This window comes from Trichomycterus rosablanca, chromosome 2 (assembly GCF_030014385.1).
Source record: "Trichomycterus rosablanca isolate fTriRos1 chromosome 2, fTriRos1.hap1, whole genome shotgun sequence".
In the NCBI taxonomy this organism is placed as follows: Eukaryota; Metazoa; Chordata; class Actinopteri; order Siluriformes; family Trichomycteridae; genus Trichomycterus; species Trichomycterus rosablanca.
The window spans coordinates 50,548,670-50,620,758 of record NC_085989.1 but is presented as its reverse complement, the minus strand read 5'-3'; the positions used below and the strand labels follow the sequence as shown (position 1 = coordinate 50,620,758).

At 42.2% G+C, this 72,089-nt stretch overlaps 3 protein-coding genes across 3 annotated transcripts; all 3 read left to right on the top strand.

Moving 5' to 3' along the window:
* Positions 1-16,234: 16,234 nt before the first annotated feature.
* Positions 16,235-20,543, top strand: si:ch73-308m11.1 (GTPase IMAP family member-like protein). Its single transcript, XM_062987012.1, has 4 exons — positions 16,235-16,253; positions 17,185-17,643; positions 18,072-18,703; positions 20,499-20,543. The coding sequence occupies exons 1-4, from the start codon at positions 16,235-16,237 to the stop codon at positions 20,541-20,543; spliced, it is 1,155 nt and encodes a 384-aa protein (XP_062843082.1).
* A 6,297-nt stretch (positions 20,544-26,840) lies between these two features.
* On the top strand, positions 26,841-32,100 carry LOC134334859 (GTPase IMAP family member 4-like). The gene is made up of 2 exons (XM_063017330.1): positions 26,841-26,946; positions 30,286-32,100. Exons 1-2 carry the CDS (start codon positions 26,889-26,891, stop codon positions 31,875-31,877), a joined length of 1,650 nt encoding a protein of 549 aa, XP_062873400.1. The 5' UTR covers positions 26,841-26,888; the 3' UTR covers positions 31,878-32,100.
* An 8,393-nt stretch (positions 32,101-40,493) lies between these two features.
* Positions 40,494-69,977, top strand: srebf2 (sterol regulatory element binding transcription factor 2). The gene is made up of 20 exons (XM_063017319.1): positions 40,494-40,748; positions 46,932-47,164; positions 51,763-51,934; positions 52,042-52,202; positions 52,681-52,797; positions 54,174-54,449; positions 55,012-55,126; positions 56,962-57,077; positions 57,298-57,511; positions 57,621-57,796; positions 59,212-59,461; positions 59,570-59,742; positions 59,961-60,120; positions 60,328-60,445; positions 62,923-63,032; positions 63,394-63,526; positions 63,618-63,783; positions 63,861-64,037; positions 64,138-64,243; positions 68,712-69,977. The coding sequence occupies exons 1-20, from the start codon at positions 40,664-40,666 to the stop codon at positions 68,873-68,875; spliced, it is 3,222 nt and encodes a 1,073-aa protein (XP_062873389.1). The 5' UTR covers positions 40,494-40,663; the 3' UTR covers positions 68,876-69,977.
* Positions 69,978-72,089: the final 2,112 nt, after the last annotated feature.

The window sequence follows — 72,089 nt, the reverse complement described above, 5'->3', positions numbered from 1 at the left end:
AGAAGAGCCGGTTTATAGATTCGAATCATTTTACGACACATCGCTAGTGATTATACAGTTTCAAACGGTATAATGTCATTTGAAATGACACATTACACATCCCTAACTGTTTTAATTGTTGCATCAACATGTTTCTTCTATTGCATTTAAGTTAAGGACAACGTTTCTTCTATTGCATTTGAATTAAAGACTACGGTTGTGAGGTTTGTATCCACTCCTGTTTGCATTACACCGAAGAGACCCCCCTTGCTGTTTGTTCTGAGTACGTTTTAAATGAGTTACTTTCTACTTTTTGCTTGAGTGGATTTTCAGAGTAGTAACTTTACTCGTAATTAGGTGGAGATTCATTAAGGTAATAGTACTTTTGCTTGAATACACTTTTTGGTACTCTTTCCACCTCTGATAAAGACATGTGTTGATATATTGGATTATATACTGTCAAAGCTTGTGTTTGTTTAAGAGTGATGTCGTGTTTTTCTCTGTATACAAATGCTGAATACAAGTATAAGGTAAAAGCGTCTGCTAAATGCTGAAAATGTAATGTAAATGAATAAGATTAAAATTATTTGAGAGTAACACAGTGGTTGTTGATTGTGATAAGAGATTTGCTGGGTGTGTTGGTGCATGTATTGTTGAGAGATTGTTCTATTGTTTCTTTGTTCTAATGTGTGGGGGTTGTAAAGTAAGGAACACATGTCTACGTGATCCAAAAGTTTAAGGCCTCCATTGTAGTGTTAATGATAAACTTTAGAAATACGGTATGTGCTCCCCTCTGTAGTTGGTAGTGAATTGAAGGAATCCCACTGGGGGCCCTGGACGACCCTCAAGAGGCGGAGCTAAAGTGACATCACGAGTGACTGACATTATCGGCGACTCCCCATTTCTGAGTCTTTGATAGCAATATTAACTAAGTTTGTTGCCAGTATCTCTCCCCAGAAACTGAAAGAAGGAGAGGAACGAGTACCATTGGTGTCTGAGGTGGAACCAGGACAGTGGGTCAGGATCAAGGTGCACAAAAGGAAGTGGGATCAGCCGAGGTGGACCGGACCTTGGGAAGTGACTGAAGCCACTTCACATGCAGTCAGAGTAAGAGGGAAGAAAGGTAACAGCTGGTATCATCTGAGCCACTGCGTCCGTGCTGAACCTCCGACCAGAACCCTCGCAGGGACTGGACAAGATCTGCAGGCACCCATCCTTGAGGAATTTACAAGCAGCACGGAGTGGAGGATGCCGCGGACGTCCTGACCAATCACCACAGCCATCGAAGAGACACCCGAGAGGTCAAACCTGGCGGATCCTTCGACAAGACCGTGTGGATTGATGGTATAGGGGTCCCAAGGGGGGTCCCAGATGAATTTAAGGCTGGGAACCAGATTGCTGCAGGGTTTGAAAGTGCACTCTTTTGGTGGGTAACTATCAACAAGAATGTAGACTGGATAAACTATCTCTATTACAATCAGCAGAGATTTGTTAATTTCAGTGTTCAGGCCATTGAGGGACTGAGAGACCAGCTAGACCAGACTTCACTTATGACCATACAGAATAGAATGACATTAGACATGTTGTTAGCAGAGAAAAATGGAGTTTGCCAGATTGTGGGTTCATCGTGTTGCACCTTCATCCCTAATAATACTGCACCCGATGGTAGTGTGACACGAGCTTTGGAAGGATTAAGGGCTTTGTCACGAGAATGGAAGGAAAATTCAGGGATAAACAATGAATGGGTCAAGTGACTAGAAAAGATATTTGGACCATGGGAGGGAGTTATTACGAGTTTAGTGATGTCAGTATGAGAGTGTGGGATTGGCAATTTTAGTGGTGTGTCGGGATCAGATTGGATCCAGGATCGGGAGAATTCGAAATCTGCCAGACTCAAAAGGGTACCCGACTAAAAAGGTAAGGGCGATTTAAGTCCTCATTTAGATGCAATCAAATATTTAGTTCTGAGTCTGGTATGTTGAGAATTCTCTTGTAGATAATTAGAAATAATTACTGATAAATGTTAAGGCGTGGTTCCTCTTTCACTGACAAAGGTATGGTGGGCATGCCTTGACTTCTGGTGAGTCTAAAGGATCCGGTGTGGTTAGAGTCCATGCCAGTTTGGTTAGAGTCCAAACCCGAAGCCTGGTACCAGGTCAGTTGGTCCGAGTCCAACTGTGAAAGCCTGAACGGGTTCAGGTCGGTTGGTTAAAGTCCAACCGTTTGTGTGGTAAGTTATTTTCTGGTCGGTGTCGAGCAGTCGGTCCTGAAAACCAATATAGCAATTGCTTTGTGGAATAATCAGTGGAATTGATTAAGTTTCCTATTGCATGGTTAGCAATTGGTTAGTAAAGTCAGTGAGGCTAGAACTGGTCAGGGAAACTACTTACCGGGGTCTTGGTGAGGTCAGTATGTGTAGGATTGGTAATTTTAGTGATATGTTGTTGTTGTGGTATCCCGTGCATCAGGGTATTAATAGAAAAATTTGTGATAGAAGTAGTGTGTAGAGGAAGCAGAGGGGGGCAGGATCCACCAGTTATCCAGATGGTGTTGGCTGATTTGTCGAGATATCATGTAGATGATGATGAGGAGGATACCCTTGAAGGTGGGCCGGAAGACCCACTTCGAGCAGTATAAGTGCTACTAACTCTGCTTAATTAAAGGTAAAAACCGACCAGACAAGATGAGGAGAGAGGACCAGCACTACTGATCACACACCGTGATGAAGGAAGGAGACTTGGAAGGACTGGCAGAGGCAGACACTGAGGGGACTGGAAGACCCACTCCAAGGGACAGAAGTGCCACTAACTGGACCTGCCTACAGGGAACAAAAACACAGCAGAAAGCCCAACGAAACCAACTATGCGGAAGACGAGTCCAGAGGAGCCACCGGAACAAGAAGAAGAGAAAGGATTTGATTAGACTAGGAGGGAAAAACATAAACATATACAGTGTATCACAAAAGTGAGTACACCGCTCACATTTCTGCAAATATTTTATTATATCTTTTCATGGGACAACACTATAGAAATAAAACTTGGATATAACTTAGAGTAGTCAGTGTACAGCTTGTATAGCAGTGTAGATTTACTGTCTTCTGAAAATAACTGAACACACAGCCATTAATGTCTAAATGGCTGGCAACATAAGTGAGTACACCCCACAGTGAACATGTCCAAATTGTGCCCAAAGTGTCAATATTTTGTGTGACCACCATTATTATCCAGCACTGCCTTAACCCTCCTGGGCATGGAATTCACCAGAGCTGCACAGGTTGCTACTGGAATCCTCTTCCACTCCTCCATGATGACATCACGGAGCTGGTGGATGTTAGACACCTTGAACTGCTCCACCTTCCCCTTGAGGATGCGCCACAGGTGCTCAATTGGGTTTAGTCCATCACCTTTACCTTCAGCTTCCTCAGCAAGGCAGTTGTCATCTTGGAGGTTGTGTTTGTGGTCGTTATCCTGTTGGAAAACTGCCATGAGGCCCAGTTTTCGAAAGGAGGGGATCAAGCTCTGTTTCAGAATGTCACAGTACATGTTGGAATTCATGTTTCCCTCAATGAACCGCAGCTCCCCAGTGCCAGCAACACTCATGCAGCCCAAGATCATGATGCTACCACCACCATGCTTGACTGTAGGCAAGATACAGTTGTCTTGGTACTTCTCACCAGGGCGCTGCCACACATGCTGGACACCATCTGAGCCAAACAAGTTTATCTTGGTCTCGTCAGACCACAGGGCATTCCAGTAATCCATGTTCTTGGACTGCTTGTCTTCAGCAAACTGTTTGCGGGCTTTCTTGTGCGTCAGCTTCCTTCTGGGATGACGACCATGCAGACCGTGTTGATGCAGTGTGCGGTGTATGGTCTGAGCACTGACAGGCTGACCTCCCACGTCTTCAACCTCTGCAGCAATGCTGGCAGCACTCATGTGTCTATTTTTTAAAGCCAACCTCTGGATATGACGCCGAACACGTGGACTCAACTTCTTTGGTCGACCCTGGCGAAGCCTGTTCCGAGTGGAACCTGTCCTGGAAAACCGCTGTATGACCTTGGCCACCATGCTGTAGCTCAGTTTCAGGGTGTTAGCAATCTTCTTATAGCCCAGGCCATCTTTGTGGAGAGCAACAATTCTATTTCTCACATCCTCAGAGAGTTCTTTGCCATGAGGTGCCATGTTGAATATCCAGTGGCCAGTATGAGAGAATTGTACCCAAAACACCAAATTTAACAGCCCTGCTGCCCATTTACACCTGGGACCTTGACACATGACACCAGAGAGGGACAACGACACATTTGGGCACAATTTGGACATGTTCACTGTGGGGTGTACTCACTTATGTTGCCAGCCATTTAGACATTAATGGCTGTGTGTTGAGTTATTTTCAGAAGACAGTAAATCTACACTGCTATACAAGTTGTACACTGACTACTCTAAGTTATATCCAAGTTTCATGTCTATAGTGTTGTCCCATGAAAAGATATAATGAAATATTTGCAGAAATGTGAGGGGTGTACTCACTTTTGTGATACACTGTAGTTCGCAGACACCTAGACCATCTTTGAAAACACTAGTTAAGTGCAACACACATAGTTTAGCTACAAAACGCAAGGGGTTAGTTCAGGATTGTTTACAATGTATATATGTTTGATACTCTGCTATTTTTAGGAGGGATATTCTCTGTGTTTCATCGTTTAAATGTTTGTACTGCTGTGAAAACAGGTAAGACCGACAGGGGAGAATCCATAAGACATTAGGAGTCATGCAGAGACACAGGAGCTATGGGCCCCTTCTGAATATCTGCAGCTCCGTCTGGTGGAGGACAACCTGAACGGATTTCCTGTAGGAGCCACGCACCCATTGTTTTTATTTTATTTTTCTCGTTTTTGATTTCCTATTTTTAAATTGCTTTATTTTGTTTTTCCTATTCTTATTTTATTTTCTATTTTTTGTTTGTTTGTTTGTTTTAGGGTTAGGAGCTGTTGCGATAGGTACGGTTCCTTTAGTTTAACTGGTAGCCTTTTATTTTTTAGATACCTTTTATTGTAAAAATTCAGCCCAGTGGCCATGTAAGTCAAAAGGGGTTAAATTGGGGGGTTGCTGACAGCTATCCTTATCTCCTGGAATCTAGAAAACACCTAACCTATAGTTAAAAGTTAATGTGAAAGCATTAAGATGCTTTCAAGGGGGGATGTTAGGTTTTTCAGAACATAAAAACGTACATTTAATATGGGAAGTGTTCCGGCAAACCCCCACGTGCTCCCTTTCTTCAAAATGGCGCCGGCCTTGCTCCCTTTATTCAAAATGGCGTCGGCCAGGCTCCCTCCCTGTCTCCTACCGAGGGGGGGAGGCGGAGCCCTGGGCTTTTTAGCACATTTCATTGGCTGCAACAGCAGCGGCGGAGGAGGAGCCTAGACTAGTTTAAAAGACCGGCGGGCTCAAAGACACGCTCTCTTTCTTGGGTGGTTGTGTTTCTAGACTGCAGGAGAAAAGAGCGCTGATCGGCTTAGCTCTGACATATATTCACAGATCATTTTTACACTTAATAAAGTGTTTTAAAGAGTACTTTCTGGACTTCCCGACTGCTTTCTTCAGGACCTCTTGGACAAAAGATTCATCCTAACAATACACGTACGGTGAACATGAACACGTTAAAACATACTCAGAAACTTATATAATTTACTGAATGACCTAACCAAGACAACTGTTGATGTTGATTTTCAGTTCTTGATTTTTGAAGTTCAGTTCTTCATTTTTTTAGGTTTTTTCATTATTCCTTATTACACAATTCATCTACAAATCTCGCTACAGTTTAGTGCATTGTAGTTTGTATAAATGGTATACACGACTGCACACTGCAATTCCTGTGTATTATGTTCCTGTATAATAGATGTGTAACAATGTTATGATGTTATGCACATGGTTATAGACAATCCCAGGTTGTTTAAAAAGAGAAAGAGAGAGAGAAAATAAATTTTAAGTGTGGGGATGTCATGTATGTTATGTATTTGTCAGACACACGTGATTGGAGGTTTGTGTACGTGAGGACATAGATGTGCGTAAGACGACAGTTGATCAGTCAACTGCTCTGGTTCTATGACTGACCGGTACATTACAAACTGGTTCTGTCTTGTTCGAGCGTTCAGTTCATGAGTAATTTCTTTCTTTGTGGGTGCTTTTTGTTCACCGTGTTGAAAAAGAAAGTAAAAAGTCTCACGTTACAAACAGCGCACCTGGAGACTTTGTTATATGCTCTGTTCTACCAGGTACGTCTACATGCTCTCTTCTTTTCTAGCAAATAATCATAGAGCATAAAATTAAGATTGTAATACAACTATATGTTCTTTATTTTTCTCATTATGTTATACATTACATTTGAAGAGTAATTATTATGAATTGGAGCTATTTTGGTTTAGATGATTTTTATTATTGTTTGTGGTGGTGGTGTTATTTGGGTTAATGGTGGTGGTGATGTTACAAATATAGAAAGAGTTATAATGTGTGAGCTTGTGTAGTTTATAATTGTGTTTTTGTACAGGTGAAGTTCAGCCTGTTTCATGTTACAGTCTACAGTTGGAGGAGAAAATGGCAGAGAAGTTTTCTGGTAAGATAGAATCTAATTTTTACATGCAAATCCATGTTCTGTTTTAGTTAAATACAGCAGTCATTGACGAGGCAGCTTGCAGAAATCAAATTAGATGTAGTTGTTGGTAATGGATCTGTCGTTGGTGAGAGGTGCTTGTGTGGTTGTTTCTTTAGCATAGCCAGAAAGCCAGACCTACATTCATCCTTTGTTCTGTGTCTCTATTGTCTTTGTCGCTTACCAGAGCCGATAGAAATCCATGGACAGCCCGGTGTTCTGGCTATCCCTTCTTGAATGCTGTGCGACTGCAGAAATTTAGAGAAAATCTTGTCCCAAACTCTATAATGGGAGAAAGGAGAATGAAAGATAAAATTAAGGGTTTATTAGTGGTTTCACCTTGTTGGTGGGTGTTAATAATCCTCTTTATTTAAAGCCTGTTTTGTGCTTCATCTGGTGCGTGTCTATGTGTGCAGAATAGTACATGGCTGACCTGAACTGCCACATGGTTTTAGATAGATAGATAGATAGATAGATAGATAGATAGATAGATAGATAGATAGATAGATAGATAGATAGATAGATAGATAGATAGATAGATAGATAGATAATAGATAGATAGATAGATAGATAGATGGATAATAGATAGATAGATAGATAGATAGATAGATAGATAGATAGATAGATAGATAGATAGATAGATAGATAGATAGATAGATAGATAGATAGATAGATAGATAGATAGATAGATAGATAGATAGATAGATAGATACTTTATTTATCCCAAAGGAAATTCTTGGTCTCCAGTAGTTTAACAAAGAAGAGAAAGCTTAATACAAATAAAAAATAAGGTAAAATGCAAATACAAAAATAAGGTAAGTAAGTAAATAAGGTGCATTAATACAGCATATGGTATGCAACAGAATAACAGCATGTGCAAATTGTGCATCTGGTACATGGGATAAAAGCAGCAGTGTATCTATTCTTATAAACAATATATACAGATATATAAGAATAAATATAGAGAGAAAGATGTTATAGTTATAAATATCTATAATGTATAATTTATGGGTATATATACAGTACAGGCCAAAAGTTTGGACACACCAGCCAAAAGTTTGGACACACCTTCTCTTCAATGTTTTTTCTTGATTATTTTTATTTTCTACATTGTAGATTAATACTGAAGACTTCCAAACTATGAAGAATTATGTAGTGAACCAAAAAGTGTTAAACAAACCAGAATATGTTTTATATTTTACCAACTCTACCTCTGCACAACCCAACTGATGGTCTCAAACACATTAAAAAAGCAACAAATTACAAAAATTCACTCTAGACAAGGCACAAACTTTCATTGAAAACCGTTCCAGGTGGAAACCTAATAAAGCTGGTTGAGAAAATTTCAAAGAGTGTGCAAATCTGTCATTAAAGCAAAAGATGGCTACTTTGAAGAATCTAAAATATAAAACATATTCTGGTTTGTTTAACACTTTTTTGTTTACTACATAATTCCATATGTGTTCCTTCATAGTTTGGATGTCTTTAGTATTAATCTACAATGTAGAAAATTTAAAAAAAATTAAGAGAAACCACAGGAATGAGAAGGTGTGTCCAAACTTTTGGCCTGTACTGTATGTATATAAAATAGAATATGAAAAGAGATTGTATATCAGATATAAAATATGTCGGACATAGGTATGGATGAGAACAGTGGGGGTAACATACAGATAATAATAGTAGCAATGTATGTAGATAAAATAATAAAATTATAACCAATATATACAGTACATACAGGTATGAAAACAAGAATGTAAGTACAGAACTTTTATTTAAGTTTTCCCTCAAAGTGTGTTTTTTTTCCTGAAATAAAATGCAATAAACTATAACAATGGAAAATTATCCTATGTAAATCCTCCTTGCTAGTTTACATGAACGTTACAATATTATGTGTTACTTATTTCAACATTTTGGTGTTTATTTTTACATTTCAGTCCAAATAGTGTGTGTTCTCTTATGAAAAATAATGTCATTAAATATTCCAGATACTCATTTAAAAACGTATATTGTCAGACTCTGCTGCAGAACCATCAGTCATCACTGATTCCACCATCAGGATATTACTGTTGGGGAGATGTGGATCTGGAAAAAGCTCCTCAGGAAACACAATACTGGGACAAAACATCTTCAAGAGTTCAAAACGCTACAAAGAGAAAGTGACCAGAACATGTGAGGAACACAGCTGTGATGTTGCAGGAACGAAGGTTTGTGTGATCGATACTCCAGACCTGCTGGATCCAGATCTTACTGAAGATCAGCTCAACCAGGAGAAAGATAAACTGCTGTCTCTCTGTCAGTCTGGTCTCCATGCTGTACTGCTCGTGCTTCCTATTGGAGAAGATCTGCAGAATGAAGAGGAGATCCTGGAGTTCAGTAAAGGATTATTTGGTCCAAATATCCAGGACTACACCATCACGCTCTTCACACATGGAGATAATCTGGAGGAAGGTGAAACCATTGAGAAGCACATTGAAGATAATTTAAAACTGAAGCAGCTGATAGAGCAGTGTTATGGACATTACCATGTTTTTAACAACAGACACCATGATGAGAACCAGGTTGAGGAGCTACTGGACAAGATTGACAGTTTGGTAAAGACTAATGAAGGAACATTTTCCATAGGCTGGAGAAGAAGGAACAGCATTAGTGCAGTTATAGACTGTAAGTAATCAATATTATATTTACATATGAATTATTTATAAATAATTCATAACATTTTTAATTTTTCCTTGTGTTTTTTTATTCCTGCCTTGTGCCCAGTGTTTCCTGGTGGAACCAAACCCACCCCCAGTATGTGCATAAATAAACATAATAAATGTACAGTTGCCATCGCAAGAACAAGTACATGAGTTCTAATTACCTGGATCCTTAATTTATCAACATTGTGCTGTATGCTGTTGTATGCAGAATAAAATTGGGTAAAAGTGTTTTGAACAATTTAGTGTAAGTCATTTTTAACCAGTTACAATGAACGTTTAGTATATAGAATCATAGTTTTATATATAGTGCATTTGTAATGCCAGTTTATCACCTGTTACATTTCGTACATTCACATAGTTAAAATATTCTTAGTGATTTTTAATTGAACTTGTTTAATATTGATGAGCATTAATTATTTTTTATGTTGGCTCTCTAATCCAGAGGCACTTACAGAATCCACCTGTACCTCCACAGGTTAGCGAGTACCAGCTAGTCTTACCTTGGTTATGTATAAGACTTTGGTTTTAAAACCTTGATTTGTGTAGCGAGGAAAACTGTCCCTCCTAGTAGGAGTTAGTAAATGGTGCAATAAGTCTCAGTACTTACGTAAATAAGTATGTTGGTACCTGTCCTGTTGTGTGAATTGACTGGAATAACACTAATGTGCATGTATAGAGAGATGGTGAGGCGGGCATTAGGGAAAGAAATGCTAACATGGTGCTGACACAAAGCACAAATGGTAATGTTATACTTAAGAAGTTATAAGCATGACAACCTTCCCCAAATCTAACAGAATAGGTGAGATGCCCTGCTCCAGAGTAAGCCTACACAAAATAATTATACAACATTTATTTTTGTTAGAAATGAACAAATTTAAGGTTAGAGTGTATTTTCTCCTTTACACCCTGTTTTACACCATGTAAAGTTATAGACTGTCTGACAGTTTCTGAATGGAAACCAAGTACTGTACTATAATAAACAGTCACTGGGATTCTTCGTCTTGCTTATGCAACAAGAAAAGTATCCCACATATTTAAGTCATAAAAATAAAAGGACATTTTAAGGGAAGTTTTTTCTTTCCATCTAACTTGTCGTGAAGAAGCAGTGAGAGGATGTTGTCTGATGTGCAGGGAAATCAGGGACATCATCAGATTTGTAGGCAGAGTGAAGACAAATATAACTCATGTATTTATATAATCCACATTTGCATCATAATATTTTAATCATATTAATTAATAGTAATTAAAAAGTTAGTGTATATTTGTAATATCTTTTACATGACATTTTTATGATGAATGAAACTAATTAATAATTATTGACCAAACAGTTCAGAATACAGTGCCATAAGAAGTATAACCATGTTCTATCAGGTTTTTAAACCAAATTAAATATTACACAAAAAATACCTGTGTAAACATAAAATGCAGTTTTCAAATAATTACTTCATGTAACTGGTACTGTGCGATCAATATTGTTTTATTAGTTAATTTTAACTAAATATAATTATAAATATAACATAAATATAATTATTAATTAGGTTTAATTAAGGGTGTGCTGTGTAGAGTTTGCATGTTCTACCTGTCTCCGTGTAGGTTTTCTTCAGGTTCTTCCACAAGTCCAAAGTTATGCAGTAAGGACAACTGAAGCTACTAAAAATTACCCAAGGTGGAGGCGCTCAATTGGCGCATTAGTAAAACATGCTAGCACACCAGAGCTGAGATTTCAAAATTGTTGGTTCAAAACTCAGCTCTGGTAGGCTGGGCTCTCCATCAGTGATTGGCTCTTGTTCATACAAGGCTGGACGTGACCTCATAACTGATGCAATTACAACCTGTCTGAGTGATGGTGCCTGCCATCCATTTCCTTTCTGCTTTGTCTGTTTTTGGACTGCTTTATGAACCCATCTCAGGAATCAGGGTGCTGGTCTTGAAACCCAGAAACCTAGCCTTCAAACCCCAGAATCAGTGGATGCAGGATGGTAACACAGACTTAAAGGTTGCCAGTTCATCTTAGGGTTTTACAGAGTTACTCATTTATACTCACCATGTGGCAATTTTTTGCAACTAGTTCATTTACTGGAGGGAAAAACCAAAGTTCCCAGTATTCTCCCCTTGTTTATTAGATATACATGGTAAATAAAATGCATAGCTATGACAATCTACAACTAGCAGTTGTAGCCTAGTGGTTAAGGTACTAGTCCAGTAATCAGAAGGTTGCCGGTTCAGACCTCACCACTGCCAGGTTGCCACTGTTGGGCTGCCTTGAGCAAGGTCCTTAACCCTCAATTGCTCAGACAGTATACTGTCACAGGACTGTAAGTCGCTTTGGATAAAAATGTCTCCTAAATGCTGAAAATATAAATACTTATTAATATTAGCATAAAAATACATATATAAGTATTTAAAATTTTTACATTGTTAGAATATTAACAAAAGTCTTATTAACTGCTAAAGTTTGGTTGTCTGTGTTTACAGTTTCAGGTGAAGGTGTTGAGACTTGCAGTGAACTCAATAAAGAGTCTACAGACATTTTTGAGCAGCTGTATGGAAGCCAACCACAACTTCGTGTGGTGCTGCTGGGAAAGACTGGATCAGGAAAGAGTTCTTCAGGAAACACCATCCTCGGCAAAAATCTGTTCAAAACATCAAGCAGCTCAGTCTCAGAGACCAAAGAATGTAGCTCACAGAGGATTCACAGAGGAGGGAGCGAAATAGTCGTAGTCGATACTCCTGGACTGTTTGATAGATCTCTTAGTCCTGAAGTTGTGAAGAAGGAAATTAGGAAATGCTTGACATTTATATCTCCAGGACCTCATGTGTTCCTCATAGTGATCAGAATTGGGCGCTTCACACCAGAGGAGTTCGAAATAATCTGTCAGTTAGAGGAAATATTTGGAAGTGAAGCAGCAAAATACACAATGATTCTGTTTACTTACCAAGACGACCTTGAGGAGGAAACAGTAGAAGAATATGTCAAAAATGGTGACTCTAAACTTCAGGAGTTTGTTGGAAAATGTGGAAACAGGTTTCACTGTTTCAATAACGAGAAGCCAAGCTATCCTCAATTCAAAGAGCTTCTGAGCAAAATCAACGAAATGTCAAAAAATGCAGGACCTGAACGTTACTACACACATGAGGTATTTAAACGTGCCGAGGAGAAAATCAGAAAGATCCAGAAGAAGATATTTACAGATCTAATGTCAAGATTTAAAAAAGAACACAACAATTCTTCCCCATCAATGCAGACCAAAAGTAGAATTATGCAGGAGTCACGTGAGGAAGCAGAAACATTTTTCATTGGCAGTACTGTCTGTTCCATAGTGTTTGGAGGATTACTTAGAGCAGTGCTGTCTACCAAACATCTTTGTGTGATCCAGTAAGCTGTGAATCAGATATTTATTAATGAACTGGAGAAAGTAGTTAGCATTAGCATCAGTCTGGACTGCTTATTAAGGGGTGTAATTGTACTAGTGATCGACCGATATGGGTTTTTTAATGGCCGATGCCGATACCGATATTTAGACGAAAGAAGTGGCCGATGGCCGATATATAAAGCTGATAATACCATTTTTTTACAACTAAAAAATACAATAATAATAATAATCATAATACAACAAAACAGAATTAATGATCTTAAATAAACATTTATTTATCACTGTATATTCTTGTTTGCTCTTTTGGCCGTTCAAAAAATTTAATAAAAAAAATAAAAACTTTAATTAAAATACAAATTATTTCAAAGGTTTCAGTGCACTTAACATACACAAGCAGATAGCAGTATCTTTTTGTTTTTAAGAATGAACAAACATGCTTAGTGAAGACAGTTGCACATAGAAGAACTTCTTTTAAGGAGCCATTATTTAAGCACCAAACTGTGTGTGCATTGTGTTTGAGCATTTAGATAAGTAATCAAAATATAAATAAAAAATTAACAAAAATATTTGTGAATAAAAAATAATGTGAAATATTTGGAAAAAAATGAGATGATGAGACGGCATGCAGCTACAGGCTGGAGGATTACAATCCTTGTTCTTGTGCATTCACTGATGTCTGCCTGGAGAGTGGCAAAATGGACACACGGGGCACTCTAACAACAGCCAGACCAATGACTGTATACAGTCACTAAGCTGACGGAGGCCATGTTTAAATATCGGCCTTGTGCGCACATATATCGGCCGATGCCGATTATCTAAAATATGCCAAAAATATGCCCGATTAATCGGCCGGCCGATTAATCGGTCGATCACTAAATTGTACTATACTTATCTGTATATATTTTATATTTTGCTGTATTCGACAATTCTTATGTTGTATGTTTGCTGCTGAAACACTGAAATTAACCAACAGCAATTTTTTTATGGGGTTTCCTCAATAGTTTATTTGATAGAACTACTCCTGAGGACTACCATCTTTAGTTGATGGTGCTTTTACTTTCTGAAAACAATTAATTAACACCACAATCCATCAAAGGACAGAAGCAGCAGGATAGAGGACACATTATACAACTACTCTGTTCAAATGTATCCAAATATGTAAACTTTCTGAGGTGAAGGAGGAAGTAATTGTGTTGTTTGGTAGTTGGTTATGATTTACAGCTTTTTTACCTAGCAGCTGATGCTAAGGTACCAGAACATTGTTAAATATTAGACTTTTAAAAATGTGAGATTAGCCGCTCAGGTGGCACAGCGGTAAAATACGCTAGCACACCGGAGCTGGGATTTTGAATAAATCATATCAAATCTCAGCTCTGCCATCTGGCTGGGCTGGGCGGCTATATGAACAACAGTGTAGGAAGCCGAATAGGGACCTCATAACTGATGCAATTACTCACCTCATGCAGGTGAAAAGGTGAACTGCTGAGAATTAAAATTTTACATTTAGTACATCCCTCTAGACTGGACTGTCTTCTGTTTTAATAAGACTGTAATAATGCTATATTTTGGTAAGGCAGGTTCACCTCCACCATCTTTGTATGTGTTTATGTGTAAAGCAGTAATATGTTCATTCTTCTTTCATTTGTAATCAACCCTAATTCCAAAAAAGTTGGGACAGTAAGTAAGTAAGTAAGTAAACTAGTGAAATCAAGAATGTGTGATTTGTAAACTTTTTTTTAGAGGTATTTAATAAAAAAAAGCACAAATATATATTTAGTAGTTTACTTTATCAACTGTATAGATTTTTATAAATGTATGCTAATACTTCACATGATAACTGCAATGCATTCCAAAAACATTGGAACAGATGAACTGTTAGACTAAAGATTTTTGTAACACCAGAAATGATAAAAACAAACCTGTTGTGGATTTTTTTCTCACAAGTGTTTAAGGCTTTAAAGCTTTAATGAATAATTATTTCATTTGTTTTTAATGTCTTCATGTATTTTACATATTCCTTATTACTGCTGTTATCTTTTAGTGCAGTATCTTACTCAATAAACACGTTGTAAAGATTTAAATTGTTATAACATTTACTTTGAATGTTACAAATTATAATGTTTTGCAGTCACAGAGTTTGAAGTTAATTGTTAAATGCATTTTAAAACAATTGTCCACAATTGGTTTGCATAATTGTCTTGTATAAGAAAACAGGGGTAGTAGCTTTAAATAGGGTGTTGGATTAGATCTAAGACTTGGATTGCTACCAGGTTGAGTGATTCAACACTCGTGTAATTTACTCAAAATTATTAAATGTTTTAAAATCATTAGCATTTTTTTGAAAAATAAGCAATGGAGACCATAACTTGGCTAGAGCTGATCCAGCTGATCTGGAGGAGGATGGCAGTGGGAGGATCCGGTCCATATTTGGAAGGAGCACAAAAACAACCGAGATCCGGACCAGTCTGGCCTCAGTACCGTTCAGAGTTCAGAATCTGGATTTGGTCTGTTGTGCAAATGGACTCCAGACTATACTGTATGTGTTTTATGGATCTGGTCTGAATTGGTGCAGAACACTTATTGCTATTCTGGCTATTCACTGGGCACAAAGCAGGAACACAAGCTGACCAGTGCACCACACATTTAGCCACTCACTCACTCACTTTTGAACAGTTATGATCATTTGGATGCCAAAGTGTTTTCTGTTATACAGTGGATAGTTTTGGCCGCACATTTTAAAACTGAATTGGACTAGAGAGTGTAATCCCTTTGCATGAGGTGTGTAGTTAATTCAGACTTTAATTTAAAAAAAAATATGGACGATGTACTGATGGACATGTAGCCAAATGATTTCATACAATAGTGTGTTTTCTTTTACAAGTGTTGAATAAAAGCAGAACAACATTGTAGGTTGTTTGTTATCTTAAACACCATTAAGGCTGGAAAGAGCTATAAACTGTAGGTTTATTAATGTAATAATGTAATTAATCATGTAAAAATCATAATAAAATAGCCACCTACACAGTCAAAAGCCAGATAACCTCAAGTCACAATTATAATTCATATCATGATTCATATCATGATTCATATCATTTCTTGAGATGTGTAAACGTGTTCTGTTTTGTTGTATGGGCGTTCCTTTCATAAGGAATTCAAACCTGTCATGTCAAATCTTTCTATGAGGGCGTGGTTTGTCACCGTACACAAAGCCAACACGCAGAGACTTTATTCTACGTTCTGTGTTACCAGGTACATCTACAATTTCTCTTCTAACAAATACACACATAGATAAAAAGCATAAAGTCTAGAATCTAATTCAACGAATACAGCAAATTTACTTTTAAAATGTGTTGAGTTGATTTTGTTGTTATTGGTGGTTGGTGGTGCTGGTGTTCTTGTTTTTGCTGTTGGTGTTTAGTGGTGATGTTATAAGTACAGAAAAAGTTATAATGTGTGAGCTTGTGTAGTTTATAATTGTATTTTTGTACAGGTGAAGTTCAGCTGGTTTCATGTTACAGTCTACAGTCGGAGGAGAAAATGGCAGAGAAGTTTTCTGGTAAGATACAATCTCATTTATACATTTTACATAAAAATGTACTTTCTGTGGTAAGTCCACCTGTCATGGAGTTCTTTTTTTAATACTTGAAGGTGTGGGGCTACACATGGTACCTCAGTAGTGAGGTATGACCTGCTTTGTTATATAAGCTTTCTTATATAAGCTCTTCACTTCCTTCTCTTTATTACAGCTCTGATTGTTTTTATATATTGTTTACCAGTGGATATGAATATTGTTAGTGTAGTCACTGATTGGTTAATGAAGATAAAAACAGTGTATCTCGTTTTATTTGTGTATTTCTGATCTTTCTTATGTTGATAAATGATCATGTGTCACATATTTATACTTCATTGATACAGGTCATAGACAGTTAATCATACAAACATTTTAAACTCCTGACCAAAACATTTTTTAACAGTCCTAACAACAAATCATTGGTCAGAATAGGAGCAAGATGTAAGAAAATGCGCTCCTGAGACCTGCACCACCGTTTACTCGTCGCTGCTTGCTGCTACACTGAATCGTCGGGAATAAAAGTTTAAATTCACTTGAACAGTCCTGTACGAAAAGATAAATTCATCAAAAAGATTTAAATGTCTGATATAAAATTCAAATGAACACGTCTGGATGTTCAGAATTATCTGAAATATCTTTGGGCTTGTTTATGTGTGCAGAGTAGTACAGAGCTGCAAAGCTAAAATGCATGACCTGAACTGCCACATGCTTCTGGTTTGAGTTTTCCCAAGAAAGTTTTTATGCTGAAAAGCAAGTGTCTTATCTGAGTCCTCTTGCTAGCTTACATGAACTTTACAATTTTGTTATGTTACTTTTCTCAACATTAATGCATTCTGTCCAAATAGTGTGTGTTCTTTTATAAAGAATAAAATCTTATTAAATATTTCAGATACTCATTTAAAATCTCTTATTTTAGACTCTGCTGCAGAACCATCGGTCATTACTGATTCCACCATCAGGATCTTACTGTTAGGGAGATGTGGATCTGGAAAAAGCTCCTCAGGAAACACAATACTGGGACAGAATGTTTTCAAGAGTCTAAAACGCTACAAAGAGAAAGTGACCAGAACATGTGAGGAACACAGCTGTGATGTTGGAGGAAGGAAGGTTTGTGTGATCGATACTCCAGACCTGCTGGATCCAGATCTTACTAAAGATCAGCTCAACCAGGAGAAAGATAAACTGCTGTCTCTCTGTCAGTCTGGTCTCCATGCTGTACTGCTCATGCTTCCTATCGGAGAAGATCTGCAGAATGAGGAGGAGATCCTGGAGTTCAGTAAAGGATTATTCAGTCCAAATATCCAGGACTTCACTATCTCGCTCTTCACACGTGGAGATGATCTGGAGGAGGATGAAACCATTGAGCAGCACACAGGTAATTTAAACCTAAAACAGCTGATAGATGGGTGTTCTGGTCAGTACCATGTTTTATACAACAGACATCATGATAAGAACCAGGTTGTGGAGCTACTGGACAAGATTGACTGTTTGGTAAAGACTAATGGAGGGATGTTTTCCATTGGACGGAGGAGAAGGAACAGCATTGGTGAACTTATAAATTGTAAGTAATCAATAATATATTTTACTGATTAAAACAGATTATTGGTGTTATTCTATATAAAGTATCTCAAATGTTTCAGTTTTGGTACTAAAATAAAGTTGTAAATTTTTGGCACCCATTTAAAGATGAATGAACTTTTTTCTACAAATGCTAATGCAACAGTTACTTACTTGTATACTTCAGATCCAGCCAGATTGGATTGTCAGTGATGTTAAATTAAAAATGTTCTTGTGTGTTTACAGTTTCAGGTGAATGTTTGGAGGATGGCAGTGAAGTCAATAAAGAATCTACAGATAGTTTTGAACAGCTTTATGGAAGCCAATCACAACTTCGTGTGGTGCTGCTGGGAAAGACTGGAGCAGGAAAGAGTTCCTCAGGAAACACCATCCTCGGCAAAAAACTGTTTACACCATCAAGTGGCTCAAACTCAGAGACCAAAGAATGTAGCTCACAGGGGATTCACAGAGCAGGGAGAGAAATAGTCGTGGTCGATACTCCTGGACTGTTTGAAGATTCCCTCAGTTCTGAAGTCTTGAGGAGAAAAATTGTGAAGTGCAGGACGTATTTATCTCCAGGACCTCATGTGTTCCTCATAGTGATCAGAATTGGGCGTTTCACACCAGAGGAGTTTGAAATAATCTGTGAGTTAGAGAAAGTGTTTGGAAGTCAAGCAACAAAATACACCATGATTCTGTTTACTCACCAAGACGACCTCAAGGATGAAACAATAGAGAAATACATCGAAAATGGTGACTCTAAACTTAAAGAGTTAATAGAAAAATGTGGAAACAGGTTTCACTGTTTCAATAACAAGAAGCCAAGTTATCCTCAATTCAAAGAGCTTCTCATCAAAATCGAAGAAATGTCAAAAAACGTAGAACCTGAACGTTACTTGGAAGTGGCCCGTGCATTGAGGGAAATGGCTGAGATGCGAGATAAAGAAATTTATGATATAATTTCTAGATATGAAACAGAACACAATTCTTTCCCATCAATGCAGACCATTTGGAGAATTATGCAGGAGTCACTTGTGGAGGCGGAGCAACATTTTATTAGCACTGTCTTTCACTGGTTTAAATAGAACTACTTGACGCAGTAACAATCTTTTATGTGTTATCCAGTAAGCTGTTAATCAGTGATGCATTACTAAACTGGGCAGAGTAGTTAGCATTAGCACCAGTCTTTATGCATTAGTCTCTGGACTTTTTTGCACTTTTAGTTAAGTATATTTGCACAGTTTATTCATTTATATTTTTTTATATTTTATTGTATTGAGTTATTGATTCTTATATTGTGGTGTTGTCTGTTTGCTGCTGAAACAATTACATTTTCCACAGTCAATTAATACAAGTTTATTAATTTTAGTAAGGTTTGCTTAATAGTTAATTCAATAGACAACTCCCAAGGTCAACCATCTTTGGTGGTGCTCTTACTTTCTGAAAACAATAAAATAATACCACAAAATCTATTAAAAGACAGAAGCAGCTGGGTATTGTAGAACTAATCTGTTTAAATGTATATAAACACTAAAAATACTGGACAGAGATGTGAGATGTTGAGATAGTTGTGTTGTTTGGTTATGATTTACAGCCTTCACCCCTTGTGTTCTAGCAGCTGTGATAAATCATAAGCTAACAAATGTAATGCTGGATTACCAGAATATTGTTAAATATTCATTATCTAAAATGTGCTTTCAGGGAAAATGACTGTTATGAGGAAGTGATGATATTATAATATAATATAATATAATATAATATAATATAATATAATATAATATAATATAATATAATTAATATAATATAATATAATATAATATAATATAATATAATATAATCTTCTTCTTCTTTTCCTCGGCCTTTGTCACGTTCGGTGTGGGGTCGGCTCTCGGCGGATCGTGATCCGCATTATTGATTTGGCACAATTTTTACGCCGGATGCCCTTCCTGACACGACCCTCCCTATTTTATCCGGGTTTGGGACCGGCACTACAATGCACTGGTTTGTGCATCTAGTGGCTGGGTACCTATAGGACAATTCAGTGTTTCCAATTAGCCTGTTGCATGTTTTTGGACTGTGGGAGGAAACCGGAGCACCCGGAGGAAACCCACGCGGACATGGGGAGAACATGCAAACTCCACACAGAAAGGACCCGGACCTTTTTGCCGTGAGGCGACAGTGCTACCCACTAAGCCACTGCGCCGCCAATTAATATAATATAATATAATATATACCCATAAAACTGAGCTTCTCTACATCGGCACCAAATCTGCAATCTCTTCTATTTTTAAATTCCACTTCTGTTATGAGGCAGAAAGGACCCAAGGTGCAGATTCTTTAAAAAAATTAATTTTATTTATTTTATGAAATAAAAGACAAAGTAAAAGACAAAACCAGAACAAAAAGCAGTCGGGAGAACCCCGATTGCGCCGCAGGTTCCGCAGGCAACTGAAACAGTAAAAAGAAAAAAAATGATAAATGAAAGCGAGGCGCGAACCCTGATCGCTCCGATGCTGGGCGTCCGCGCTACCGTCTCGCCAACCGGGGGATGAGAACTGCCCAGGCAAACGCGCTTAAGAGGCGCTGTGGAACTGAAAAGAATAAATACAAAAATAATAAATGAACGCGAGGCGCGAACCCCGGGCGCTCCGATGCTGGGCGTTCGCGCTACAGTCTCGCTACTCGGAGGATAGCAACAGCCCAGGCAAATGCGCTTAAGAGGCGCTGGGGGGCTGAAAAAGAAAAAGAAAAAAAATGAATGAGAGCGAGGCGCGAACCCCGATCGCTCCGATGCTGGGCGTTCGCGCTACAGTCTCGCCCACTAGAGGTTAGAGAGCTACAAGGCACAAAGAACAGATAAGCGTCTGGACCAAGCGTGGCACCAGACGCTGAAGTCCTGCTATTAGCAACAGGGGAGCTTAGCACAAAGCTATAAACAAACGGGCAGCGCGAGGGCTGAGCATAATCGCACCGCTTTCCCTAAGATGAAAGAAATGAAAGGACTATACCTCAGCAAAGCGCTTTACAATCCCGAACGACATAAACCACCGTTCGGGCTACCGTCTTTCCCTGTCAAAATGGGAGCGAGAGGACGTTCTCGCCACCGGGCTTACACAGGCCAACACAAACAAAGGTGCGACCCCCGCTGCTGCACACTGGCAGATTAAATAAGCCAGGTGCAGCTGCAGGCAATCGCCCTAATCAGCCGCTCTCCTACTAGAGGCCTTGCTGGGTTTGGGTCTGTAACGCCTCCTTCGCCGGGAACCCGGGGTAAGTTCACCAGCTACCGCAGGCACCCTAACAGTACCCCCCCCCCTAGGGACAGCTCCCGAGGTCCCAAGACCCGCTGCTTGGTTCCTACGGAACTCGCGGATCAGTTCAGGGTCCAGGATCTGACGAGCCGGTACCCATGAACGCTCCTCGGGGCCGTAACCCTCCCAATCCACCAAGTATTGGGTGCTACCCTGCACCTTCCTGCTACTCAGGAGGCGACGCACCGTAAAGGCAGGGGCACCCTGGATGATACGAGGGGCGGGGGGTTGTGGGGGGGGTCTAACTCCTCCGCACATAAATGGTCGGAGTTGTGAGACATGAAAGGTTGGATGCACTTTCATTTTGGGAGGAAGCTCCAACCTATAGGTCACCGGGTTTATCCGCCTGACCACCTTAAACGGACCAACGTATCTGGGTGCCAACTTGTGTGGGGCACCTCTGACGGGGAGATTCCTCGTCGAGACGAGGACACGTTGACCCGGCCGGAAAGTGAGAGCCGGTTGCCGCCTGCGGTCAGCATTGCGCTTCATGGAGCGCTGGGTGGCCAAAAGGACCCTCCTTGCTTTGCGCCAGGCGGCGCGGCAGCGGCGGATATGAAGCTGTACCGTCGGGACCGCCACTTGCTGCTCCTGCTCTGGAAAGAGCGGAGGAGGGTACCCGAACTGAGCTTCAAACGGTGACATACCCAAAGCCGAGTGATGCAGGGTATTGTGGGCGAACTCAGCCCACAACAACTTATCGGCCCATGCTGCCGGATTCCCTGCAGTTAAACACCTGAGCATCTTGCTCAGGTCCTGAATTAACCTCTCCGACTGCCCGTTGGACTCAGGATGGTAGCCTGAGGATAAGCTAGCCGTAGCGCCAATAAGTTGGCAAAAGGCCCGCCAACACTGGCTCACAAACTGCGGGCCCCGATCCGACACAATGTCAGAGGGGACCCCATGTGCTCTTACCACATGTTGCAGGATGATCTGAGCCGTGTCATTGGCGGATGGCAGCTTGGGCAGTGGAACGAATATACAAGATTTGGTGAACCGGTCTACGATTACCAGCACCGCCGTGAATCCCCTGGACTTTGGCAAACCTGTCACAAAGTCCAGAGCAATATGGGACCACGGTCTAGAGGGTACTGGCAACGGGTGGAGAAGCCCACGTGGGCGCTCTCTGGTGCTCTTATTCAAAGCGCACACAGGGCAGGCACGGACAAAGTCACGTACCTGATTCTCCATCCCCGGCCACCAAAATCTTCGGCGCAACAGAACCAGGGACTTAGTCGCGCCTGGGTGCGCCGCAAAAGGGGATGCATGGCCCCACTCAAATACCTGACGGCGAACTGTAGAGGGGACATACAGTCGATCAGGAGGTCCCCCACCGGGGTCCGGCTCTGCCCGTTGGGCATCCCGGATGACCTTAGATATTCCCCAGGTCACTGGGGCCGCAATCTGGGTCGAAGGGAGAATGGGATCAGGCTCTGTCTCCGGTCTGGTCGGCTCCCACTGTCTCGACAGGGCATCCGGCTTACCATTTTTGGAGCCCGGCCGATAGGACAGCGTGAAATGGAAGCGTCCGAAAAATAGAGACCACCGAGCCTGACGTGAGTTCATCCTCTTCGCTTGTTGGATGAACGACAGATTCTTGTGGTCTGTCCAAACAAGGAAGGGATGTTTAGCTCCCTCGAGCCAGTGGCGCCACTCGTCAAGGGCCAACTTGATGGCCAAAAGTTCCCTGTCTCCAACCGGGTAATTCCGCTCGGCTGGAGTCAGGCGATGCGAGAAGAAGGCACAAGGGTGTAGCTTCTTCTCAGGGCCCGCTCTTTGGGACAAAATTGCCCCAACCCCGACCTCAGAGGCATCCACTTCGACAACGAAGGGTTCCTCAGGATCGGGCAACTGCAAAACCGGTGCAGTGGTCAACAGAGACTTAAGCCTGTCAAAGGCTTGTTGGGCCGGCACCGACCATTTAAAAGGCCCCTTGCCAGTAAGGGCCGTCAAGGGAGCGGCGACTGTACTAAAGTTCTGAATAAATCGCCGGAAGAAATTTGCAAAGCCCAGAAACCTTTGCACTTGGCGGACAGAACTTGGAGTAGGCCAACTCTCCACAGACTGGATCTTAGCCGGATCCATGCGCAGGGCGCCCTGTGACACGATAAACCCCAGGAATGACACTGATGGGGCGTGGAATACGGACTTCTCCAGCTTGACGAATAAACAATGATCGTACAATAGCTGGAGAACCCGTCGGACGTGCCCTATATGCTCGTCAATGGATCGACTAAAGATCAAAATGTCGTCTAGATATACATAGACGAAACGATCAAGGGTCTCCCGTAGGACCTCATTGATAAACCGTTGGAAGACCGCCGGTGCGTTCATCAGCCCAAAAGGCATCACAAAATATTCATAGTGGCCAGTGGGTGTGAGGAACGCGGTCTTCCACTCGTCCCCCTGCCTGATCCGAATCAGGTTGTACGCGCTGCGTAAGTCAAGTTTGGTAAAAACAGTGGCTCGCTGGAGGGCTTCGAAAGCCGTGGCCATCAGCGGCAGCGGGTACTGATCCTTGATCGTAATGGCATTAAGACCGCGATAGTCGACACAGGGGCGCAAACCGCCGTCCTTCTTTGCTACAAAGAAAAACCCCGCCCCGGCCGGGGAGGAAGAAGGACGGATGAACCCCTGTTTAAGTGCCTCACGCACGTACTCCTCCATAGCGACCTTCTCCGGACCGGAGGATGAGAACTGCCCAGGCAAACGCGCTTAAGAGGCGCTGTGGAACTGAAAAGAATAAATACAAAAATAATAAATGAACGCGAGGCGCGAACCCCGGTCGCTCCGATGCTGGGCGTTCGCGCTACAGTCTCGCTACTCGGAGGATAGCAACAGCCCAGGCAAATGCGCTTAAGAGGCGCTGGGGGGCTGAAAAAGAAAAAGAAAAAAAATGAATGAGAGCGAGGCGCGAACCCCGATCGCTCCGATGCTGGGCGTTCGCGCTACAGTCTCGCCCACTAGAGGTTAGAGAGCTACAAGGCACAAAGAACAGATAAGCGTCTGGACCAAGCGTGGCACCAGACGCTGAAGTCCTGCTATTAGCAACAGGGGAGCTTAGCACAAAGCTATAAACAAACGGGCAGCGCGAGGGCTGAGCATAATCGCACCGCTTTCCCTAAGATGAAAGAAATGAAAGGACTATACCTCAGCAAAGCGCTTTACAATCCCGAACGACATAAACCACCGTTCGGGCTACCGTCTTTCCCTGTCAAAATGGGAGCGAGAGGACGTTCTCGCCACCGGGCTTACACAGGCCAACACAAACAAAGGTGCGACCCCCGCTGCTGCACACTGGCAGATTAAATAAGCCAGGTGCAGCTGCAGGCAATCGCCCTAATCAGCCGCTCTCCTACTAGAGGCCTTGCTGGGTTTGGGTCTGTAACGCCTCCTTCGCCGGGAACCCGGGGTAAGTTCACCAGCTACCGCAGGCACCCTAACAACTTCTATCTGTCTCACTAATTGCACTTGCAACCTTGGTGTTCTCTTTGATTCCCTCCTGTCTTTTGACTCTCACATATCTGCCATATCTAAATCTGCTCACTTTCATCTGCGCAATATCTCACGTCTACGTCCTCTTCTCTCCCGTGATGTAGCTGAGACCTTGGTTCATGCACTTGTCACCTCCAGGCTTGATTACTGCAACTCACTCCTTTATGGACTACCTGCCAAAGCCCTCCACCCCCTTTCAATGTATCCAAAATGCTGCTGCTCGAGTTCTGACTCTTTCAAGAAAATATGACCATATTACTCCAGTCCTGGCAAAACTACACTGGCTACCCATCTCCAAACGAATTCAATATAAAATACTAGTACTTACTTTTAAAGCTCTTCATGGCATGGCTCCGGTCTATCTATCTGATTTACTTAAAAGCCCCACCTCATTGCGTCGTCTTAGGTCCTCTGGCTCTGATCTCCTGGCAGTGCCCAGGTTCAGGCTCTCCACTATGGGTGGCCAGTCGTTCAGCTGTCCCTACCCTCATGTCTGGAATTCTCTCCCTCTGACCCTTCACTCTTCTTCTTCCCTGCCTCATTTCAAATCTCTTCTTAAAACTCATCTCCTTTCTAAACATTTTTCATAATTCCTCTGTGTGTATTTATGTTTTTTGTGTATGTATGTATATATGTGTATTTGTATATATGTACGCATACGCTTCTTTTTCAACTTTATTCGCCTATGTTGTACTGTATTATTATTATTATATATAATATTTTCTCTTGTAATTTTTTATGAATGGCAATGTAAAGAGATTTATTAAAATATTACATCAGTAATACAGTACTGGACTGTCTTCTGTTTTATAAAGACTGTAATAATGCTATATTTTGGTTAGGCAGGTTCACCTCCACCATCTTTTATTGAGTATGTACTGTATGTGTTTATGTGTGAAGCAGTAATATGTTCATTCAGGTTGGGACGGTAGGTAAGTAAAATGCAAATCAGGAAGCTGTAATTTGTAAACTGTCTTTTAGAAGTATGTAATTTAAAAAAAAGAGATGTTTAATAGTTTATCTTATCAACTTTATAGATTTTTATAAATGTATGCTAATACTTTACATGGTAACTGCAATACATTTAAAAAATATGGAACAAGGGAATTGTGAAATTAAAACTTTCTTTAAATGATCAGAAATACCTGTTGTGGATTTTTTCTGCCATGATTAGGTATAAATGGAACCTGCAGGAAAGGTTTTGTCTTATTATTAATGGTATGGGCATTCCTGTCATTTACTGAAAATGTGTGATGCATTATGAATATGACAATGGAGAGCCTGGACTGTTCTGCAGATCAAGTGTTATATCAAGCAAGAATGTGATAAAGTTCATGTTCACAGCTACAACAACTGGCGTCCTCAGTTTAAAATATACATTGTCTCAAAGCAACCTTACAACATCTATGACCAACAGATCAAAATACCCCTGTTGAGCAAGCAGAGAGCGACAGTGGCAAGGAAAAACTCACCTAAAATTACAAGAAGAAACCTTGAAAGGAACCAGACTCAGTAGGGACCTTCATCCTCCTTAGGTGCACTGGGGAATAATTTGAATGAATAGGATTTACACTAACCAAACATACACAGATCATACAGGTCAAAAGCAGGTGCAAATAATAGTTCTGTATTTATTTACATTTGTCCTACTGACCCAACCTTTTGGAAATGGGCTTGTAATTTGGAAACCTATGGCTCTGAATGTGGAAATTGTACATTCAGAGCATGTTTGTGGAAATTTGCCCCCCTTCAGTTTAATGAGCATTTGTTAGATCAGGCTCTGAAGTTGGACTAGAAGACCTGGCTCAGTGCTCTATGCAGGCCACTGGAGTTTCTCTACACCACACTTATCAAACCATGTCTTTGTGGAACTTACTTTGTACACGGGGACATGGTCATGCTGGAAGAGGAAACGACCTTGAAAACGTTGAAATCATATTAATTTAAATAAGTGATTATATATACACAAACGGGTAGCCACAATAATTATGAGATGTCCACATTCACTAAAAGCCCATGGTTTTATAATGGCATTTACAGCAAGCTCATGGTGAGGTGTCCACATACTTTTGGCCAAATGTGGGTATGTTGTACTTGGTTTTACCCTCAGATGGTGCCACAAGCTCAGATACTTTCTGTGTTTGTGTGTGATGACATTTGATCTTGATGACTCTAGAACACACACACACACACAGAGTGTATAAGTGGTGTTCAGACTGAACTCAGATCACTTTGATGTGGAATTAATGTAGAGAACATGTTCAACTCTTCACCTTCTACATTTACTGTAACATCTAGTGCTGCTGCTATATCAGGTAACACACATTATAGTAACACTATCAGCATTGTATCGTCATTTATATAAACAACTGCTGTGGTTAGTTTATCTAAATACTGCTGTTACCTTAATTTAAATTACATAATCGCTGGTAGATCTTAATTCTAACTGATCATGAAGTAAAAACTTAAATAAATTTAAATAGAACAGCATTTGAACGACCGTCTAAGTTTTTTTTCCACGCCTGTTTTCTGCCAAAACAAGCTTTCGTTCTGTTCTGCTTTATGATTGGCTAACAGCGCTGTCAGTTTTAAAGAGACTGACCTCTCATCCAATCCTGGCGCAGAAAGGCGGGATCTGTCAGAATACAGGTGGAAAAGAAGATTATAAAAATGAGTTGTTTAGATATTTTATTTAAAAATAAGTGATAAAAACTAATAAAATAAAACTTATTTCAATACATTCTGGTGTTTGTGGGTATTTAAATGATTAATTTTTATTTGACCCTTTGCTTCATAAATGCTTGCAAAACACGTTAAGACATGTTGAAGTGTGTAGTTCATTCAAAAATGTTTTAAAATGATATGTTAAATATTACCTTTATTTAATCTTTTAAAATACAAATGGTGGTAAATTAAGATGTATAAAAATATCTGCAGTCTGCTTCTAAACATGTTTTTATTATTAACATTACTGACCCCACAGACCAGTTTGCATTGGGAGCTATACAGGCCCAGTGTGAGCTGGACCAGGGGAGTCATAAGACTTTTCCCTAACTGCAAAGAATTGGCCGTCCGCGGGCAGTCCTGATCCAGCTTTGATGACCCTAATGCCAAGTTCACACTACACGACTTTCCAAGTCGTCAGGTTGCTGTACAGTTCACACTACACGACTGGATCTCTTGTAATCGGGAGTCTTTTCAGTCGTTGTGTTTTTCACACTATACGACTGATCGGCGATAGGGGGGTCACACACTACACCATCTATCACCAACTGGAATCGCAGGCGAGCTTCTCTGGTCTCCCAAACTACATTTTGTCACGAAAACAAACGTGAGAAGTGACGAGGGGTTAAATGATACCACGTCCAAAAATTCGTGTCAACAAGTAGCGAGCGATCAAAGTTTGTGCGCTGATGTGCAGCATAAAATCAAAGAGAAAAAATAAATGAATCTGAGTGGATTTGGCTACATGAACAGCAGGGATTGTTCTATAGTGAGTTGAAGGTTAATAAATATTTTTTGCAGTGCAGCATGGGTATTATGTTTTGTAGAGAACAATAAGATCAGAAATACTGTGTGTGTGCCGATGTATTCTGAACTATATTAAGCCCCTGTCCCACGTTTTTACAACTCCTCTTCTGCGTTTCCCCTCACCCTGTATCTTGCGTTCTCATTGGCTGTTCAACATAGCACTCATTGCCAGTTGGGAGACTCAGATCCAGATATTTGACATGCTAGAAATCTCTCTTCGGCAAGCCGCTCGGATCAAGTTGTTGAGTAGTTCACACACAGCGATTGAGAGCCGAGATTCGATCGCCGAGCAAACACCGAGTTGCTCCCGAGCCAGCAAATCTAGCGCCGACCAGTCGCCGAGCGTAAATCAGGGTAAGAATCGTGTAGTGTGAACTAGGCATTAGCTGACTTGATGCCTAAACATTATACATGCTGCCCTAATTGAGCCCTCATAGATTTTGTGTTTGTTTGCCTACTCCTTCTCTGTCTATAGTCAGCCCATAGTGGTCCTAAATGTGTGGGCCTCATGTGGACTTATTATGCAGACCTCATGTGAGTTTAGTATGGGTCTTAATCTAGAAAAAAAATGCATATATGGTTTCAATTCTAAATCACAGGAACTGTAGAAACAAATGTTTTTCATCAAATGATCAATTGTATCCCTGTTTTTTGCAAAATGCAATTGTTGTGTAGACTCAACATGGTCAATGATCAAACTGTGGGTACAACACAGCTCATGAATGTGACACTAATTATTATCTTAATGGTGACAACTTAAAAGTTTAAAATCTGGATCATGTATTAATATAGGGTATGTCACTAAATCAATCACCAAAGTGTCCTCAACTATGAACAACATACATGACAGCATAAGTATTGGACCTTTCTAGAACACAAATATCAGTTGTGTTGGTTAGAAAACAGTAAAGGGTTTATTTAGGATGTTTGGTTGCTGTTTTTCTCAGTTGCAGAACATTCCTACTGATCTCAGTAATAAACTGTGTGGAATTTCCTCAGTGATGGTGTAATGCTGTTGAAGCTCTTGTCTAACTACTTTCCTTGTGAACTCCTGCATGCTTTCTAAAAGTTCTAAATAATGGTCTAGACAAGTGGTTTCCACACCTTTGCAACTCTTGACCCACTGAACTGAATATAAAAACCCAGTGAACCTCAAGAATAAAACAAGTGGATCATTTTAGTGTTTCTAATATCTAATATAAACAATTATTTTCTAAAGGAATGATCAAATGCTGTTTATTAACTTGTTATTGATACTCGTTTGTCCTCAGAGAAAGATGTGGCATGAAAAGAGAATATACACCATCAACCATAACATTAAAACCACCTCCTTGTTTCTACACTTACTGTCCATTTTATCAGCTCCACTTACCATATAGAAGCACTTTGTAGTTCTACAATTACTGACTGTAGTCCATCTGTTTCTCTGCATGCTTTGTTAGCCCCCTTTCATGCTGTTCTTTAAATGATCAGGACCCCCACAGGACCACCACAGAGCAGGTATTATTTAGGTGGTGGATCATTCTCAGCACTGCAGTGACACTGACATGGTGGTGGTGTGTTAGTGTGTGTTGTTCTGGTGGTGGACTGAGAATAGTCCACCAACCAAAAATATCCAGCCAACAGCACCCCATGGGCAGCGTCCTGTGACCACTGATGAAGGTCTAGAAGATGACCGACTCAAACAGCAGCAATAGATGAACGATCGTCTCAGACTTTACATCTACAAGGTGGACCGACTAGGTAGGAGTGTCTAATAGAGTGGACAGTGAGTGGACACAGTATTTAAAAACTCCAGTAGCGCTGCTGTGTCTGATCCACTCATACCAGCACAACACACACTAACACAACACCACCATGTCAGTGTCACTGCAGTGCTGAGATGATCCACCACCTAAATAATACCTGCTCTGTGGTGGTCCTGTCAGGGTCCTGACCATTGAAGAACAGCATGTAAGGGGGCTAAAAAGGCATGTAGAGAAACAGATGGACTACAGTCAGTAATTGTAGAACTACAAAGTGCTTCTATATGGTAAGTGGAGCTGATAAATCAAGTGTATAGTATTTAGATGACTGTTTTAGAAGACTCAAAAATGAAAGATAATTTAGTGATTGTTTTTCAGAGAAGCTTGGTGGAAATGATGAGAACCAGAACGATAAAGAGGAGGACGAACTCAGACTGGTGCTCATCGGTCGGACAGGCTCAGGAAAGAGCGCTTCAGGAAACACCATCCTTGGACGACGGCATTTTCTGTCAGAGCTGAGATCGAGCTCTGTGACCCAGATCTGTGAGCAGGGGAGCACCGAGCTGCCTGAAGATGAAGCATCTGACCAGTGGAAAAAGATCATGGTAGTAGACCTGCCAGGATTTGGCGATACTCACCTAAATCCAGACCAGGTCCACACCGAAATCGCCAAGTGTGTGACCCTGAGTGCGCCCGGCCCACATGCTTTCCTGCTGGTCATGCAGATTGGTCGCTACACCGAGGATGAAGACCGGGCCGTCAATGAGATCATCCAGATCTTCGGGGAGTCGGCTCTACAGCGCCACACGCTGGTCGTGTTCAGCCGGGGTGATGATTTGGAAGAGACCGGCGCCGATTTGGAATCCTTTCTGAGTCGGGAACCTCCGGAAGCTCTGAGGTGTTTACTGGAAAGATGTGGGAGGAGATATCATGTCCTGAACAACAGGAGTCCATCAGACAGGGTGCAGGTGAAAGAACTGCTCAGGAAAGTTGAAAAGATGGTGGAGGAGAATGGCGGGCAGTGCTATACCAGCACCGTGTTTCAGGAGGCGGAGGCGGCCATCCATAAAGAACAGGAGAGGATGATGAGTGAAAGGTTAGAAAATGTGGAAGGGGTGATGACGTTGGCCAAGAGAAGAAAGACGGATGGAGAAGGAACGGAGATGGTCCGAATTGAAGAGCGAATCAAGACTGAGAGATCAGTTGAAGGATGGAGGTTGTTGAAGGAAGGGTGGCAGAAATGGAAGGATAGAGAGGGACGAAGGGGTAGACGTAGACTCGAATCATTCCGAACAGAAGCAGCACTTTCACCGAAGGTTCTAGAGCGAGTTAAAGTGTTAGTGGCAGCTGGGGCAACAGGGTTTGCAGTGGGGGCGGTTTGTGGTGCAGTCGCCCCTCTTGCTTTAGCAGCAGGAGCTTCTGTTGTTGGGGGTTCGATGGGTCTTGCTGCAGGTGTAGCTGGGAAAACAGCCATAGCTGTGGGGGCAGCTATGGGAGGCGTGGTCGGGGGGACAAACGGTGTGATTGTTGGGGCTGAAGCTACAGGCCCTGGGGAGGCAGCACTGGAGACTCTAGAACAGGTAGGTTTAATAGGGGTCGCGGTAGTGAGTGGGGCTGCGCTCGTAGGTGGGGCTTACTCTGTAGGTGCAGGGCTTGTCGGAGCAGGGCTTGAGGGCGGGGCGGTCAGTAGTGCTGCCCTTACCGGAGCTGAAGCAGTGAGCATCACCGGATCCGCAGCTGCAGCTGCCCCACAGGCACAACAGGCACTAGGGGGCGCTGTAGTTAATGCTATAGCAGCTACCAGAGCAGAAACCACCAGCCGGATTTTATCAGCGGTCACAGAGTTTGGGAAGGCCGCAGCAGGAATCGCACTAGCAGGGGGGTTAGCGGTGAAAGTGGTGAAGGAAAAAGTTTGCTCAGCCGCCGGATACACGGAGAGAAAGTCGTATGAGATCTACTGGAACAAATGAGGTGTTGAGTTCACATCCATATTAAATGGATTATATGCAGTAATTGCCTTATTTCTACACTAGGTTTATATACACCGATCAGCCATAACATCAAACCACCTCCTTGTTTCAACACTCACTGTCCATTTTATCAGCTTCGTTTTGTAGTTCTACAATTACTGACTGTCCATCTGTTTTTTTACATACTTTTTGGCCTGCTTTCACCCTGTTCTTTAATGGTCAGGACCCCCACAGGACCACCACAGAGCAGGTATTATTTAGGTGGTGGATCATTCTCAGCACTGCAGTGACACTGACATGGTGGTGGTGTGTTAGTGTGTGTTGTGCTGGTATGAGTGGATAAAACACAGCAGCGCTGCTGGAGTTTTTAAATACCGTGTCCACTTATTGTCCACTCTATTAGACACTCCTACCTACAGTACAGGCCAAAAGTTTGGACACACCAGCCAAAAGTTTGGACACACCTTCTCTTCAATGTTTTTTCTTGATAATTTTTATTTTCTACATTGTAGATTAATACTGAAGACTTCCAAACTATGAAGAATTATGTAGTGAACCAAAAAGTGTTAAACAAACCACAATATGTTTTATATTTTACCAACTCTACCTCTGCACAACCCAACTGATGGTCTCAAACACATTAAAAAAGCAACAAATTCCAAAAATTCACTCTAGACAAGGCACAAACATTCATTGAAAACCATTCCAGGTGGAAACCTAATAAAGCTGGTTAAGAAAATTTCAAAGAGTGTGCAAATCTGTCATTAAAGCAAAAGATGGCTACTTTAAAGAATCTAAAATATAAAACATATTCTGGTTTGTTTAACACTGTTTTGTTTACTACATAATTCCATATGTGTTCCTTCATAGTTTGGATGTCTTTAGTATTAATCTACAATGTAGAAAATTTAAACTTTTGGCCTGTACTGTAGTTGGTCCACCTTGTAGATGTAAAGTCAGAGACGATCGCTCATCTATTGCTGCTGTTTGAGTTGGTCATCTTCTAGACCTTCATTAGTGGTCACAGGACGCTGCCCACGGGGCGCTGTTGGCTGGATATATTTGATTGGTGGACTATTCTCAGTCCAGCAGTGACAGTGAGGTGTTTAAATACTCCAGCAGCTCTGCTGTGTCTGATCCACTCATACCAGCACAACACACACTAACACACCACCACCATGTCAGTGTCACTGCAGTGCTGAGAATGATCCACCACCTAAATAATACCTGCTCTGTGGTGGTCCTGTGGGGGTCCTGACCATTGAAGTACAGGGTGACAGCAGGCCAAAAAGTATGTAGAAAAACAGATAGACTACAGTCAGTAATTGTAGAACTACAAAGTGGAGCTGATAAAATGGACAGTGAGTGTAGAAACAAGGAGGTGGTTTTAATGTTATGGCTCTTGCATTTGTTTACTCAAAATATTCTGCTTGATTCTCAGCTTGGATGAATGTTTATCTTGTCAATTGAGGAATAACATTGGACCGATAATTTCACAACTGTATATCTTAACTATGAGTCCAGGGTTGTTCCTACAGTATGTAAGCACACAAATATACATTATTAGCATACACACATTTGGAAGCAGTCTGTCGCTGGGCCCTGGCGGGTTTCTGTACAGGCCACTGAAGTTCCTCCACACCAAACCACGCCTTTAAGGACCCAGACGTCTGCACAGGGACAGTCATGCTTAAATGCATTAGCATAAGGTTGAAAACATCTGATTTATTTTCTATCATTTACTTTATATAGCTGTTAGCAATGATAGCAGTGGTCAGGAGTTAAGAGGGTTGTCCAGATACTTTTGGCCATATAGTAGATTTCAGAAATATTTCATATTTCTAGCATTTCTCTGTTTTGCACTTGAGTTTTATATTCACAGCTTAATTAAAGCACTTAACGGGGTTTGTTGATGAAGATTTAATCACATGTTGAATTATTAGATATAAAGTGCATTAGCGCTGGTGTTTTTTATTATCAGTGTGTGATTGAACAAAATTTAATTCAACATACTGTATTTTATATGATTCAAGGCTTTTGCACATTCATAAACACATTTGTACTTGAGCGAGTTGATTATTCTATATAATAAATTCTGTCATCATTTCTGCATCATTTCTGTTTAACCTGTTTCTGTTGAACCCGGATTCTAATAGTTTGGTTTACTAGGGGATCAGATACATTAAACAATATTTTGCTGTATGATGTCATACATGACGGTGGTAAACACAGAATGCAACAGAACAGCTTTGAGATGTGATAGGACGGGTTGTGAAATACAATCACGTCAACATGGATCAGAATCTCAAAGAAATGCTTTACATGTCTGATGGAATCTACGGCACTAAGAATTACCGCTGTTCTGAGAGTAAAGCGAGTTCCTTCCCAGTAATGAAGTGCTCAGTCAGTCTATATACACGGGGCAAAAGTATGAGACCACTAATAAATATGCTTTTGTTTTACATTTTTATTTTATTACAAATTATAAGATCAGCAGAACAGTTTGAGTCAAAAGTTGAATTTTATATAAATGTACATTAATTTCAGAATTCAAAGTTATAGGAAAGGCGAGTTTGTTTATATATCATGTTTCATACACAGGTTATTGAAAGTGCTTTACAAATGAGAAAATACAAAGTTAATAATTAAAGTTTAAATAGATGAAAAAACAATACAAAATAAAGACATGATTTAACATGATTAATACATTGAATGTACCGAAACAGATTAAAATATATAAAATATACTGTAATAGTACATTTACAGCCATTCACCTAATATTTTACTGAGAGTAATGCTTAAAAAAACACTAAAATGAACTAAACCTAGACTAAATTTGATATAACAAAATGAAAATATAAAAATAAAAGTTGGTGTCCATGTGGCAGTGGCAGAATGCATGGGTGAAAAAAGATTCCGCTAAGGGAGGACCTTAACTGCAATCAGGGATCCCCCAGCAGCGGAAGACAAATTGACTACACTAATTTGGGGGGGGGGAAACAAGAAAAAAATTAGAAATAAAATAGAAAAAAAATTAAAGTAATTTTATACTGTCAAAACTATATCACTGGTATATTCTTATACAGTACACTCTCAGTATACTGGTGATAACAAGAACTCAAATTAATCAAAAAGCTTTTTTCATAAAATGAGATAAAACAATAAAAATATGAGTTGAAATTATTAGGATTAAAACTTAAAAAAAAGAAACTAAATATGTTTTCAAAAGTAACTGATGTGCAAAAAAACATTAACCGTGTCAAACTTTCCATCTAGTACAACTACTGTAAAAAGTAACAAAACATATAAAACATTTGGTTTTTACAAAAAAAAAATAATAATAATTTCAAATCTAAATTAATTAAATTTATTTCTGAGTAAATTAAAATGAAATGAAACTGACTGAAGTTAAATCTATAATACATTTACATTTTTGGTATTTAGTAGACTCTATTATCCAAAGCGACTCACAGTTGTGACTATATAATCCAAGCAATTGAGGGTTAAGGGCCTTGCTCAAGGGCCCAACAGTGGCAACCTGGTGGGGCTTGAACCGGCAACCTTCTAATTACTAGTCCAGAACCCTAACCGCTAAGCTATCCCTGAGTTCTACTGGAGTTTTTCTACCATTTGATTTCACCAAACGCTGATCACCATCATTCAAGATTTTTTCCTGACCACATTCCTTCCTCGAAGATGATGTCCCCCACTGATGTCTCCTTCCACTTTTTAATAATGTGTTGGACAGTTCTTAACCCGATTTTAGTAGTTTTAGCTTCTCCTTAGATGTTTTCTCTGCTTGTTGCATGCCAATAATTTGACCCTTCTAAAACAGATGAACATCTTTTCCACGACCACAGGATGTGTCTTTCCACATGGTTGTTTAACAAACGAGAAGCTACTCACTGCATCAGTTAGGCTTAAATAACTTGTTGCCAGATGAAACATAATCATCCATGCAGTAATTATCCAATGGGAGGCTCTTACCTATTTGCTTAGTTAAATCCAGGTGGTGATTTTTTTTTTTGGCCAGGCAGTTTATATTACATATTGTTATACAGGTATGTTATTGCACCTTTGTATTGCACTTATTCAGGAGGAAGGTGACGGAATATAAACTGTTTATAAATAGCTGTCTTTTTCAAGTGTATGTAGTAGTGTAACGGTACTGTCACCTCACAGCAAGAAGGTCCTGGGTTCGATCCCCAGGCGGGGCGGTCCGGGTCCTTTCTGTGTGGAGTTTGCATGTTCTCCCCGTGTCCGCGTGGGTTTCCTACGGGTGCTCCGGTTTCCTCCCACAGTACAAAGACGTGCAAGTGAGGTGAATTGGAGATACAAAACTGTCCATGACTGTGTTTGATATAAGCTTGTGAACTGATGAATCTTGTGTAATGAGTAACTACCGTTACTACCAACAGAAACGCAGACCATGACACTCATCCAGGAAACGCTAGTTGGTAGAAGTGCGTTTTTAGTCTAGATTTAAAAACAGAAATAGAGGAAGCGGCCCTAATGTCCAAAGGTAGACTGTTCCACAACCTCGGAGCAGCAACTGCAAAGGCTCGATCACCTTTGAGTTTTGACCGTGACCGTGGCACAGCCAAGAGCAATTGATCGGATGACCTAAGAGATCTAGGAGAACAATAGAAATGGAGCAAGTCTCTTATGTAAGATGGTGCCAATCCATATAAGGACTTAAAAACAAACAGAAGAACTTTAAATTGGATCCTGTAGCTTACAGGAAGCCAATGGAGAGATGCCAGGACCGGGGTAATGTGGTCAAACTTCTTTGTACCTGTGAGCAGACGTGCCGCTGCATTTTGGACTAGCTGTAACCGAGCTAATGAAGACTTACTTATACCCATATACAAACTGTTACAGTAGTCTAGGCGACATGAAATAAGTGCATGAATTACCTTTTCCAGGTCTTGTGGTGACAAAATTGATTTGATCTTAGCAATAGATCTAAGGTGAAAAAAGCTGCTTCTAATAACAGAGTTTATTTGTTTATCGAATTTCAGGTCAGAATCAAATATTACCCCAAGATTCTTTACCTGTGATTTCACATAGTCTGACAGTTCCCCAATGTTTTCTATTAAAGGATCTGTATATTTGGGAGAGCCAAAGAGAATAACTTCTGTTCTATCCTCATTCAGTTGAAGAAAACTATTTGCTAACCAACACTTAATCTCTTTCAATCATTCCTTCAGGTGTTTAAAAGAGCACAAATCGGTTGGACGCAGGGGGAGGTACAGCTGGGTATCGTCGGCATAACAATGAAATTGAATACCATACTTCCTGATGATTTTCCCCAAAGGAAGCATATATAAAGCAAACAGTACCGGCCCCAGGATAGATCCTTGAGGAACCCCACAGCCAATGGTAGAAACAGAAGAAAAGAAATAACCGACATGCAAGGACGGATTAAGGATAGTCTGGGCCCCTGGGCAAAGAGTTGCCCAGGGCCCCCCACCCCCACCCCACGCCCCCCCCCCTCCAAAAACATAAATAAATTAATACATTAAACAACCTGTCAATAACTAACCCTAACACAAGAATCTATTTTATATAAGTTTCTTTCTACTCTTCTTTCTTGCAGTCATCCACTAATTCATCAAAATTAAGTCAAGGAGCCATGGTAAACGACTTCTATGGAAGTCAAGAGCCCCATAGCAGGGGCCCTCGTGATCAAGGGCCCTCTAATGGTATGCCCTGCTCTTCTCTAGGGCCCCCTGGTAGGGGCTCTCATAACCAGGGCCCTCCAAAAATATGCCCCCCTCTTTCCTAGGACCCCTAATAGCCAGAAGTCGAAGTCAGAGCAGTGCCACGACGCTTCATCCATTTTCATAAGGGGCCCAAAAGCATGGTTAGGGCCCAAAAGCATGGCTAGGGCCCCCAAAAGCATGGCTAGGGCCTGTTAGGATAAATCTTTTGTTCAAAAGGTCCTGAAGAAAGCAGTCGGGAAGTCCAGAAAGTACTCTTTAAAACACTTTATTAAGTGTAAAAATAATCTGTGAATATATATCAGAGCTAAGCCGGCCGGCGCTCCTTACTCCTGCAGTCTAGACACACCACGTAAGAAAGAGGCAGATCTGAGCCCGCCATCCCTTTTTTTAAACTAGTCTAGGCTCCTCCTACGCCGCTGCTGTTGGAGCCAATGAAATGTGCTAAAAAGCCCCGGGCTCCGCCTCCCCCCTTCGGTATGAGTCAGGGGGGGGGGGATCCGGGTCACGGCGTCATTTTGAACAATAGACCATGTGGTCTGGATGTAATTTATGTTTAATAATGATATGTTAAAAACCTAACAGGCCCAAAAGCATGGCTAGGGGCCCCAAAAGCATGGCTAGGGTCCCCAAGAGGCCCTGGGGTCAAAGTCCCTAATAGTCAGAGGATCCTTAAAATGGAGGGCCCTCGGAAATAAAAATATATTGTATCATAAATGTTGATAGGCATCGCAAAATGTTTTGGGCCAGGGCCCCCCCGGGGCCCCCTGACCTCAAGGGCCCCTGGGCGCTGGCCCCACTGGCCCGGTCAGTAATCCAGCCATGCCGACATGTACTGAGAAGGTCCTATTGCAAAGATAAGACTTAAACCAACTCAGCGCTGCCCCCCTAAGGCCAACCACATGCTCAAGATGTTGAATGAGCAAATTGTGGTCAACAGTATCAAAAGCGGCGGTAAGGTCTAATAAGACTAAAATAGCACACTTTCCTGCATCTGCAGCAAGCAGCAGGTCGTTAGTCACCTTTAGGAGGGCTGATTCTGTACTATGAAAAGGTTTAAAACCAGACTGAAAAATTTCAAAGATGTCATTTTTTGTCAAATGAGCCCACAGCTGTGAAAGCACCACTTTCTCCAACACTTTAGAAAGGAAGGGTAGTTTTGAGATTGGTCGATAATTATTAAGTATAGAGATATTAAGATTATGTTTTTTAAGTAAGGGCTGCACAGCAGCATGCTTAAAACACACAGGAACAGTACCAGAAGATAGACAGGCATTTATTATAGTCAACAGAGTAGGACCAATTGTATCAAATGTTTCCATAAGGAGGGAAGTGGGGATAATATCACCAGGAGAGGTTGTGGGTTTCATGCAAAAAACCACATCTTTCAATGCAGAAAGAGAGATGGGCTCAAAAAGATAGAAGCTATCCGAACACCCCAAATTTGGATTATATTTAATTTGATTGTCTCAATTTTCCCCATGAAAAACTGCAAAAAATCCTCACAAATTTTAGAGGACTCGACAGGGTAACAAATTGGTGGATTTAGAACAGAGTTAATAGTAGTGAATAAAACTCTAGGTTTGTTACTGTGCCTAGATATAATATTTGAAAAATAGCTTTCTCTAGCCAGCCTAGTAGCTTCTTGAAAAGCAAACAGGCAGCTCTTTAAAATCTCAAAAGATACCTGAAGCCTGTCTTTCTTCCATTTCCGCTCTGCTTTCCGACACTCTTTTCTAAGGATGCGGATATTATCATTTACCCATGGCTGATTGGGTTTACCCTTAGCCCGCCTGGTTGTGAAGGGAGCCACAGAGTCAAGGATGGATGAGCAGGTGGAGTTAAACATGGTGACCAATTCATCAGCAGTTGAATTAGATAAAGGAGGCACATTGCACTCTAGAGGGGACATCTTAAGAAAAGATTCTGAGAAAATGCTTGCTGTAGCAGAGTTTATAGGCCGATAACGACAGCTTGTAGCTCTGGTGCCGGTGGCTTGCATTGGCAATGTGATATTAAAAAAAAACTGATTTATGATCAGAAAACCCAACATCCTCGATTACAGTATTATTAATAGGAAAACCATAAGATAAAACAAGATCAAGAGTATGACCGAGACTATGAGTGGGACCACTGATTGACTGTACAAGGTTAAAAGATTCTATTAGGTGCATAAATTCACCGACCATAGGTTTGTTTGGGCAACAGACATGAATATTAAAATCCCCCAGAATTAAAAGTCTGTCTGCAGTAGGTATAATCCAAGCCAAGAAGTTAGAAAATTCATTGATAAAATTACCAACCACTTTAGGTGGTCTATATATAAGAGCACAAATCAGAGGATTACTACAATCCAGTTGTATAAGCTGCACTTCAAAACTAGTCAAATGTTCGACTGAAAGACTTAAATCGGTTATTAAAAACCACAGCCACACCCCCTCCTCTACCAGTGGCTCTTGGACAGCTTAAAAAGGAACAGTACAGGGCTAAATTCGTCAACACTGAGCCATGTTTCAGTTCCACCGTTCCTGTCATGAATGTAACCACAGTGTAAAACATGACGTTACAAACAAACACAGTGTAAAACATGACGTTACAATCCTAATAAACAAACTAACACAGTGTAACGGTAACGTAGCCCCGCCCACGGCTAATGACATATTCAAATATAATCAGTTGATCTCATGAATATTCATGAATAATGGGCGGGGCGTATGCAAATCAGCTCGCCTCTGCTCATCGACGTACTATCAGACCACGCTGCAGCGAGCCTCGCCATTGGTCGAGATCGGCTGGTCTCGCGACAGCAGAGAGAGCGTCTGAGCCAATCAGGAAGCGCGAAGGTTAAAAACAACGTTCTGTGTGAAAGGGGGGGGGGCGGGGGTTGTTTGCGGATGACGTCAGAGGTAAAGCCAAGATGGCCGTTTGAGTAGAGAATAAACCGGAGCGATGAAGCAACAGCAGCAGCAGCAGGATCAGCGGCGGTGCTGAGAGTTTATAATCTCATATTTATACTTTTATATCAATAAATCTGATATTAATCAGAGAGAGAAGCAGTGAAAGATGGACCCTGGAGGAGGATATATGGATCAGATAGAACCGACTCTGTCAGAGCTGGGGGATGAGTTCACTCTGGGTGATATCGACGGTAAATATAATAATAAAAATAAATATATTCAACACTTTATCTTCATTTCACTCTTCTATCTCTCTCAGTTTATATACATTGAATATACAGTCTTCATTAAAGTGTGCTGTATAGTGTGTATGTTTAGGAAAGTACACAGCGCTGGCCTTGTTTGTTTATCTTACTTCACATTATTATTATTGTTATTGTTATTATTATTACTAGGTATACCTCCCTAAGTATACAATAAATGTTTAAATAATAATAATTCTCTGATTAAATAATAACAACAATAAAAAAAGTCCTGATTAGATAATACCTATAATAATTATTTCTTAATTTAATAATAATAATAATAATAATATTTGTATAGTTTGTATGTTGAGGTAAATAAACAGCGTTGGCCCTGTTTGTTTATCTTACTTTACATTATTATTATTATTGTTACTATTCTAACTAGTAATACTTCCGTGATTATACAGTAAAAATATAAATAATAATAATTCTGAGTAAATAATAACAACAATAAAAATAGATAAGGTAATACCTATAGTTAATATTTCTTAATTTAATATTAATAATAATATGTAATCTTCATTAAAGCTTACTGTATAATGTGTATGTTGAGGTAAATAAACAGTATTGTTTGTTTATTTTACTTCACATTATTATTATTACTAGGTATACCTCCCTAATTATACAATAAATGTTTTATTAATAATAATAATAATTATCTGATTAAATAATAACAACAATAAAAAAGTCCTGATTGGATAATATCTATAATAATTATTTCCTAATTTAATAATAATAATAATATTTGTATAGTTTGTATTTTGAGGTAAATAAACAGTGTTGGCCCTGTTTGTTTATCTTAGTTAAATTATTATTATTATTATTGTTTTATTGTTATTATTTTAACTACTAATACCTCCGTGATTATACAGTAAAATCATAAAGAATAATAATTCTGAGTAAATAATAACAACAATAAAAATAGATAAGATAATACCTATAGTTAATATTTCTTCATTTAACATTAATAATAATATGTAATCTTCATCTAAGCGCACTGTATAGTGTGTATGTTGAGGTGAATAAACAGCTTTGGCCTTGTTTATCTTACTTCCACTAATTATTATTATTATAACAACTATATGTATAGGTATACCCTAATTATACAACACATATTTCAATAATAATAATAATAATAATAATTTTCTAAAACAAACAAAAAAATGATTTGATAATACCTACAATAATTATTCCTTAATTTAATATTAATAATAATATATAGTCTTCATTAAAGCGCACTGTATAGTGTGAAGTTTGAGAAAAATAAATACCTTCGGCCTCTGAATATGCCTCTTTAATTATACAATAAATATTTCAATAATAATAATAATTATTTTCTCATTAAATAATAACAATAAAACAATGCCCTAATTAAATAATACAAAAACAATGATTCAGTAATTTATTAATGTTATCATTATTAATAATAATAATTCCCTAATAAAATAATCATAAAAATAGTAATTTTCTTATTTATTAATAAAACACAACCCACAGTGTGAGAAATAAAATAAACCTGCAGTGTTCTTTACATTTACTTGGACTTTTATTTGATGTCAGACAGAATGAAACAAAGATATTTCATGTTCTGTCTGGTCACCTTTATTGTATTTGTTAATAAACATTTCAGGCCTGCATCACATTCTAAAAAAAGTTGGGACGGGGGCAATTTGGTGCTGGTAATGAGATGAAAAAAACTAAATAATGATGTGATTCCGAACAGGTGATTGAGATAATTTAGTACAAGAGCGTTTGATGAGCAGAGATGGACAGAGGATCTTAACAAATATGTGAGACAACTATTGAAACGTTTAAAAACTATGTTCCACGTAGAAAGACTGGAAGGGTTTTGTTTATTTCTCCATCTACAGTGCAGAATATTGTTGAATGATTCAGAGAATCTGGAGGAATGTACAGGAGTAACCAAATGGAGAAAAATAATAACTTTGTTTCTTTATTAAAAATAATAATTATTATTGACATGGCCATACATAATCTTGTATGAAGCTTATTCAGAAGAGTGGAGACTGTAATAGTCGTGATAGGACTTTATATCATGCTTATGATCAGGTGTCCACATACTTTTGGCTATATAGTGTTCATGGACACTTATAGGTCATGGAGAGACGGGTGGAAAGAGACGGGTGGGGAGATGATGAGACCTAAAGACTGAGGGACTTTTGTTAAGTTTGTGTTAAAGGAGTGGAGGATTAGTGATGTCATAATGACCTGGAAATAGCTCATCACACACTGCTGCAAAGTACTGTGTGTGTGTGTGTGTGTGTGTGTGTGTGTGTGTGTGTGTGTGTGTGTGTGTGTGTAATATGTATGTATGTGTATGTATGTGCTGTCCCTCATTACAGTAAATGTCCTCTCACACAAACTGCTCGAGTGGCACTGCAGGCTTAGTAGTGCCATTAGACTGGGCATCTACACAGACATGATTGGCTATGTTGGGAGGAGGAAGGGTGGATGACAAAATCCTTGTGATGGATTGGTATCCTGGTAAGGGAATTCTTGCCCCGCACCCAGTATTTTTGGGTGAACCGAACCCACCGCGACTCTGATCAGAATTAAGCAGTTCATGAAATAAAATAAAAAGGTCATGATGTTATTTTTTTTTTTTTAGATTTTGGTACATTTTGTTGATTTCCTGTTTGATTTTTAAAGTTAACCATGCACATGCTGTTCTGTGGTACTCCTCGACCAGGATAGGGGTGGTCCAAGCGATTAAACTGGGAGAAAAAAAATCAAACAGTTGCAAGGACGACAAAAATGAACATCCACTTCATGAAGATGATCAGTGGCTCACTAATTAAACTTCACCTGCACTGTGTTTGATCATTTTTTAAAAGAAGGAATATGTGGTGGTGATGTGTGTATAGCTCTGTGTTCAAGGTTAAGCAAACGTGTTCAAGGCTTCAGTGGTTCTGAATAGATCACTAAACATCAAAGCCATTATCTTAACACACGATTACTGTTATCACAGCACGGCCACACTTTTACTGCACAACACAGATTAGATACAATAGCACTTGTCAAATACAGTAAACACCAGGTGAATCCCTTCAGGACGGATCCTGTGGTATCTCCAGGTCATCAGGGAGTTACAGTCCCTTCGGCGAAGAAAGTGGTAACCTCAGACCAACCAGGAGTTACAGTCCGTTCCGTGAATCCTATGGTTTCTCCAGGCCATTGAGCAGTTATTGTCCTTTCAGCAAATCCTTTGGTATGCGCAGACCAGACAAAAGTTACAGTTCCTTTGGCGAATCCTGCTGTATCTTCAGGTCATCGAGCAGTTATAGCCCCTTCAGCAAATACTTTGGTATCCACAGACAAGCCAGGAGTTACAATCCTATTGGCAAATCCTGTGGAATCTCTACAGGCCGTCCAGGAGTTTCAGCCCCATTGGTGAATCCTGTGGTATCTTCAGGTCTTCGGGGAGTTACAGACCCTTCAGCTAATCCTACGATATCCCCAGGCCATCAAGAAGTTATAGTCCTGTCAGCGAATCCGGTGATATCCCCAGACCAACCAGGAGTTACAGTCCCTTTGGCGAATCATGTGGTAACTTCAGACCAACCAGGAGTTACAGTCCCTTTGGCGAATCATGGGGTAACTTCAGACCAACCAGAAGTTACTGTCCCTTTGGCGAATCATGTGGTAACTTCAGACCAACCAGGAGTTACAGTCCCTTTGGCGAATCATGTGGTAACTTCAGACCAACCAGGAGTTACAGTCCTTTCGGTGAATCCTGTGGTAACCTTAGACCAACCAGAAGTTACTGTCCCTTTGGCGAATCATGTGGTAACTTCAGACCAACCAGGAGTTACAGTCCCTTTGGCGAATCATGTGGTAACTTCAGACCAACCAGGAGTTACAGTCCTTTCGGTGAATCCTGTGGTAACCTTAGACCAACCAGAAGTTACTGTCCCTTTGGCGAATCATGTGGAATATCCACAGACCATCCTGGACTTATAGTCTCGTCAGGAAATCCTGTAGTGTCCCCAGACCAGCCAGAAGTTACAGTCTGTTCTGTGAATCCCTGTCGTAACCTCAAACCAGCCCGAAGTTACAGTCCGTTCTGTGAATCCTGCGGTTTGTCCAGGCCATTGAGCGGTTATAGTGTCTTCAGCAAATGCTTTTGTATGTGCAGACCAGCTAGAAGTTACAGTTCCTTCAGCTAATCCTTTGGTATCCTCAGATCAGCCAGAAGATACAGTCCCATCAGTGGATCCTGTAATATCCCCAGGTCATCGAGGAGTTATAGTCTCTTTAGCCAATCCTTTGGTAACCTCAGACAAGCCAGGAGTTACAGTCCCTTTGGCGAATCCTGGAGTTACAGCCAGGAGGTACAGTCCCATCTGTGAATCCTGTTGTATCCCCTGGCCATCCAGCAGTTATAGTCCCATCAGCAAATCCTGAGGGTATTCCCAGGCCATCGAGGAGTTACAGTTCCTTCTGCAAATCCTGTGCTATCATCAGACTAGCCAGAGGTTACAGTCCCATCAGTGAATCCTGTGATATCCCCAGGCCATCGAGGAGTTATAGTTCCTTCAAAAAATCCTTTGGTAAACTCAGACAAACCAGGAATTACAGTTCCTTCAGCTAATCCTTTGGTATCCCCAGACCAGCCAGAAGTTACAGTCCCATCAGTGGATCCTATGGTATCCTCCGGCCATCGAGGAGTTATAGCCCCTTCAGCCAATTCTTTGGTAACCTCAGACTATCCAAGAGTTACAGTTCCTTTGGCGAATCATGGCGTTACAGCCAGGAGGTACAGTCCCATCAGCAAATCCTGGGACACCTTTGGCTGCTGGATGTTTGGTGCTATATCTTGATAAGATCTGTATTGCTCAGTGGATTCAGGCTTATCTACAAGCCTATAGATTCTGGGGATGTGTAGTAATTCCTCCAGTAAGTTTATGGTTGAGTGAATTCAGGGGGATTTTGAATCCTCTGATAAAATCATTTTAGCAGTTCCTGTGGGATCATCACATGCTTTTAGGTCAGACATAAAAATAATATTTTTAGAGATCCTTTAGCAAACTTAAGAGGCTTCCAGTCCAGATCCTTACAGCAAATCAACATTCAAATCAACATTCAACACATTTTGCAGGATCTCCAGATCAGCCCTGAAATAAAATCCCTGTAAATCCCTTTAATTTTTTTGTGCTGTCAGGCTGTTTGGGATATTAAATTCCTATATTTAATTCCTTTAAGTGGACTGCTTAAAGCTCTGAGGTCAGTCAGCCAGAAAACAATGGTAAAAATTGTAAAAACAAAAAAGACAGTGTACTTGTATGGCCAAAAGTATGTGAACACTCCTTTTTTAGCCATGTCCTTTGCGAACAGGTGTATAAAATCAAGCAAATACAATTTATTATGTTTTATAACTTTGCAACAACAGTTACAGGTCACTCTAACATGACCGTGTCCCAGTCCAAGCTCATGGTTTAATGAGTTTGAACCCCCTGGAGTTTGAAACTGGGCCTTCTTACTCACTCCAAGATCTTGTGGAAACCTTGTCAGAAATATGGGGGCTATTTTACCCCTGAGGGAGGCAACTCTAAATCAATGCCCATGAATTGGGAGAATGGGGTTTTCAGCAAAGCAGACACTTTTTATCCATACAGACTTACAATTACAGCTGAATACAATCTGAGCAATTGAGGGTTGGGTGCCTTGCTCAGAGGACCAACAGTGGCAACTTTTCAGTGGTGGGGCTGGAATTCACAGGCTTTTGATTACTAGTACAGTACCTTAACTGCTGAGCTACCACTGCCCACGCTTATGTCACTGCTTAAGGCATCCTTGAGATTTCTGGGTCTGTTTATTACATTAATGTGTCATAGGTGTTGGAGGACACATTTATATAGGATTGATTATCATAATAAAGGCGGTGTCCTATCTTATTTGATTAGCTTGGCATTATACAGTGTGTAATGATGCTGTAATAAATCAGTATAATATCGTGGAGAGAGATACTAGATTACACAATGCTATAGTATTATACACACACTGTAGTGTTAACCTCTGGCGGGTGGTTAAGGCCACAAGTTCAAGGCCGTCCTCATTGGTTTAAATGTTAAAGTGCCACGCCCTCTTTGTTTCTGTCTTTCCTTACAGAGATGCTGCAGTTCGTCAGTAATCACTCGGAGTTTTCCGATATCTTTGATGAGCCCATGCAGACCGGACCAGGAGACCCCATACAGCCTACCAGCGCCACCATCATGACCACCGCTCCTACTGTAGTGGCCACGCCCACCACCCATACCTTTGTACAGAGTGTGGCAAGCAGATATCAGAGCCGAACAGCACCGCTGCTGCAGCCACGCCCACAACCACAAAAACACATACAGGTACAAACGTTTGCAGACCCACTGTTTAAACTGCGCTGAATCATATATACCCTGTGTTTAAACTGTGCTGAACGATATATACCCTGTGTTTAAACTGTGCTGAATCATATATACCCTGTGTTTAAACTGTGCTGAACCATATATATACCCTGTGTTTAAATTGTGCTGAATCATATATACACAGTGTTAACTGTGCAGAACCATAAATACCCAGTGTTTAAACTGTGCTGAATCATATATACCCTGTGTTTAAACTGTGCTGAATCATACAGGGGTTGGACAATGAAACTGAAACACCTGGTTTTAGACCACAATAATTTATTAGTATGGTGTAGGGCCTCCTTTTGCGGCCAATACAGCGTCAATTGGTCTTGGAAATGACATATACAAGTCCTGCACAGTGGTCAGAGGGATTTTAAGCCATTCTTCTTGCAGGATAGTGGCCAGGTCACTACGTGATGCTGGTGGAGGAAAACGTTTCCTGACTCGCTTCTCCAAAACACCCCAAAGTGGCTCAATAATATTTAGATCTGGTGACTGTGCAGGCCATGGGAGATGTTCAACTTCACTTTCATGTTCATCAAACCAATCTTTCACCAGTCTTGCTGTGTGTATTGGTGCATTGTCATCCTGATACACGGCACCGCCATTGGATGCACATGGTCCTCCAGAATGGTTCGGTAGTCCTTGGCAGTGACGCGCCCATCTAGCACAAGTATTGGGCCAAGGGAATGTCATGATATGGCAGCCCAAACCATCACTGATCCACCCCCATGCTTCACTCTGGGCATGCAACAGTCTGGGTGGTACGCTTCTTTGGGGCTTCTCCACACCGTAACTCTCCCGGATGTGGGGAAAACAGTAAAGGTGGACTCATCAGAGAACAATACATGTTTCACATTGTCCACAGCCCAAGATTTGCGCTCCTTGCACCATTGAAACCGACGTTTGGCATTGGCACGAGTGACCAAAGGTTTGGCTATAGCAGCCCGGCCGTGTATATTGACCCTGTGGAGCTCCCGACGGACAGTTCTGGTGGAAACAGGAGAGTTGAGGTGCACATTTAATTCTGCCGTGATTTGGGCAGCCGTGGTTTTATGTTTTTTGGATACAATCCGGGTTAGCACCCGAACATCCCTTTCAGACAGCTTCCTCTTGCGTCCACAGTTAATCCTGTTGGATGTGGTTTGTCCTTCTTGGTGGTATGCTGACATTACCCTGGATACCGTGGCTCTTGATACATCTCAAAGACTTGCTGTCTTGGTCACAGATGCGCCAGCAAGACGTGCACCAACAATTTGTCCTCTTTTGAACTCTGGTATGTCACCCATAATGTTGTGTGCATTGCAATATTTTGAGCAAAACTGTGCTCTTACCCTGCTAATTGAACCTTCACACTCTGCTCTTACTGGTGCAATGTGCAATTAATGAAGATTGGCCACCAGACTGGTCCAATTTAGCCATGAAACCTCCCACACTAAAATGACAGGTGTTTCAGTTTCATTGTCCAACCCCTGTATATCGATATTGAATTATTGTCCAGCACTAGCCGAATCATACAGTGGGGCCAAAAAGTATTTAGTCAGCCACTGATTGTGCAAGTTCTCCTACTTAGAAAGATGAGAGAGGTCTGTAATTTTCATCATAGGTACACTTCAACTATGAGAGACAAAATGAGAAAAAAAAAATCCAGGAAATCACATTGTAGGATTTTTAAAGAATTTATTTGTAAATTATGGTGGAAAATAAGTATTTGGTCAATAACAAACAAGCAAGATTTCTGGCTCTCACAGACCTGTAACTTCTTCTTTAAGAAGCTCTTCTGTCCTCCACTCATTACCTGTATTAATGGTGCCTGTTTGACCTCGTTATCTGTATAAAAGACACCTGTCCACAGCCTCAAACAGTCAGACTCCAAACTCAACCATGGCCAAGACCAAAGAGCTGTCGAAGGACACCAGGAAGAAAATTGTAGACCTGCACCAGGCTGGGAAGAGTGAATCTACAATAGGCAAGCAGGTTGGTGTGAATCAATCAACTGTGGGAGCAATTGTAAGAAAATGGAAGACATACAAGACCATTGATAATCTTCCTTGGGGTCAAGATCTCATCCCGTGGGGTCAAAATGATCATGAGAACGGTGAGCAAAAATGCCAGAACTACACGGAGGGACCTGATGAATGACCTGCAGAGAGCTGGGACCAAAGTAACAAAGGCTACCATCAGTAACACACTACGCCGAGAGGGACTCAAATCCTGCAGTGCCAGGCGTGTCCCCCTGCTTAAGCCAGTACATGTCCAGGCCCGTCTGAAGTTTGCCAGAGAGCATATGGATGATCCAGAAGAGGATTGGGAGAATAACATGTGGTCAGATGAAACCAAAATGGAACTTTTTGGTAAAAACTCAACTCGTCGTGTTTGGAGGAAGAAGAATGCTGAGTTGCATCCCATACCTACTGTGAAGCATGGGGGTGGAAACATCATGCTTTGGGGCTGTTTTTCTGCAAAGGGGACAGGACGACTGATCCGTGTTAAGGGAAGAATGAACGGGGCCATGTATCGTGAGATTTTAAGCCAAAACCTCCTTCCATCAGTGAGAGCATTGAAGATGGAACGTGGCTGGGTCTTCCAGCATGACAATGATCCCAAACACACCGCTCGGGCAACGAAGGAGTGGCTCCGTAAAAAGCATTTCAAGGTCCTGGAGTGGCCTAGCCAGTCTCCAGACCTCAACCCCATAGAACATTTGTGGAGGGAGTTGAAAGTCCGTGTTGCCCAGCGACAGCCCCAAAACATCACTGCTCTAGAGGAGATCTGCATGGAGGAATGGGCCAAAATACCAGCTACAGTGTGTGCAAACCTGGTGAAGACTTACAGGAAACGTTTCACCTCTGTCATTGCCAACAAAGGTTATGTTACAAAGTATTGAGCTGAACTTTTGTTATCGACCAAATACTTATTTTCCACCATAATTTACAAATAAATTCTTTAAAAATCCTACAATGTGATTTCCTGGATTTTTGTTTCTCATTTTGTCTCTCATAGTTGAAGTGTACCTATGATGAAAATTACAGACCTCTCTCATCTTTCTAAGTAGGAGAACCTGCACAATCAGTGGCTGACTACATACTTTTTGGCCCCACTGTATATACCCTGTGTTTAAACTGTGCAGAACCATAAATACCCGGTGTTTAAACTGTGCAGAACCATAAATACCCGGTGTTTAAACTGTACAGAACCATATATACCCTGTGTTTAAACTGTGCAGAACCATAAATACCCGGTGTTTAAACTGTACAGAACCATATATACCCAGTGTTTAAACTGTGCAGAACCATATATACCCAGTGCTTAAACTGTGCAGAACCCTAAATACCCGGTGTTTAAACTGTGCAGAACCATAAATACCCAGTGTTTAAACTGTGCAGAACCATATATACCCAGTGTTTAAACTGTGCAGAACCATAAATACCCGGTGTTTAAACTGTGCAGAACCATAAATACCCATAAATATCCAGTGTTTAAACTGTGCTGAGTCATATATACCCAGTATTTAAACTGTGCTGAATCGTATATACCCAGTGTTTAAACTGTGCTGAATCATATATACCCAGTGTTTAAACTGTGCAGAACCATATATACCCAGTGTTTAAACTGTGCGGAACCATAAATACCCAGTGTTTAAACTGTGCAGAACCATATATACCCAGTGTTTAAACTGTGCAGAACCATAAATACCCGGTGTTTAAACTGTGCAGAACCATAAATACTCGGTGTTTAAACTGTGCAGAACCATATATACCCAGTGTTTAAACTGTGCAGAACCATATATACCCAGTGTTTAACTGTGCAGAACCATAAATACCCAGTGTTTAAACTGTGCAGAACCATAAATGCCTAAATACCCTTTGAAAAAACCTGTGCAAACCCATAAATACCTAAGTGTTTAAACTGTGCAGAACCATAAATACCCATAAATACCCGGTGTTTAAACTGTGCAGAACCATAAATACCCATAAATACCCGGTGTTTAAACTGTGCAGAACCATAAATACCCATAAATACCCAGTGTTTAAACTGTGCTGAGTCATATATACCCAGTGTTTAAACTGTGCTGAATCGTATATACCCAGTGTTTAAACTGTGCTGAATCATATATACCCAGTGTTTAACTGTGCAGAACCATAAATACCCAGTGTTTAAACTGTGCAGAACCATAAATACCCAGTGTTTAACTGTGCAGAACCATAAATACCCAGTGTTTAACTGTGCAGAACCATAAATACCCAGTGTTTAAACTGTGCAGAACCATAAATACCCAGAGTTCAACTGTGCAGAACCATAAATACCCAGTGTTTAACTGTGCAGAACCATAAATACCCAGTTTTTAAACCGTGCTGAATCATATCTACCCAGTGTTTAAATTGTGCAAATCCATAAATAACCTGGTGTTAAACTGTGCCGATCTACAAATACACAGATGTTAAACTCTACAGTCCTTTAGATCCCTTGGTCCCATTGACCTCTAAATAACCTCAATGTAATAGTCCTGCAAGGTTAAAGGATATTTTTAAATCGAAGCTTTTATTTGTTTTCAGGTTGCAGCATCTCCACTTCCTCTTCAGACTCGGACGTTAGCGAACTTTCCCATGCAGACGCAGACGCTGCAGACGCAGACACAAACGGTGATGATCGCTCCCACCGTGGCGCAGTCCAGATTTATCCAGAACCCCGTCATCTGCCACCAGAACACCCACCCGACCTTCCAAGGTGAGAAGCAGTGATTATAATACAATTAATTTAGCCACCCGTTTACTCCTAAATCCTAATTAAAATAGTGCAGGGTATCATAACCAGTGCCAATCTGCCCTCTGTAGTGCTCCAGCAACAGGTGCCGAGCATCATGACCTCACCGCAGGTTCAACCAATGACGATCCAGCACCAGCGTGTGCTAACTCCTGCTACTCAAACCATCCAGACCATCTCTGCAGCGCCCACTGCTGTCCACACTGTAACACCACAGATGCAGCAGGTCCCGGTAAGTAACACACACTAACAGACCGTCAAGACTAAACAAACATGATTGGCTGTGTCTGTGGGTGGGAGGGATGGCAGAATGGGTTCATCGTTACTGCTCCTGTAGCGGCCTCTGCTGGCTGGTGAAGGTGCTGCACAGAGATGGTGAAAAACGGAGAGCAGTGCGTGACTCTCTGTGTGAACCCCTCTCTGACAGGGGAAAAGAAGCGGTTGGCTACTACACACGTGTCTGAGGGGGGCGTGTTTGGTACAGCCCTCAGTCAGGGTCTGCAGCAGTGAATAGTAATATATCTGGGGAATTGGGTATGACTAGATTGGGAGAAAAAGGCCGAAATATGACCAGCTGGTTAGGGAGCATATTTGCCATCCTCCTATTGGTGGATTTTAGTCGAGTCGTGTAGCATCACTTACACTGTCAGATTACTGCTGCTTACAAAGCTTACCGTGTGTGTGTGTGTGTGTGTGTGTGTGTGTGTTAGCTCTTGTTGCACCAGCCACAGATCCTGAAGACGGACTCTCTGGTTCTGACGACCATGCATAACCCGACTGGGATCACAACGCTGACCACACCCATACAGACGGCTGTACAGCTTCCAGTATGTACACACACACACACACACACACACACACACACACACACAACTACCTATTTACACTATATGGACAAAACTATGTGGACACTCCTCGTAATTATTGCTCCATTACATCTGCTTTCGATTTTGTGACAACAGTTTGGGGAAGGACATTCACACAAGGTTGGTATAGAAGAAGTTCAATGGACTGCACACAGCTCTGACCTCAACCCCTCGGTACACGTTCGCTCACCAGATGGCGCCAGAACTGCGGCGCGTTCTAGGGCTCAGACCCCTATTTTGGGGTGAACACATTCACCCATTCACAAAGAATTAAGAACTCTCCCCGGAGCCCCCCGCCGGCGCCTCTGGGTTTGCTTGTGTTTCCTCACTGGACGCCTTTCGATGCCTGTCTCTGCCACTTCGAATTTGGGGATCTGAACCCGACTCCCGTTTGAAGGCCGTTGCCCCACCCTTCGTCTGCTGAGACCTCAAGCGTTGAAATTCAAATCCCATCCGGTGATTGAGCTTTCAAGTTCAAATCCCAGGTTGTGCTATTGACCTGGGTAGGCGACCAACAGCACTAGTGGCTTGTTGGACTCCTGTCTGGATCGATAGCACTGGCTGGGACGGCTGGGGTTCGAGCTTTTTAGTTTGAATCCCAGCCGTTGCGTCTATCAGCACTAGCCCTGTTCAAGTCCCAGTTCATGCTATCGACCTACATTTACATTCTCTGCATTTAGCAATACTGTGACAGAATTGAGGGTTAAGGGCCTTGCTCAAGGGCCCAACAGTGATAACCTGGCAGTGGTGGGGCTTAAACCTGCCACATTTCGATTACTAGTACAGTACATTGACCACTAGGCTACAACTGCCCAACATTCTGGGTACTGAGACCTTGAATATTTGTGTTTGAATCCCAGCCAGTGCTATCGACCCAGCCAGGCGTCCAACGAGCTTATTTTGTGTGCCTGCGGGAGGGAAGTCGAAAGGTTTCCATTGCGACTTCTGCTGTCTGGTTGATGTGCCTGCACTAGTGATAGATGATATGCGATATGCTCTGCGAGACTCCATCGGTCGACTGGTAAAGCATCAAGAGCATTGGCAGGAGGGGAGTGGAGTCTGTTACAGCTGCGAATGAGGGTGACTTCTTATTAATGACCTTGGTTTACAGTCAGGTGTCCACATAGTTCAGCTGACCAGTACAAACACAATGGAGGGTCTCTGATGGTGTACAGAGCAAGCAATGGGCTACAGTTAGTAATTGTATACCCACACAACACATCGTTGGTGATACAGCCGATAAAATAGCTAATACATTTATATACAGGACAGGTGTTTTTAATAAAGTGCTTAGTGTGTATCTAACAATGATAAAAAATTCTGTCCGTCTCTCTCAGACTCTGGTGGGCAGTAACATCCTCACCACCGTCCCGGTCATGATGAGCGGCGTCGACAAGCTCCCCATCAAGCAGCTCCCCTCGGCGCACGCCCACACCGCGAGCGTGACCAGGGTGGGCTTGGAACAGACCTCTCCGGTCGGCATGGGGACAGAAGGTCCAGTAAAGGAGGGAGAGAAGAGGTCGACCCACAACATCATCGAGAAACGATACCGCTCGTCTATCAACGACAAGATCCTGGAGCTGAGGGACCTCGTCATGGGCAACGACACCAAGGTACGAAAAAGAGGCTCAAAAGTCTGTATTTTCCTTCTCTTTAAGCTTGTAATGTTAATATAACACAATGTAAATGCTGTAAACCACAAGAAAAGATGGTTGTTCTTCATCAAAGTGCAGCTTCTCAATGAAATAACACTAGGTCATTCGTGCTACTGAGTAGTTCATACTTATAACGCCCCCTGGTGGTGGGAGTAACTCATAACACCAAACATTTTGGTATGTCTGCTAAGAGAAGATCAGCCAATTCCTTTTTTAAAACTCATGACCACAGATTCCAGCTCCTTCTAGACCAAGAGTGCGTAGATGTTTCCAAACCAGCTGTGAATGCCCTGTGGTGTTCACCCAATGGGATATACCTAAATTAGCTCCAGCAGAACCAGACTGCATCCTTAATGTCCAAACCACAGTAACTGGGGCCGTTTTATTATAAAGAGCGCTGGTTTGATTGAAATCTCCGACCAGTCCGGTTCTGTGGGTGGTCACATATGATCCACGTATCTACTGAAGCTCATGTCAGAGTGTGTACCTACTGACGTGTGTGTGTGTGTGTGTGCGTCAGATGCACAAATCAGGCGTGTTGAAGAAGGCGATCGACTACATCAAGTACCTGCAGCAGGTGAATCAGAAGCTGAGGCAGGAGAACCTGGTACTGAAGATGGCCAGTCATAAACACAGTGAGTACACACAGACACACACACGTGTATATATATATACACACACACACACAAACATACACACACACATTCATACATGCACACACACACACACACATACACATACAGGTGCTGGTCATAAAATTAGAATATCATGAAAAAGTTGATTTATTTCAGTAATTCCATTCAAAAAGTGAAACTTGTATATTATATTCATTCATTACACACAGACTGATATATTTCAAATGTTTATTTCTTTTAATGTTGATGATTATAACTGACAACTAATGTAAACCCCAAATTCAGTATCTCAGAAAATTAGAATATTGTGACAAGGTACAATATTGAAGACACCTGGTGCCACACTCTAATCAGCTAATTAACTCAAAACACCTGCAAAGGCCTTTAAATGGTCTCTCAGTCTAGTTCTGTAGGCTACACAATCATGGGGTAGACTGCTGACTTGACGGTTGTCCAAAAGACGACCATTGACACCTTGCACAAGGAGGGCAAGACACAAAAGGTCATTGCTAAAGAGGCTGGCTGTTCACAGAGCTCTGTGTCCAAGCACATTAATAGAGAGGCGAAGGGAAGGAAAAGATGTGGTAGAAAAAAGTGTACAAGCAATAGGGATAACCACACCCTGGAGAGGATTGTGAAACAAAACCCATTCAAAAATGTGGGGGAGATTCACAAAGAGTGGACTGCAGCTGGAGTCAGTGCTTCAAGAACCACCACGCACAGACGTATGCAAGACATGGGTTTCAGCTGTCACATTCCTTGTGTCAAGCCACTCTTGAACAAGAGACAGCGTCAGAAGCGTCTCGCCTGGGCTAAAGACAAAAAGGACTGCTGAGTGGTCCAAAGTAATGTTCTCTGATGAAAGTAAATTTTGCATTACCTTTGGAAATCAAGGTCCCAGAGTCTGGAGGAAGAGAGGAGAGGCACAGAATCCACGTTGCTTGAGGTCCAGTGTAAAGTTTCCACAGTCAGTGATGGTTTGGAGTGCCATGTCATCTGCTGGTGTTGGTCTACTGTGTTTTCTGAGGTCCAAGGTCGACGCAGCCGTATACCAGGAAGTTTTAGAGCACTTCATGCTTCCTGCTGCTCACCAACTTTATGGAGATGCAGATTTCATTTTCCAACAGGACTTGGCACCTGCACACGATGCCAAAGCTACCAGTACCTGGTTTAAGGACCATGGTATCCCTGTTCTTAATTGGCCAGCAAACTCGCCTGACCTTAACCCCATAAAAAATCTATGGGGTATTGTGAAGAGGAAGATGCGATACGCCAAACCTAACAATTCAGAAGAGCTGAAGGCCACCATCAGAGCAACCTGGGCTCTCATAACACCTGAGCAGTGCCACAGACTGATGGACTCCATGCCACGCCTCATTGCTGCAGTAATCCAGGCAAAAGGAGCCCCAACTAAGTATTGAGTGCTGTACATGCTCATACTTCTCATGTTCATACTTTTAAGTTGGCCAACATTTCTAAAAATCCTTTTTTTGTATTGGTCTTAAGTAATATTCTAATTTTCTGAGATACTGAATTTGGGGTTTTCATTAGTTGTCAGTTATAACCATCAACATTAAAAGAAATAAACATTTGAAATATATCAGTCTGTGTGTAATGAATGAATATAATATACAAGTTTCACTTTTTGAATGGAATTACTGAAATAAATAAACTTTTTCATGATATTCTAATTTTATGAGCAGCACCTGTACATACATACATACACACACACACATTCATACATATATACATACCAACACACTCATATATACATACACACATTCACACTTGTACTAATTCAGCACGTCTGTCTCTCTCTCTCTCTCTCTCTGTAGAGTCGGTGTGTGTGGTGGATGACGTGAACGTTATGACTCCTCCAGCGTCCGACTCCGGTTCTGCTTCTCCTCAGTTCAGTATCGATTCGGAACCCAACAGTCCGCTGATAGAGCCGGTACACACACACACACACACACACACACACACACACACACACACACACACACACACACACACACTGTTCTGTTTCTTCCATGTTTCCAGATCAGTACACAACACTTATAGTCAGTAAAGTAGTAATGGTGTTTTTCACTTAATTTGTGTGGGAGAGCGAGTGCTAGTCCTACCTGGCAGAAGATAAACGTGGACCTGTTCTCTCTCTCCCCTGTGTTTAGGTGAAGAGTGAGCCCAACTCACCCCCCTCCTCGGTGGGTGTGATGGATCGGTCCAGGGTGCTGCTGTGTGCTCTCACCTTCCTGTGTGTGTCTCTGAACCCTCTGCCTTCTCTCGTGGGCTCCGATCAATACAGCGCCTCCTCGTGGGCTGGAGGAGAAGCGCACCTTCCCACTCGCTCACTGGTCTGGCTGCCTGCACAGACGCAGAGCTTCGGTACGTCACACACACACACACACACACACACACACACACACACACACACACACACCGGTATGAACTGATATGAGTTGATTCTCTTCTAATCTTGTGTTTCTCTGTGCAGGAGCGTGGCTGTGGTGTGTGTTGCCCTGGGTGGTGGTGTGGGTGTTGAGCGCAGTGGGCGTGGTTTGGGGCTGTGTACGGATCCTGTATCTATGGGAACCGGTCACGCGCCTCCACTCGCCCACCTCCGTCCTGTTCTGGAGGCACCGAAAACAAGCTGACCTGCAGCTGCAGAGGGTAAAAAGACATTTTGGTTTTTTTTGGTGAATTAGTCACATGGTCTATGTAGGTGAAGCACTGCAAGGTTCTGCAGCTCAGTAGGTTTTAGGCGAGTGGTCGCTAATCAGTATAACACTTTACATAAAGCCTGATTGGCTGTACACAGAGTGTGGAGAAATGTGTCAGGGATTTTGGCTTTCTGAACCACAAACTTAATGCACTACATAGTTTGTGTAAATATTAGGGATGTAACGATGCACCACAAGACAGTTAACAATCGATTCACATGTGTAACGATTCAAACCGCTTTACATGTATAATGAATAGATTTAAACAGCACTTTAAACAGCAGAGGGCGCTGGCGTTATTTACCTCGCCTGGTTTACATCACTACAGGGTTGCCAGGTTCAGAATTTTCCAGCCAATATTATGTGATACTATACTATACTATAAATAGTATTAAAATGGAGCATGTAGGGTCTGTCCGAAAACCTAGTGAGCTGTCTGCATAGACGCGTTTTACATCATCCTACACTCCTGAGAAGGGGGCGTGTCTTAATTCTTAGATCCCTTAAAATGCTCCTACTGAGGCACCTTAATTCTGAGTGATGATCTGACTGAATAACGAGGGAGCGTCCGATGCCTCCTCGGCGCTGAAGGCAATCCCAGCATTCAGTGCAGCACGATTTTTCTCACAAAAAAACTACAAACACGGGGGATGAATATAATACGGAGCAACCAACAGAGTTCTTGTCAAATGTAAATAAATTCTCATTGATGGTTAATCTGTATAAAGGTGCACAAGTGTCGTTTATTTGTAAATTCAGGCTCATCAGGGACAGTTTAACCGTTTTCGGTACACGGAGGGAGACGTTAGCTGGCGTGCTAGCGAGTTGAACGTCCCGAGGCTAACTGTGTTAGCCCAGTAAGCTAAAACTGCGGTGACGTAATCGCCGAAATCTCTGTCTAAGTAGTGTGTCTAAATAATCTGCCTTATAAGTTTCATGTCTTATTAGAATCCTCTCTACTGAGGCAGCTGAGCAGGTAGGGAATAGGGAGCAGGGCGGGTCTCTAGGTTTTCGAACAGACATATAGTGTGTGGTTTGGGACGTGACCGGAAATTACAGGTGTGTGCAGTGTAAACAACGTTCACCATAAGTGCAGAACACTTCCACAGAATTGGTTAGGAGTTTGTGGTTCCCTGAGTGTTCTTAGCTGCTTTAGACTTTGACATCTTGGACATTTTGTCTAAGCCAGTGCTAACTGAATTGCCGTAGGATTGCTAGGATGCCTCATAGTATAAATTACCCAGTAAATGTGAGGCACCTGACCACTACGTGAATTAAAAGCGTTAAATCGCTAAACACAAACCGTAAAGTTTGAATTTTACAGCAAATTTCAGGATCTTGATGATAAATGTCTGTGTCTCTCAGGGTGATTACGCCGCGGCGGTGAGCAGTCTGGAGACCTGTCTGTCCGTCCTGTCCCGAGCTCTGCCCTCCTCCGGCTTCGACCTGGCCTGCTCCCTCTCCTGGAACCTGATTCGCTACTGTCTGCATCGGCCCACCCCCCTGGGCTGGCTGGTGCGCCTGATTGGTGGCAGGCACGGAGGGGAGGAGTCTCAGATCAGCTCCAGGGACGCAGCTCTGGTCTACCATCAACTGGGCCAGCTGCAGCTCACGGGTAATTAGAAGAAAGTATTCGCCCCCCTGAGTGTTACCCTTATTTTAACTATGACCGAGGGCTGAATATATACCGTGTGTGTGTGTGTGTGTGTGTGTGTGTGTGTAGGTAAGGCGTCGGGGCGCGGTGCCATGTGGGCGGTGTGTGTCTGTCTGAACGCTGTCAATCTGAGCGAGAGTGCAGGAGGGAAGATGGCACCTACTGAGCATGCTCAGATCTACATCACCACCGCCATCGCGCTTCGCAGAACTGCACTGGCAAGGCAACTCAGCTTCCTAGCTGTAAGTAACACACACACACACACACACACACACACACACACACACACACACTCTCTCTAATGTCCATTTTAAACATGTGTGGTCAATTATTAGCTTCCAGCATTGCTGGCTGTGTCCCAATCCACATCATACTGTCTAAAGTACCTGACGCATTAGTACACAACCAGTTTTTGAGACGTTCCCTGATGGCTTGTACGCTCCTCTGTGTTCCGGTGTAGTCCTACATGCTGAGCTGTGCCGAGAGCTCATATCCAGACGCTAAAGCACCCGACAGTCTGCGCTGGCTCTTCACCCCGCTGGCTAGACAGTTCTTCCTGAGCTGTGATTGGTCGGTAAAGCCCGAAGGCGAAGGAGCGTTCACGTCCGAGAGAGACCCAGGTACACACACACACACACACACACACACACACACACACAAACTCTATAATGTACATATTTAACTTGCAGTGAGAGGGGAGAAGGATTCCATTCGGCTGCTACCTGCCCAGCTGTCTTACAGTGCAGGATGAGTAATTATTATTGTGTGTGTGTGTGTGTGTGTGTGTGTGTGTGTGTGTGTGTGTGTGTGTGTGTGTGTGTGTGCAGTTGATCCTGTTGCTCAGCTACACCGGCGTTTCTGTGAGAAGCTGCTAGAGAGAGCGGTACACACTCTCCTCCAACCACACACTGATCCAGAGACCAGAGACCACAAGAAGGACAGCGGGTACACACACACACACACACCAACTACACACACACACACATCTACAACTACAACCCCAATTCCAATGAAGTTGGGACGTTGTGTAAAACATAAATAAAAACAGAATACGATGATTTGCAAATCCTTTTCAACCCATATTCAATTGAATACACTACAAAGACAAGATATTTAATGTTCAAACGGATAAACTTTATTGTTTTTTTGCAAATATTCATTTTGAAAAAGTTGGGACGGGCAACAAAAGACTGGGAAAGTTGAGGAATGCTCAAAAAACACCAGTTTGGAACATTCCACAGGTGAACTGGTTAATTGGAAACAGGTAAATGTCATGATTGGGTATAAAGGGAGCATCAACGAAAGGCTCAGTCGTTCACAAGCAGGGTTCACGACTTTGTGAACAACTGCGTGAGCAAATAGTCCAACAGTTTAAGAACAACGTTTCTCAACGTGCAATTGCAAGGAATTTAGGGATTTCATCATCTACAGTCCATAATATCATCAAAAGATTCAGAGAATCTGGAGAAATCTGTGCAAGTAAGCGGCAAGGCCGAAAACCAACATTGAATGCCCGTGACCTTCAGGCGGCACTGCATTAAAAACCCACATCATTCTGTAATGGATATTACCACATGGGCTCAGGAACACTTCAGAAAACCATCGTCAGTGAACACAGTTCGTCGCTCCATCTACAAGTGCAAGTTAAAACTCTACCATGCAAAGCGAAAGCCATCTATCAACAACACCCAGAAACACCGCCGGCTTCTCTGTGCCCGAGCTCATCTGAGATGGACTGACGGAAAGTGGAAAAGTGTCCTGTGGTCTGACGAGTCCACATTTCAAATTGTTTTTGGAAATCATGGACGTCGTGTCCTCCGGGCCAAAGAGGAAAAGGACTGTCCGGATTGTTATCAGCGCTAAGTTCAAAAGCCAGCATCTCTGATTGTACGGCGGTGTGTTAGTGCCCATGGCATGGGTAACTTGCACATCTGTGAAGGCACCATTAATGCTGAAAGGTACAAACAGGTTTTGGAGCAACATATGCTGCCATCCAAGCAACGTCTTTTTCAGGGACGTCCCTGCTTATTTCAGCAAGACAATGCCAAGCCACCTTCTGCACGTGTTACAACAGCGTGGCTTCGTAGTAAAAGAGTGCTGGTACTAGACTGGCCTGCCTGCAGTCCAGACCTGTCTCCCATTGAAAATGTGTGGCGCATTATGAAGCGCAAAATACGACAACGGAGACCCCGGACTGTTGAGCAACTGAAGTTGTACATCAAGCAAGAATGGGAAAGAATTCCACCTACAATCAGTGTCCTCAGTTCCCAAACGCTTACTGAGTGTTGTTAAAAGGAAAAGTGATGTAACACAGTGGTAAACATGCCCCTGTCCCAACTGTTTTGGGACGTGTTGCAGGCATCAAATTTAAAATGAGTGTATATTTGGGGTACACACACACACACACACACACACACACACATCTACAACTACACACTCTCATCCAACCTCACACTGATCCAGAGAGCACAAGAAGGACAGCGGGTACACACACACACACACACACACACACACACACATACATACATACACATACACACACACATCTACAACTACACACACTCTCATTCAACCACACACTGATCCAAAGACCAGAGAGCACAAGAAGGACAGCGGGTACACACACACACACACACACACACACACACACACTCATATAAACAACCAGGTACACACACATGTTAATTTGCACACACACTCACACATACGTACATATATGCTTACTCATTCACACACATATATATGCACCCTTATATAAATACACAACTACACACTCACACAAACATTCAAACATGCTTACTCATTAACACACGTGCATACACACTCATAAACACACACACCTAAAACTATACACATGCACATATACATACATACACAATTACACACACACACACACACACACACCTATAACTACGCACTCTTATACATATGCACACACACACACACACACATGTATACAGCTACTCACTCATTAGCATGCTCATATACAAACACATACACAAACCTCATTTTCAGAAAATGTAAAATGCAATAATAACAATCGTAATCCAATTGGCTGTGTCGGAGGGTGGGAAGGTTGAATGGGTTCCTAATTACAGCTGCAATAGCAGCCTCTGCTGGCTGATCAAAGGCACGGTCAGAGGGGATGTGTAAGGTCCTCCTCGGTCAGGACCGGGGTCCGCCACAGTTGAGAAGATAGAACCAGGGAACTGGATTTGACCAAAAGGGGAAAAAGTGGAATTAGGATGTTTAAAATGAATTACAAATACAAGAATGTTCGATCTGTGAAATCAAGTACAGAGAAAAGATATTCAATGTTTTCTATGGGAATCTGTCAATATAAACACACATTTATATTTGGAGTTTGTGGTCTGCAACACTCACCTCTACATTTCTCTCTCTCTCCCTCTCTCCCCCTCTAGAGAATTCAGTGGGGTTCTGGAGTTTCTGCAGCTGCTGAACAGCTGTACTGATGACTCCACCTCTCAGACTCCACCTTTCCCAGCTCCGGCCAATCAGAACTCCACCTCAGGTTCGTTCCATTTTACATGCTTGATTTCTGTACCTGATTTCCAGCTCCTCATTCTGAAGAAGTGAAGAAGAAAACAAATCAAGGACGACGGAAACAACATCAGGTTGAATTTGTTAAATTAGACGTGATGTTACTCTGATGTGTCCCTTATTAGCACGTCGGTCTGATTACAACAGGAACAGCACACACTTAAAGTAACAGGACTCACCCATTAAAAGCATCACTCTGTCATCCTGTAATGTTCCGAGCTCATTTAGAGAATCGATACCTTCCTAAAGCTTTTTTGTTTAGTGCCCTAGACTGCAGGAGTCTGGGTGTTGTGGTGAAAGTGTGCTCTGCTTTCTTCCGCTCATGCCCTCAGTGTCGGATCCGGTGTGTCGCTGGTGGGCGTCGGTCCTGAAGGCTGCTGTTCATTGGCTGCAGCGTGAAGAACCCGCTGTGAGGTCACTGCTGGCGGAGGCAGAGCGAATGCCGCGAGCGCTGCACTCTCTTGAGTGAGTGTGTGTGATTACAAGTGTGTGTATTCATATAGTATTGTGTGTATTGTGTTGTAACTGTTTGTGTGTGTGTGTGTGTGTGTGTTAGCCACCCGTTGCCGAAGGCCGTGCTGGCCCTGTGTAAAGCCGTACAGATGAGTGTGTGTCCACAGAAGGGCGAGGACACGCTGAGCTGCCTCACACACTGCAACCGAGCCAGCGCTTACCTGCACAACAGCATCACACACACACCCACGCACACCTGGCTGCATAAGGTACACACACACACACACACACATTCCTGTACATTACTGCACACACTACATTCTCACCTGGATTACTTTATCTTCAGGGGGCGGAGCTTCTGGTGTGTGACCTCCTGCTGACCTTGAGGACCAGCCTATGGCAGCGCGGCTCCGTGGCTAATGGAGAGCCAGGACCCGCCCCCTCACCCCAGCTGGCTGGATTCCAGAGAGACCTGAGTTCTCTGCGTAAACTGGGACAGGGGAACGCACAGGCCCAGCACAAGGTCAGAACCCAGCACACACACACACCTGCCACGCACAAACCTGTGACCTTTAACCTCTCGTTTAACCTCTGACCGGCATGTTGTGTGTTTCTGTCTGTAGGTGTTTCTACACGAGACCACAGTGAGACTGATGGCGGGCGCCAGTCCCACCCGTACACACCAGCTACTGGAACACAGCCTGCGCAGACGCTCACACTCATATAAAGGTATACACACCTGCACACACACACTCACACTCATATAAAGGTACACACACACCTGTACACACACACACTCGTACACACCAGCTACTGGAACACAGCCTGCGCAGACGCACACACTCATATAAAGGTACACACACACACCTGTACACACACACACACCTGTACACACACCCGTACACAACAGCTACTGGAACACAGCCTGCACAGACGCACACACTCATATAAAGGTATACACACACACTTGTACACACACACACCTGTACACACACCTGCACACACATCTGTACACACCAGCTACTGGAACACAGCCTGCACAGACGCACACACTCATATAAAGGTACACACACACACCTGTACACACACACACACCTGTACACACACCCGTACACAACAGCTACTGGAACACAGCCTGCACAGACGCACACACTCATATAAAGGTATACACACACACTTGTACACACACACACCTGTACACACACCTGCACACACATCTGTACACACCAGCTACTGGAACACAGCCTGCACAGACGCACACACTCATATAAAGGTATACACACACACTTGTACACACACACACCTGTACACACACCTGCACACACATCTGTACACACCAGCTACTGGAACACAGCCTGCGCAGACGCACACACTCATATAAAGGTACACACACACACCTGTACACACACCTGCTTAAACCTTCTCACACACCTGTACAAACACCTGCACACACATCTGTACACACCAGCTACTGGAACACAGCCTGCACAGACGCACACACTCATATAAAGGTATACACACACACTTGTACACACACACACCTGTACACACACCTGCACACACATCTGTACACACCAGCTACTGGAACACAGCCTGCGCAGACGCACACACTCATATAAAGGTACACACACCTGTACACACACACACTCGTATAAAGGTACACACACCTGTACACAGACCTGTACACACACACACACCCGTACACACCAGCTACTGGAACACAGCCTGCGCAGACGCACACACTCATATACAGTGCCTTGCAAAAGTATTCAGCCCCCTTGAACTTTTCAACCTTTTGCCACATTTCAGGCTTCAAACATAACGATATGAAATTTTAATTTTTTGTGAAGAATCAACAACAAGTGCGACACAATCGTGAAGTGGAACGAAATTTATTGGATATTTTAAACTTTTTTTAGAAATAAAAACCTGAAAAGTGGGGCGTGCAATATTATTCAGCCCCTTTACTTTCAGTGCAGCAAACTCACTCCAGAAGTTCAGTGAGGATCTCTGAATGATCCAATGTTGACCTAAATGACTGATGGTGATAAATAGAATCCACCTGTGTGTAATCAAGTCTCCGTATAAATGCACCTGCTCTGTGATAGTCTCAGAGTTCTGTTTAAAGCGCAGAGAGCATCATGAAGACCAAGGAACACACCAGGCAGGTCCGAGATACTGTTGTGGAGAAGTTTAAAGCCGGATTTGGATACAAAAAGATTTCCCAAGCTTTAAACATCTCAAGGAGCACTGTGCAAGCGATCATATTGAAATGGAAGGAGTATCAGACCACTGCAAATCTACCAAGACCCGGCCGTCCCTCTAAACTTTCAGCTCAAACAAGGAGAAGACTGATCAGAGATGCAGCCAAGAGGCCCATGATCACTCTGAATGAACTGCAGAGATCTACAGCTGAGGTGGGAGACTCTGTCCATAGGACACAATCAGTCGTACACTGCACAAATCTGGCCTTTATGAAAGAGTGGCAAGAAGAAAGCCATTTCTCAAAGATATCCATAAGAAGTCACCTGGGAGACACACCAAGCATGTGGAAGAAGGTGCTCTGGTCAGATGAAACCAAAATCAAACTTTTTGGCCACAATGCAAAACGTTATGTTTGGCGTAAAAGCAACACAGCTCATCACCCTGAACACACCATCCCCACTGTCAAACATGGTGGTGGCAGCATCATGGTTTGGGCCTGCTTTTCTTCAGCAGGGACAGGGAAGATGGTTAAAATTGATGGGAAGATGGATGGAGCCAAATACAGGACCATTCTGGAAGAAAACCTGTTGCAGTCTGCAAAAGACCTGAGACTGGGACGGAGATTTATCTTCCAACAAGACAATGATCCAAAACATAAAGCAAAATCTACAATGGAATGGTTCACAAATAAACGTATCCAGGTGTTAGAATGGCCAAGTCAAAGTCCAGACCTGAATCCCATCGAGAATCTGTGGAAAGAGCTGAAAACTGCTGTTCACAAACGCTCTCCATCCAACCTCACTGAGCTCGAGCTGTTTTGCAAGGAAGAATGGGCAAAAATTTCTGTCTCTCGATGTGCAAAACTAATAGAGACATACCCCAAGCGACTTGCAGCTGTAATCGCAGCAAAAGGTGGCGCTACAAAGTATTAACGCAAGGGGGCTGAATAATATTGCACGCCCCACTTTTCAGTTTAAAATATCCAATAAATTTCGTTCCACTTCACGATTGTGTCCCGCTTGTTGTTGATTCTTCACAAAAAATTACAATTTCATATCTTTATGTTTAAAGCCTGAAATGTGGCAAAAGGTTGAAAAGTTCAAGGGGGCTGAATACTTTTGCAAGGCACTGTAAAGGTACACACACCTGCGCACACACACACACCCGTACACACCAGCTACTGGAACACAGCCTGCGCAGACGCACACACTCATATAAAGGTACACACACCTGTACACACACACACCTGTACACACACCTGCACACACACCCATACACACCAGCTACTGGAACACAGCCTGCACAGACGCACACATTCATATAAAGGTACACACACACACCTGTACACACACACACCCGTACACACCAGCTACTGGAACACAGCCTGCGCAGACGCACACACTCATATAAAGGTACACACACACACCTGTACACACACACACCCGTACACACCAGCTACTGGAACACAGCCTGCGCAGATGCACACACTCATATAAAGGTACACACACCTGTACACACACACCTGTACACACACCCATACACACCAGCTACTGGAACACAGCCTGCACAGACGCACACATTCATATAAAGGTACACACACACACCTGTACACACACACACCCGTACACACCAGCTACTGGAACACAGCCTGCGCAGACGCACACACTCATATAAAGGTACACACACACACCTGTACACACACACACCCGTACACACCAGCTACTGGAACACAGCCTGCGCAGATGCACACACTCATATAAAGGTACACACACCTGTACACACACACCTGTACACACACCTGCACACACACCCATACACACCAGCTACTGGAACACAGCCTGCGCAGACGCACACACTCATATAAAGGTATACACACACACTTGTACACACACACACCTGTACACACACCTGCACACACCAGCTACTGGAACACAGCCTGCGCAGACGCACACACTCATATAAAGGTACACACACACACCTGTACACACACACCTGCACACACCAGCTACTGGAACACAGCCTGCACAGACGCACACACTCATATAAAGGTACACACACCTGTACACACACCTGTACACACACCTGCACACACACACACACACACACACTTGTACACACCAGCTACTGGAACACAGCCTGCGCAGACGCACACACTCATATAAAGGTACACACACACCTGTACACACACACACTTGTACACACCAGCTACTGGAACACAGCCTGCGCAGATGCACACACTCATATAAAGGTACACACACCTGCACACACACCTGTACACACACCTGCACACACACACACACACACACCCGTACACACCAGCTACTGGAACACAGCCTGCGCAGACGCACACACTCATATAAAGGTACACACACACCTGTACACACACACACCTGTACACACACACTTGTACACACCAGCTACTGGAACACAGCCTGCGCAGACGCACACACTCATATAAAGGTACACACACCTGCACACACACCTGTACACACACCTGCACACACACACACACACACACACCCGTACACACCAGCTACTGGAACACAGCCTGCGCAGACGCACACACTCATATAAAGGTACACTCACACCTGTACACACACACACCTGTACACACACCTGCACACACACACACACACACACACTTGTACACACCAGCTACTGGAACACAGCCTGCGCAGACGCACACACTCATATAAAGGTATACACACACACCTGTACACACACACACACACACCTGCACACACACCTTAGAATATTGCTGACCATTTAAACCAATTTCCTTGGCAACAGGCCACACTACCATGTCATTTGTAATGGGTGCAGTCAGACTAGCATTGTTTATATGGGCACAGAGAAGTCAGCTGCTGTAGTCAATCAAAAGTAGATTGATCTTTGCTGTCTGAGTATTTTTGAGCCATTTTGTTTTCAGAAACATTCACCTGTGTGTGTGTGTGTGTGTGTGTGTGTGTGTGTGTGTGTGTTCGTTCCACAGATGGAGTGTGCGTTCCAGGCGAGCGTGAGCGCGCTCATGCCATCATGCTGGTGTGCCGTCACCTGCCCCTCCCCCTGCACCGTACACACCTGCTGGCCCACGCCAAACTCACCCTGCAGAGAGTGGGCGACATACACACACTGCACGCCATCGCTGCCTCATAAACACACACACACAACACACACACACACCGCTGGGAACACGGTGTAAGGAACAACCGTACATATTCAGATGGTGGACAAAATAACGGAAACACTTAATAAACGAGAGCAGTTTCAAACAGCACGAGGCAACCAACCGAGTTCCAACAGGAAGAGCTGGTGGATGGAACAGTGGGTGCGAGTGGAGGCTCACTAACAAAAACACAAGGTGCTTTACAGGGCTCCTTAATAAATAGCCTGAAACTGATCAGGCACCTCTGTGACCCAGTCTCAGCCGGCAGTGTACAGCATGTGCTTCACAAAACTGAAATACGTGGAAACGCCGGAGGCAAAACCTGGACCCCTGAGCAACGAGGAACAGATGTAATGAGACCAGATTTGCTACATCTGCATTGATCTATCATCTGCTTTACTTGCTGTCTCAACAAATAGAATATGGTTTACCGGACCAGGTGCACCCTATGGTGCAAACTCTCTCCTCAATAGTGGCATGATGAACATTGTGTTTACCACTGTATGATCCTGGTCAGGGTTGGCGAGGGTCAGTCTTTCCCAGAATCACTGGGCGGCGTGTTAGATCACTCCCCGGCCCTGCCAGCTAGGCGAGATAGCATCGCTGGGGATTCGAACCCTGGAGTCCAGCAGTCGTAGGCTAGTGGAATTCACTGTATGTGTCTTAAACATCTGGCAGAGTGCAGACTGTAAGGTCCCTTGGTGAATGCTATTCCGAGACCAACACAGAGGCAAATGATGCACCGCTTTACCCTTCGTCACCTGTGTTCAATATATGGGCTGTTTCTAATATTTTGTCCACCATCAGGATATTTTCTATTTCAACACACACACACACACAACTAGTTGTATATATAAATGTACATATAATGTAGAGATGAATGTCTTAAATAAAGGAAGGGGGGATGGTGTAACCAGGGCAGGACGTATGGGGGTGGGATGGATGAGGGGTGTACAGGTAAAATACTGATTCATACTCTCTCATATATCTTTTAATTCTCTTTTATTTCTTTTTTTATTCTTTTATCTGTCCGTCTTTTTTAATGGAACTGTAATGTAACTTCTGTTTATTAAAGTCTTTGTTCGTCTCCGGGTTCATTCCAATAGTCTATTTTGTATTTGGAGTTTCTCGCTCTCACTTGATTTGACCAAAACCTCCTGACCTCAACCCAGCAAACCTCTGGATGTGCACAAATCCCCACAGACAGAAAGGATGTCCACCAAGCTCATGGTCAGGTGTTCACATAGTAAAAAGCTAAAGTTTACATAAACTGCATGTATAGCTACTGTAGTCTTGAATTTTTTTTCTCTAACTGAATGACAGAAACATAAGTTAAGCCCTTTAAAAAGTTTGTAGGTGTTTGTAAATCCGCAGGGTCAAAAATATACAGACAGCACCTCAAACAATGAATGTGGATGCGGGAAGTTCTATAACATCATGTAGCCTTGTATCACCATCTCATAAATCTTTATTACTTTATCTGCTGACTTCTCTGTGCCCATTTCGGTAGCTAAGTGGGTAGTTCGATCCCCAGGTGCCCCAGGTCCGGGTTCTTTCTGTGTGGAGTTTGCATGTTCTCCCCATGTCTGTGCGTCTTTGGGTTCATTCCGATAGTCTATTTTGTATTTGGAGTTTCTCGGCCACTTGATTTGACCAGAACCTCCTGACCTCAACCCCACCAAACCTCTGGGATTGATTGAAACCTTGATTGTGAGACTGAATGTGCACAAATCCCCACAGACAGAAAGGATCTTACCAAGCTCATGGTCAGGTTTAACGTCATGTAGCTTTGTATCACAGCCTTATAATTCCTCATTACTGTATATGCTGACTTCTCTGTGCCCATTTCTGTGGCTAAGTGTGTAGCACTGTCACCTCACAGCAAGAAGGTCCTGGGTTCGATCCCCAGGTCTGGGTCCTTTCTGTGTGGAGTTTGCATGTTCTCCCTGTGTCTGTGTGGGTTTCTTCCCACAGTCCAAAGACGTGCAAGTGAGGTGAATTGGAGATACTAAATTGTCCATGACTGTGTTTGATATAACCTTGTGAATTGATGAATCCACCTCATTGTTTCTACACTCACTGTCCATTTTATCAGCTCCACTTACCATATAGATATAGTTCTACAATTACTGACTGTAGTCCATCTGTTTCTCTACATGCTTTGTTAGCCCCCTTTCACCCTGTTCTTCAATTGTCAGGACCCCCACAGAGCAGGTATTATTTAAGTGGTGGATGATTCTCAGCACTGCAGTGACACTGACATGGTGGTGGTGTGTTAGTGTGTGTTGTGCTGGTATGAGTGAAAAGTCCAAAGACGTGCAAGTGAGGTGAATTGGAGATAATAAATTGTCAATGACTGTGTTTGATATAAACTTGTAACCTGATGAACCTTGTGTAATGAGTAATCTGTCATGAATGTAACCAAAACATGACATAAAAATCCTAATAAATAAAAAAACTCTGTGCCCGTCTCAGTACATGGAACAGTGGTAGTTTCATGTTCTTCCAAAACCGGCACCTCAAAAAAAAAAAAAAAAACACATCACTTGGATCATGTGGACTTGTTGTCTTTCTTGAATAGCAGCCTTAGGGAAGATGGCACAGCAATAAAAAGCTGGTTTGACGTTAAAAGTTAGCAAGCCACTAGAACTCACCTGGTTGGACCAGCTTTACCAGTCATGATCAAGCCCACACAGGATTTTTTTTTTGTTCTGATATTCGCTTTGTAAAGGAGGAGCAGGAGGTGCAGCAGTGTTAGTCTTTGTACTGTATTGTACTGTATCACTTCAGGTATTGTTAACCTACAAGATAAAAGGAACTAAACACCCAGCCTTAAATCTGAGTCACCTGAGGTACAAAGTCTGACACAGGCGGTGGCAGATCTACCTGTGAAGACGTTTACCAGCTATACTTTCTCATATTTTGGATGAATCCTCTTTGTAGTTGGTCATGGTGGATGATCCAGTCCGATATTCTCTACAGCTAAGTGTTTTTACGTAGTTGTAAAGTTTTAAAGCAGGATTGGTGCGTTTAGGGTTGTTTGTGCTCTCGGTGCAGGCCATGGCGACGGCAGACGTTTCTCAAGGTGAGTCTGAAGCTGTTACTTATCACGTATTGATATTAGAAAAAGTGCCCTTAAGTATATGCTGTGTGTATATTTAAGTTGGGACATTCTGCATCATGATTTGTGAATTCTCTTGATCT

Coding starts and splice junctions, on each gene's coding strand:
- si:ch73-308m11.1 (XM_062987012.1), top strand. Junction 17,644..18,071: donor AACCATTGAGCAGCACACAG/GTAATTTAAACC, acceptor GTGTGTTTACAG/TTTCAGGTGAATGTTTGGAG. Junction 18,704..20,498: donor TCGAAGAAATGTCAAAAAAC/GTAGAACCTGAA, acceptor TTCGCGCTACAG/TCTCGCTACTCGGAGGATAG.
- LOC134334859 (XM_063017330.1), top strand. CDS start 26,889: ATGTTCAACTCTTCACCTTCTACATTTACTGTAACATCTAGTGCTGCT. Junction 26,947..30,285: donor TAGTGCTGCTGCTATATCAG/GTAACACACATT, acceptor ATTGTTTTTCAG/AGAAGCTTGGTGGAAATGAT.
- srebf2 (XM_063017319.1), top strand. CDS start 40,664: ATGGACCCTGGAGGAGGATATATGGATCAGATAGAACCGACTCTGTCA. Junction 63,033..63,393: donor CAATCAGAACTCCACCTCAG/GTTCGTTCCATT, acceptor TCATGCCCTCAG/TGTCGGATCCGGTGTGTCGC. Junction 63,784..63,860: donor CGCACACCTGGCTGCATAAG/GTACACACACAC, acceptor CTTTATCTTCAG/GGGGCGGAGCTTCTGGTGTG.